This window comes from Neofelis nebulosa, chromosome 9 (assembly GCF_028018385.1).
Source record: "Neofelis nebulosa isolate mNeoNeb1 chromosome 9, mNeoNeb1.pri, whole genome shotgun sequence".
NCBI classification, from domain to species: domain Eukaryota; kingdom Metazoa; phylum Chordata; class Mammalia; order Carnivora; family Felidae; genus Neofelis; species Neofelis nebulosa.
Genome location: NC_080790.1, coordinates 131,927,671 through 131,999,759, shown reverse-complemented (window position 1 = coordinate 131,999,759; position 72,089 = coordinate 131,927,671). Strand labels below are relative to the sequence as shown.

General features: G+C 45.2%; 1 long non-coding RNA gene across 1 annotated transcript; it reads right to left on the bottom strand.

The window, feature by feature from the left end:
* Nucleotides 1-40,841: 40,841 nt before the first annotated feature.
* LOC131485951 (uncharacterized) lies at nucleotides 40,842-47,731 on the bottom strand. The gene is made up of 2 exons (XR_009249100.1): nucleotides 47,105-47,731; nucleotides 40,842-41,869 (listed from the first exon to the last, which is right to left on the bottom strand). It is a non-coding gene; the product is annotated as an uncharacterized LOC131485951 (long non-coding RNA).
* Nucleotides 47,732-72,089: the final 24,358 nt, after the last annotated feature.

The following is a 72,089-nucleotide window of genomic DNA, read 5'->3' as shown; positions in this document are numbered from 1 at the left end:
TGAAACACCTCCCAGGCTTCTGCAAGAGCTGCTCCCTTAATGGAACAGGAGGAAACCTATACATTAAATTCACTTAATTGTCACTAGAAAGGATTGCTATCTTTAAATGCAGCTGTAAACAAAACAACAACACAACAAAAGAACTTTGTTTAAAAATGAGCCGAGTTAAGCTTAAGTGTGGAGAAGATTTTCTGTTGGCTTTAACTGGGGAAATGCTGAATATGCAGAGATTTTTTTTTACATTAATAATAATAGGAAACGGTAGATAGTGGCACCTCAGCACAATTTTAATTTAATGAGAAACAATAAAATAGTTTTCCAAAGGGGCCTATTTAGGTCCAAGAAAGGGGGATATTAAAGTTCCAAGATTTATTCTACTTACGTTAAGGTATGCTGATACACATTTTCTCAGGCTATATTCTACTCACTGATTAGATCCCCCTCTTTATAATTTTCTTACTTGTAAGGGAATTAGATTGGTATTTTCCGGGCCAAATAACTTTTAGACAAAATATTTAAACTGAATCAATTCATTTCCAGCACGAGTGAGGTTGATCAAAATCCTATATCACTCAGAGAGCTCCATGAGGCATATTTTTAATGTATTTAGATATCATTAAGTGCAAAACCATGGGAATCAACTCTTACAAAATGGTTTTTATTTTTTTTTTCAACGTTTTTTTTTTTTTTTTAATTTATTTTTGGGACAGAGAGAGACAGAGCATGAACAGGGGAGGGGCAGAGAGAGAGGGAGACACAGAATCGGAAACGGGCTCCAGGCTCCGAGCCATCAGCCCAGAGCCTGACGCAGGGCTCGAACTCACGGACCGTGAGATCATGACCTGGCTGAAGTCGGACGCTTAACCGACTGCGCCACCCAGGCGCCCCACGAAATGGTTTTTAGAAAAGAATCGAATATGCATAAAACTTCAGGCAAAATGCGATCTTTGAATTAAGCGCCCCCCACCTTCCCGGTGTTTTTCGGATTGATTGCTCTCACTGACCAACAGGCATTAGTCATTGCGACGTTCACGCAGTGCGCCGTGTGAGGATGGTGATGATAATGCTGGTGACAAAGGCAGTGATAGCTGACATTAATTGAGCCCTTCCTACTTGCCAGACACTGAGCAAAGCACACTGTATCCCTTGCTCAGCTTGATCTTAACATTCATTATGCGCTCAGGTCTGCATTAAACGTGTAAAGGACCTTCCAATGCCTTGCAAGTTACACTGTAACCTCATTGGCCAGATGGGGAAACTGACACCATGAGAAGCTGAACAACTAAGAATCGCCGAACAGGATTAGACTATCCTTAGGGAGAGGTGCTCACCAACTCTCGGGGTTGGGGGGTGGGGGGACCTTGGAACAAACAGATCGGATTTGATTTTGAAGAATAAAGGCATGTGACGTTCTTGTATAGTCATGATGTAAATTCACGTTGCTTAAACGTTCTCTCTGCCTTCCAGAAACACGAACTCTTAACATCAATGCTGGGAGAAGGGAGCAGCACAGAGGAGACACATCATGAGATGAAGACACAGAAACAGCCAGCCCTCCACCAGGGAACAAAAAAGGCCAGTGTTCAGTCCTTTGTTGGGCTGAAGTACAAGCTCTTTGCCAGAGCTCACGACGCCAGGAGGTAAGGTCTGCTCTTCATTCAATAAGGAGCCACTGAGGTTTCTAAGTCAAGGCACGGTATGGCCCGAGCTACCCCATAAAGGGTTCGATTTAGAGCTGTTCGTAAGTTAGCACTGAAGAGGACAGACTGAAAGTGTAGATCCCACTGGAAGATGTCACAGAAACCCCACGGACCTGGAACATAAGGAGTGGCGGCAAGAAAAGAGACAACACAAAGAACAAGCTTCAGAAGACGCAGGGCCAGATTCTAGAAAGTTGTGTATTTTCCCTGATGGATTTTAGGGTCAGGGCCAGAGGCTGTAGAAAGTCTGCAGAAACCAGGGTGAATCCCAGCTGTGCCACTCTCTAGCCACGGGGCCTTGGTTGGGCAACTGCTCAACCTCTCTGAGCATCTGTTCCTTCATCTGCAAAATAAAGGTAACTGTGTCCTCACTTCTTCGGGCTGTTATTAAGTTTAGCTAGGTACGTAAAGCATTTGGCACACTGCACAAATGTGTAGCAAGCACTCGCTAAAGTCTTCCTACTAATGTCATCAATGGTTTTGTTTCTGTCAATACAAATAAAAATATTTCTACATTCTTTTGAACAATCCCTGCTTACTAGTTAGCAGAGAAAGGAGGGAAAGAAATCAACAAGAGCTCCAAGGAAAAACCCACAAGGAATCTTCCTTTTCATTCCCTTGCACCTAAAATGTCCTGCGTGAAGGCACTGGGTGGGGTCCACTCTGGTGGCCGGACAAGAGCCCCTGATCAGAGCAAATGAATAAATGAATAAGTGCACTACAGTTTAAGGCTTAAATGTGGTTTATAATCTGGCCAGCTCTCATCCCTGTGAGATAAGTATCAAGCTGATATCTATCTAACCTCAACTAAGTTTCAAAAGCTGGAGATAGGGGCACCTGGGTGGCTCAGTCGGTTGAGCATCTGACTTCGGCTCAGGTCACGATCTCGCGGTCCTTGAGTTCGAGCCCCGCGTCAGGCTCTGGGCTGATGGCTCAGAGCCTGGAGCCTGCTTCCGATTCTGTGTCTCCCTCTCTCTCTGCCCCTCCCCCGTTCATGCTCTGTCTCTCTCTGTCTGAAAAATAAATAAACGTTAAAAAAAAAATTAAAAAAAAAAAAAAGCTGGAGATAGCAACTGGTTTTAAACAATCTTCAGCAACATGGTTGAGCTCTACTATGACGCCCTCGTTCATGATGCCATGGTTGTGTGGCCCGTCCAATGCCATCACTACGTCAGTGACGTTTCCTGAGACCCGTGTCCAAAATCTCCAATAATTCGCATTTATCCGGTGCTTACAGTGCACCAGACATGATACCAATTGGTTCACACACAGCTCTTCCCTTGAGCAAATCCAAGTCAAAACATAAGCTGTCAAATCAAAGTCTTCTGTTTCTCTTTTTCCATCTCTTCCTGCTCTAGGACAACCATATACCGAGGTCCTTCCGGGAAACTTCAATACAGCCTCTTGCTAAACAGACGGGGCTGACCACCGGCTTAAACCTCAGATAACGGAAATGGATAATGGAATCTAAATTTGTTACAATGGTCCCGAGACCCTACATGATTTAGATCCCACCCGGCACTCCGATCTGCTAATGTTTTGCATTTGCAACATGCCCACTCTGCCTGGAGAGCTCTCCCGCTGGACCTTCCTCCCCGTGGCTAGCCGCTTCCTTACCCTTCACAGTTTCGCTCTCAAGTGTCACTTTCTCAAAGAGACCTTGCCTCCTTGCCCACTTTGAAAGTACTATACCACATTCCCAGAGGTGCCTGGGGGATGGCTCATACCGTGGGCCCCTGTTTCCAACTGCTCAGCATGTGCTAGCTTGAGATCAGCCATGGTGGAGGTATTTACAACACCAAGGAAATCGACCAACACTACAAATCAGGGCTTCTTCCTCCCGGAGAACCACTTGTCGAACGTTTACGGGCGCACCACTACCTACTTCTGTTCTCTGTTACTATTTAACACGTGGCTTCTCAGTTTCTTTCTAGCAGGCGCCACTCGGAAATCATCTTTGCCATGTGTCATTTACTTTCTGGTTAACTTTTCCAGCCATAATTTCAAGAGGGCGAAGACATTATCCAAATTGTTCATTGCCATATCCCTAACACTCAGATGCGTGTGTACAAAACGTTATTTTCTTATCGAAGGAATGAATTGATTCCACGCGTATTCTTTGTCTTATCTGGCCCACTATCTTTAAGATTTCGGAATTTCCTAACGGGTCTTTGATGGTTACGGTATTTTCAACCCACAATCTTCCCGTAGCTGCAAGGGAAGGATGATTTAAAACATCATTTGCTAGTTTTCCTACTCTGTAATATCTGTTTGGAAATTGTGAAGCGTTTACCCTTGTCTCCTTTCATTCCAGAGTTCTAGGTAGGAAAAATGTCTCCCTTCTGAAGGGCACTTACTGTATAGTCCCTTTGTTAGGATAACAAGACCATCTGGCCCCATCCATCTTGTTGCAACTTGATCCTGGGTTAATTGTACCCTGTCACTAGCCAAGATTGACACTGTATGTTTTCTCTCTTCACTAAGTCTAGTTCATTATGGAGACAGCTTTGTGAAGACTCCAATTCTTGAGGACTTTTTCACGGCAGCGTGAATGGGACCAAGGACTTCCGCTGGGGTTTTCCAGGTGGCCCAAAGATTCAGTGAGTCATCAAAAGTAAGATTTGAGAAGAGACGTTGGCCACAAGAGGAAAGAAGAGATCAGGCCTTTGGAAGGTTGACAAGCAGTATCTAATGGGCAAAGCGGGAGAGGAACAATTAAGCAATCACTCTAATCGATTATCAAAGCGTGCCAGATGATGTCAATGGGAAATACCATTTAACAAAATGATGGCATATTGAAGCGGTACACACGGGGCCCCAAATTCCAATGCCTGGAGGAGCTAAGCAGGTAAAGTAGATATTGAGGCACATAGGGTATAAAATAATACTGTGGCAAACTGAATACTCCCCATCCCTCTAAAGGAGGCAACACATACCCAGCTCCAACCAACTTCTACCGAGAGGCAGCATGGAACCTAGAACGTCAAGTTGTTATGGATGCTGTTAACTGCCTCCCAGTTCCCACCCTCTCCTTCTTTGCACATGTAAGCCCGTCCCCCTAAGTGACTCAGGGAAAGGTCATCCTATTCCCATTGTTCCTCCAGGTCTAGAACCATACTGGTCAAAGCCAGTTAGGAAAGTTCTGTTTCCTTTTTCGGCGATTTAGGAAAGTTCTGTTTCCTTTTTCGGTGATTAGCATAAGAACGGATGTGTGACACAATTCTAGGGGATGAGACTTAAGGGAATTAATGCCGGCAGCTCCAAAGAAACAAGAAGGGATAGTCTTTCTTCCACCGGACAGACTTGTCTTGCTATAATGCCAGAAACTTCTGTTGCCATCTCGCCCCGCAGAGCCCCGGGGTCATCTGGAGCAGATCCCTGAAACGCCACACCTGGAGCTTATTTCATCTGAGATAACAAATTCTTATGGTGTAAACCAGTCTAAGTTAGGTTTTATTTGTCACCTGTGGCCCAAAGTACCTCTTGGTGATATGCCAATCATCCAACTTTTCCAGAGAAATAACAAATCTCATTTTTTGTAATTCCATGTTTTAAACTGTGGCTGTGAATTTTTAATATTGTACAGGAGATTTCCCTCCTGGCCCCCTGATTAAAACAACACAAAACAGAACAAATTTCAGTAGGGGTGGGGGTGGGGCATTTGTTCTCAACTCATGGCCTAGCTTGACACCTGCACCCCCAGTTCTTGGTGGAATCTACCCCACATGGCACATCCCAGGGTGATTTTCGGTTCCTGGAGCCTTACGTGTTCCCTCACCACGGATCAAGAGAACCCTCAGCCCTGCATTTCCGAGCTTCCCTGTCTGCATGATTCAGATAGAATATCAATATCCAAATACACCATAGTGTGGTGCTCAGCAAAACTGATGTGGGGCTGTTGGAGAGAAGACCTCCAAGAAACGGAAAGGTTTGTTAATTAAGTTTCTTTGCCAGAAAAAGGTCATGAAAATGAGAAAATACTTACCTTATTAAAGTCCAGCAAAACCAATAAACTTGAATTACTATGTATATTAACATGGTTAGTTCTGCAAATATGATCCGTTCTTGTCTTCTGAGCTCTGCTTGTGCCTTGCTCCCTCTTGATAAATACTCTCTCCCATCCCCTTTGTCCGTCCAGGGCTCAGCTAGATTTTAAGACCCAGTGCTCAAACCCACAAACCGTGAGATGATGACCTGAGCCAAAACCGAGAGTCGGATGCTTAACCAACTGAGCCACCCAGGCTCCCATATTCTTACTCCCATATTCTATATGCATGTTCTTACCCATATTCTATACTCCCATATTCTTATTTATCCTCCCTGAGATACAGTTTCCTCATTGGGAAAATGCAGATTTATAGTGTGGGGGTCTTTTTGAGGATTAAGTGAGGTAATAAGAAATTTCAAATATACTGAATCCTAACTATGTAGGAAGACACAGTTCTAAGCCTTAGGTGCCTTATTTCATTTAACCTTCCAAACAACCCCGCCGGGGAGGTACGATCCTCCTCTGCCAGGCTAAGGAGGAGACCGAGCCCCTGAGAAGGTAGGAAATCCAGAATAGTTCACAGCGCCAGTAAGGGTGGAGCCAGATTTCAAAGCTACATTCCTCCGATCCAAAAGTCTGTGTTTTTGCTCCTATTCTGATTCTGTACAAATATCAATTTCTGGTGATATGCAAGTTCTGGGATATAGTGAAAGCCCAAAATGTGCTAGCACACGGCCAGAGGCAAGGCATGTTAAAACATCCAGCCTAGACCTTGGAACTACAGAAAAATTGCTTTCCTCTTCTTGTATCAATAATGATCAACCCTGGGGCGCATGGGTGGCTCAGTCCGCCGAGCATCCGACTTTGGCTCAGGTCATGATCTCACAGTTCGTGGGTTCGAGCCCCGCATCGGGCTCTGTGCTGATAGCTCAGAGCCTGGAGCCTGCTTCTGATTCTGTGTCTCCCTCTCTTTCTGTCCCTCCCCTGCTTTCTCTTTCTCTCTCTCTCTCTGAAAGAGAAAAGAAAGAAAGAAAGAAAGAAAGAAAGAAAGAAAGAAAGAAAGAAAGAAAGAAAGAAAGAAAGAAAGAAAGGAAGATCAACCCTGTATTAGCATCAGAACTTACGCTAAAGACACTGAAATGAGTCCCACCTCAGAGGCTCCTGGGCCCTCATAGCAGAAATTCAGGGAAAACAGCAGCTCCAGATGGAAAACCCACCAGATCGGAAGCAGCTCCTAGAGTCATAGCAACAGCCGGGGCAGGAGGGACACCTGGCACTTCCACTCGTCCATGGCAGTGTTCTCAAACCCGGCCACCTCTAAGACTCACCGGGGACACTGTTTTCCAACTAACACAGATACCAGGGCCCCAGTCACAGAGATTTTGATTTCATTATTCTGACAGGCCCCCAGGCTGAGAAATCCACCTGACCACAGACTTGGCCTCAGTGCACTCTGACCCCTTTGTGGCCTGCCCTGCGGACCTTCGGCACATCCTTTTTTTCTCATCCCAAATGCGGCCCCAGCGGCACCTGGCACTGAGCAGGCCCTGCAGAAATACTTGCTGAAAAAAATGATCAGTGAATGTTGAAGCTTGCTCACCTGAAGTGCCTCATTTACCCTCGTCTATCCCCTAAGAATCTTCCACTCGCCTCTGATGATCAATAGTTCCCTTGCCTCCCTCTGGAAGTCTAAACACTCAGAAAAACTGCAACACCATTATTTAACCTGGCCCGGAACGATGTCAACTCATAAAAGTGCTAATAGAGTTTAGGGTTCACTAACTCAGTCCTCTTCGGGGAGACAGTTCTCCATAGGTTCCTCATGTTTCATGTTTCTGCACGTCCAGTGAGCAGAGGCCCTAACAGCTTTTGTTCTGGACTATCCTTTCCGGGATGTTCATATAGCACACAGCCTTGAAAGACAGAAATAGTAGCACCCTCCGGGCAGAAGGCAGATTTGTTTCCTGGCCAGTCTAATAAAGATAATGCCCTTCTCTGGGGCACCTGGGTGGCTCGGTTGGTTAAGCGTCTGAGTTCAGCTCAGGTCATGAGCTCATAGCTGGCGAGTTCGAGCCCCGCGTCGGGCTCTGTACAGACGGCTTGGAGCCTGGAGCCTGCTTCGGATTCTGTGTCTCCCACTCTCTCTGCTCCTCCCCTGACTGTGCTTTGCCTATCTCTCAAAAATAAATAAACGTTAAAAAATTAAAAAAAAAAAAAAAAAGATAATGTCCTTCTCCAGGGCAAAAATGAAAGGTTGCTAGTAGCTCCCTTATAAAAGATCAACTTTCCTAAGCTATGGGCCCCTTAGCTGCATTGCAAACCCTATACATGTAGCATCTACCTGGGCCATCCACTGGGCCCCCGGGGACCTCGGAAACAAGGGGAACCAATGCAAACACACAGCTCATACAGTTGGCTGAGCTGAGTAATAAAGTCCATTGTCTCTGACTCCAGGACAGAAAAGACCAGACCCTTCACCGTCCTTGGCAAACTGCTCTACATCTTTCAAGATGCCCCTCTGTGAGGCTCCTTCGACTCATCAGACTACGCCCACCCTGTGCTCCCCAGAGTTGGCGCTGAGCTTTTTCCCTGAGCACACTGGTTAGAATTACCAGATTATAGGTTTGTCTTCCTCACTAGACTCAAAGTTACCCTAAAATAGACACCAAGTAGTACTTACGAACAGACCTGATGCCAGTAGAATAAGGTCCTTAGTACATGACCTGCTTGTCCCCATCCCCCATCACTCTCCGCCTCCCTCACTCTGTAGCACACTAGCCTCGTAGCCCCAGAGCTTTGTCCCTGCTGTTCCTCCAGCCCAGAATGTCCTTCCTCCTGATTTGCACATAGCTCACTCCTCCGCTTCATTCGGATCTCTGTTTCCCACCACTATTTAAGCTCCATGAGGGGCTTTGTCTGTTTCACTCACTGTCATAACTTCACGCAAAGCAAAAAACCTTTCTAAGAACAGCGTCTGATACAAAACAGATACTTGATAAATAGTCTTTGAACAGACAAATGAATTAAAGGAGAAAAACATCTAGTGCAACACTTTGCATATAATGCCCCTTCTGGAAAAGTAGCTTCCATTAATGTAACTCTTGCAGACATACAAATTTTAGTCACTAACGGCCAATACACAAGATGTGATATTTCCTATATTTCTCAAGATTAAGCTTAATCTGCTTCAAACGCCCTCTGTTAGGCAGGTGAGAAACCCAATCTTCATTATCAGGAGGGGCTCTCGAACCCTCTCTCGGATCAGGCAAGGACCCCAGGAAGTGAACACAGCTCCAAACATTCGGAACATTCAGAAAAGGGATTTGGGGGTTTTAGATGATAGCTATCACTACTGATACATGCTGCGCCCCCCAAAACACACACACACACACACACACACACACACACATACACATGCACACACACACACACTTCTTCCAAAAGTATCATATCTGTAGAGCACCCCAGATATCCCCTCTAGGATTTATCCACCTCCTGGGGGGCACTGAAAAAGCGGGACCTGACCCATCCGATGGCAAAAATGCAAAGGCAAATCCCCTCCACCAGCTCCGAGGCTGCTCCCCAACCTCTCTCTCTTCCATCTGCTCCCTAAAGTTCTGGTCTCTACCTCCTCCAGTACAATACCCTTCAAACAACTGTAGATTTTCCAAAATTTAAGCTTGGAAATTTTTTGCCTTTGGCCCTACAGCACACAAGCTGCTGTAAAATGCTAAATGAGGCATTTAAACAGACTTGTTGAAATTCAACCAGGCAAATTCACAGTCTCAGTTTCCCTTCTTCACATGGCAGGGGAAATATATCAGAGAGACTAAAATACACAGTGAGACCCAATAAATTGCCTCCCACATTAGAGTCAGTGTGTGTGTGTGTGTGTGTGTGTGTGTGTGTGTGTGTGTCCCAGCGTTTAGCACAGTGCCTGGCCTACAGGTATTAAATAAATGTGAAATTTCACCACTGAATGAATGAATTTAACTTATCTAATAAAGTGACCTAAACAAATGACCTTTGGGGAAGACATTTCCCTAGAGATGGTTTAATCTTCTAGATTCTCTCTCTATTCTTCTCCACTCTTCTCTGGGCTCCAGGAGACTGACCTTCTGCCTTCTGGTTGGATTTGCTTAAAGGGCGATGAAGGCAGGATATCGCAGCAAGAGAGAAGAGTAAGATCGAGGTACTAATTCTTCCCACCCCTGGTCAGTGTCAGTGACATCACCAAGAGCTGGTTTCCCTGGTTCAGTCAGTGTTTGTTAGGGCCTGATTATTTGCATACACCCTCACAATTCCTATGTGGAAACCCTAATCCTGACCTGATGGTGTTTGGAGATGATTAGGTCATGAGAGAAAGCCCTCACGAATGGGATTAGTGCCCTTATAAGAAGAGGCCAGTGGCGCCTGGGTGGCTCAGTCAGTGAAGCGTCCAATTCTTGATTTCAGCTCAGGTCATGATCTCACGGATCGTGGGTTCGAGCCCCACATTGGGCTCTGCGCTGGCAGTGCAGAGCCTGCTTGGGATTCTCTCTGTCTCCCTCTCTCTCAAAATAAATAAACTTACATGAGGTGCTGGAGTCTGAGGTCCATAGGGCAGGCGGTCAGGAGGAAGATGGATGGAAAGTGGGGAAGACAGAGAACAAACTGAAACCCACGAGGATGAGCTGGGGCTCCGACAGAGAGACCGAAGCCTGCACGGCCTCTTGTCTGTGACGAGGTTGACCACAGTGACAAGGATGCTTGGTGGCTATAGGCCCTGCGTCCCAGAGCTGGACACTCACCTGGCCTGGGAGCCCCGAAACTGGAAGAGACCCCCAGAGACGGGAGCGATGACAGGCCCAGCTGCTGTCTCCAGGCCAAGGGAGTGAGTCAGCAGACCAGCCACAGTGGCTCCAAATCCCACAGCAGATTCTCGGGGGCCCTCCCTGACCGCACAGCTCCACAGAAGGGGATTCTGGGAGACGTGGTTCAGCCGGGCCGTGCTAACACATCCGAAGCCAGCACCTTCCTCAAGGAAAGCTCACGGCGGGGTGGGAGCCCTACCCTCCCGGCCAGAGGTTCTCTTGCAGGATCTCCCTCCATCTGCCCACCCAAGGCATTGCCCCGTCCCCTGTGGTGTCCACACCAGCCACCCAGGCTGCCGGCAAGACCCTCTTCTGTACCTTCTCCTCCAATTTCCCAGCTGGAGCACACCATCTGTTTCCTGCTGGGATCCTGATGGAGAGTACACCCACCCTTGGTGCAGACGAACAAATAGAACATGAATTGGTTGATTTATTTGTCGCCTTTCCCTGCTGGAGATACATCTGTCTAAAGATATTAACTGGGCATCTACAAACAGAACATGAACATGCCAGACGAAAATGCTAGGGATGCAGAGGTGGACGGGAGACCCGGGGGCCTACCCTCCCGCGGACGGTGTGGAATGTACCTACCTCTGCTTCCCTTCCCACAGCCTCATGGGGTAGACGCAGAACCTGGGGATATTCGTGAAGTTTCCAGAACCTTTAGAAGAAAGGCTAATGGTGGTTTATGAAACAGGGTTATTGTATTACTGCATCTCCAAAGATATAGTTTATTTTGCCTCACTTTTAGGTATAAAAGAAAGGGGCGGGGGGGGGGGGGAGGGTGTTAGCATGAACCCGGGTGAAATGGCTGACTGTGTGCAAGGCTCTTTCCATAGAATATCTGGTTGAACCCCCCATGCAATGTCACAAAAAATAGTGAGAAATTGTTAACTCTACTAGGGTCGGTGAAGAAACTTAAGACGGGAGAGGTAAAGTGACCTGCCCAAGGTCACACAGCTAACAAGGGATGTAAATGGGATGTTTATTTTTGATCTGGGCTCTACACGTGGGAAGAATCATGCTAGATGCTTTATTTTTGCAAACCTCACAATGAGCCTCATAAGATAGGTTTTATTACTACCCCTCTTTTTTTTTAAGTTTATTTATTTTGAGAGAGAGAGAGAGAGAATGAATGAATGAATCCCAAGCAGGCTCTGCTCTGGCAGTGCAGACATGGGGCTCGAACTCATGAACCGTGAGACCATAACCTGAGCCAAAACCAAGAGTCGGGTGCTTAACCGATTGAGCCACCCAGGCGCCCCACTACCCCTCTTTTTGCGCAAGAGGCGGCTTCCGGGCAGAGAGGACACACAGATCCTGGGTGGAGGAGTCAGGAACTGAACCCAGTTCAGCCTGATCACAGAGCCCATCATCCCGTTACCCAGCAGAACCCATAAAACACAGCTGACATGGCATTTGTTAAGGCTGTGTTTCATCCCGGAATATCTTTCTCCATAAATACACAGAGAGATCTACATATCTGCAGAGATATAGCCCCACATATCCATTACGTTCCATTCAACACATAATACCGATACTCCATCTCACGGTACAAGCTGTTCTATTTCTAGCATTGAATTATTTGCTTCTCCCAACCTCCATTAACCAAGTTTGGGGAGAAAAAGCTAGCTGCCACATAAGTCTTGATGAGAATAAAGTCTCTTTATTACTATTATTATTCCCCTAATGGTCTGTGCCGTATCGTACATAACTTTTTAGGCCTTCATAAAATCCCGTTGATAAACATTTGACAACTTGTTACGATTTTAAAACTTTCATTGCCAGATCTGTGCCGGCACCACCGGAATCTAACAACGTGATAGGAAGGCAGCTTTCGGCGGTGCAATAAAGAATTTTGCAGCCACTCTCGGTTCCTAATTTATGACATGTGCGCTGATGAATGATCAAGATTCACTATTTGCCATTATAAGAAACAGGCCAACCAATTCATAATTTTCAGGAAAGCTGGTTTTAACAGCCCTATTAGTTTTACAATTCCGACTTTTGTAAGCTTCAATTTGTTATGTTTAAGTTATTTGCTCTGAGGAGTTTGAGTGCTCTTACCGGGGTCTTAAGGTCTATTTTTTCCAAACAGAGTTTGCAGAGAAAGACAATGGCAGCGCTGAAAAGTTCAATTAAGATAAACTCTACAAGTCAAAGGAAAAAGCTGTGGATGTTCATTCAGGTTGAAAACACACAGAGCCTTTCTGCCCCTCTTCTGTTTATTTAAATAAATAAATAAATAAATAAATAAATAAATAAATAAATAAATAAATTATATACATATGTATATGATATATATATTTATATGACTGGAGTGTATATATATATATATATATATATATGACTGGAGATTATTTGTGTTGTAGTCTATGAGCCACATTAGAGTTTTTAGACATTTGCTAAGTCAGATTCTGTTTCTGAACTTCATGGTATTAATCCCTCTGTCTAGTGAGGGATGCTTAAAATATTGAAAAGAGCAAGGCAGACGTATTCGAAACTCACATTTGATCTGGGTCCATATCTGTTCCAACACATAAGCTAAATAATAGGTTTTTAAAAAAAATTTTTTTAACATTTATTTATTTTTGAGACAGAGAGAGACAGAGCATGAACGGGGCAGGGGCAGAGAGAGAGGGAGACACAGAATCGGAAACAGGCTCCAGGCTCTGAGCCGTCAGCCCTGAGCCCGACGCGGGGCTCGAACTCACGGACCGCGAGATCGTGACCTGAGCTGAAGTCGGACGCTTTAACCGACTGAGCCACCCAGGTGCCCCTAAAAAATAGGTTTTAATATGTGCCTTAAACATGCATTAATATGTACAGAGCCCATCCATAGTCGTGCGTTCGTTCACGAAACAAGTGATTTTTAAACACCCAGTACAGTTGGTGACAGACTAGAGGCTGCAGGCCTAATTCAGCCCTCTGCCTGTTTTTGTAAGGCCTAGAAGCTCAGAAGGATTTTCACATTTTTTAATCAAAAAAAGCAGCATGTTCTGACCTGGCAAGAGGATATTAAATTCAAATTTCAGTGCCTCTAAATAAAGTTTTATTGAAACACAGACACACACACTTATTTATATGCTGTTGTGGCTGTTTTCACACTACAGTGTCCAAGGTCGGTCGACTCAACAGAGTCACATGGCCCAGAACGCCTAAACTATTTACTACTCGGCCCTGATTCGTTTTATTCCAGGAACTGGAGACGAAAAAAACAAAAACAAAAAGAATGGTAAAATAGAGCCAGCTCTTCCTTCATTCCGGGCAGCAGTAAATACATCAAATGATTATAAGTGCTATGGAGAAAAGCAAATCAATAAAAAGTAAATCAAATACAGACTGATAAGGTGGGTCGAAGAGGTGACCAAGGTGTCATTGCCATCAGGGACATGATTTTTGAAACAGTGAAGAACTGCTGGTGAATTTCCAAACAAAACAGAGTACAATTCTCCTTCCATTTATGCAGTGTGTATTAAAAGTATACAAAGAACACTTTGTGCTATATATAAAGCAGAATTTGGTTCTAGGTCAAGATCATTATAATCGTGTTTTTTAACTACCCAACTTTCTGACATGAGGCTAGAAAGTCATGGGGGATGTGAAACAATCCTTCGCTGTGCTGGACCCTCTCTCACATGGCAGGATGTTGAGTAACCCTGGCCCTCACCCACTAATTCAACATAGACATCTCTGAGAGGATTGTCAGGCTTGGAAGGGAAAAAGAAGGTTGCAATCCGTGAGCCAAGTTTTCAACAAATGAGGAAGGTGGCCAGGAAATCACAGAGACATGATCAGCGATATGCTGGTAACTATTTAATAACTAGCTCTGGTTGGTAGCCTTTGCCAATTTCCATGGTGTAAATACTCCCACTGTGGCCAGTTTCAAGCTACCAGCATGACATCATTGAATACAGAAGATGGGAAAAGTTGCTCCCCATTAGCCCTGCGGAGCCAGTACAAACCAGCTCCAACAAACCCTGGGATGGGTAGAGGTTGACACAGGTAAAAGGAATGAACCTCAAATGAACAGAAAGTTTGACATGAGGGAGTAGGAAAAACCATCTGAAAGATACATCAGTGAGTGAGATATCACCCACCTACCTTCCCAACCAAGAACAATATGGAGGAGACCGAGATAACGCCTCCCCCTGACCAAGTGGTGACCTCGGGTATTCAACTGAGGTGAGAAAGGAAGAAAACAACTCTCAAAGCTGGTAAAAATTTAGCAGAATCTGTTTGCCGGGAAACAGAATTCTGGAAGAAAAAACTGTGGGGAGATTCTGGGGACAAGGTAGCAGACAGAGGGAGGCTGGGTAAGGAAATTTCCAGGCCAGAATACATTCTGGCTGTGACCACGGGTGACAGAGAGCCTGTTCGCATCCCAAACCAAAGATGACAGCCACCGAGGAGGCCGTATTTCAGCAAATTCATCTTGCACACAGTCATCAAATTATTATAATTTAGTTTCAGCAACACAGTAGCTGCTCAAAAAACACATTACTACAGTAGAGCTCGGGAAAATATTTCGCACACACAGCAAACGTGGCGCATTTTGCCACTTCATTGACTTTGTAAAACGGAAAGATCTCCCCCTTTGTCTTGTATAGTTTCACTAATTACATCATTAGCAGAAGGCCATTTGACCAACATGGAGGAGATGAAAACTACTTTTTCTACACTTAAATGGAAATGTAAGTTAAAATATAGAAATAGTCATGCCTATGTGATACAAAATCCACAGGAGACAAGAGAGTCAACTGATGATAGAGACGTCATCTTAAAAAAAAAAAAAAACGCAAGAGAATTGACATCTTTTATGTACAATTGCTGTGACTATACAAACAATCCCCGTTTCTCAATCTTCGTAACGCAGACATTCTCTGATGAAGACAGAAAGGCGGGGGGGAATGCAAAAGTTTCAGCATAAGAAGAAGGGCCTGAATAGAAAGGGATGGGTGTAAGAGAGCAAATAAATGAAGGCAGAGTCCTTGACACTGGCCATGGGAGACATGAGGACACAGCTAGAACACGGTCCCCAAAGGTCGGTCTACTGGTAGTCAATGACAACGCATGAGGTGCCGGGCCCGAGGGTAGTAATGAATTCAAATTCCCTTGAGAACGACACCCCCCGCCCCCCCCCCCCCCCCCACACACACACACACGATTAACCAACGCTCCACCTGACTGCCCAAAATTTCACTCTACACATATACGGGAACAAAGAGCCACATATGAGGCATTAAAAAAATCCTGTCTGGAAAACCTATGCATGGAGTTATATTAAGAGGACCTATGAGTTGGACCTACCCGTCTGCTCCAATTAGGGCCATCAGCATCAGCATTTAGTATCTGGAAATGTGACTCAACCAGCACCAGTCAACTCTTTGACCAAGTTACACGTGCGGACTCAGCTATGGAGAGCCACGTGGGTCACCTAGCAAGAAGGCACCGGAAGAAGTTTAACAGGGGAACCCCAGGGGGCAGCATACAGACTTTGAAGTCAGACCCGAGCTTGAATTCTGACATCTCCTACCACCTCGTAGCGTAAAACTGGGCAAGTCCATGAAGCTTTCCAAGCCCCGGTCTCCTCGTCGGTAAAATGGAGATTAAATAGTACCTACCTCCCAGAGTTAATACAGGGAGTAAACTAGACAACGCATTGACGTGGCTAACATGGTGACTGGCATCTATGTGGTGTGCAACAAATGTTGGTTAATAACCGCAATTATAATAGATATAAGACTGTTGTAAGACTTGTTTATGCTACGGAGAGACAAAGCTAAAATACGAGTCATGAAGACCAGAGGACGGGTTAACAAGCCAGAGGCTGATAGTCAATTCTAAACATTTCTTCGGTTAAGTAAACTTCATCTGTGCCTGAGGTACGTGTTTTCAAAACGTGTAACTCGGGGCGCCTGGGTGGCTCAGTCGGTTGAGCGTCCGGCTTCGGCTCAGGTCATGATCTCACGGTTCGTGGGTTCGAGCCCCGCGTCAGGCTCTGTGCTGACAGCTCGGAGCCTGGAGCCTGTTTCGGATTCTGTGTCTCTCTCTCTCCTCCTTCCCTGCTCATGCTTTGTCTCTGTCTCTCAAAATAAATAAATAAACATTAAAAAAACAAAAACAAAAAATGTGTAACTCAAGTGCTGACTACACATGTCCCAGGCACTGACCTAGGTGTTGGGAATACAGCAAATTCAAGAGATTAAAATCCTTGCCACCACACAGCTTGCATTCCGGCGGGGAGAGGCAGACAATGAATAAAAAGAAATAATACCATAGAACCACTGGATCCCAAAGCGTGGCCCATGGGTCAACCACGTTAGCGTCCCCTGGGCACGTTTTCAGAAATGCCACATCTGGGCCTTCCCTCCCGTCCTAACAAGTCACGCACTCAGAAGGGGAAGCCCAGAAATGTGCGGTCTGAGAAACCTTCCGGGTGATTCTGACACAAGTCAAAGTTAGAGAATCACCGAGAAGCTGCCCTTCTCACAAACCGCCAGGGGGTGCTGACGTGCGATCTGAAGACCACACAAAACAACTGAGACAAAGTCAGTGATGGGTGCTACGGACAAAACAGAGCAGGATAAAGGGTGTCATTAGCCGAGTTCCCGCAGAAGCAGACCCTGAGATGAGGATTTTAAGAGTAAGCGGGTTGTTTGGGAGGAGGGAAGCACGAGAGGGGAGTGAGAAGGTGAGACTGTCAAGGGAAGGCGGCCAATATGGTTGTGAGCAAGTGGGACTCGTGGCCCGCTGGGCCCTCTGGGCCACTATACACAGCATACCTCAGTCGTCCTGCCCCAGAAGTGAAGGAGCCTATGGTACTTATCCACACCACTTCATCAGCCACTGGCTATGGTTGCTCTCAGAGCTGTTAACTCCCCCAGAACGTCTGCCCTATCCCTCACAGAGGGGAAGAAAAATCCCTTAGGTCAAGAAGAGGCGGCTCTCGCATTAGGAAGCAGTTCCCAGAGGTCTGGGCATGTGGGGCAACAGGGAAGGCAGAGAGGAGCTCATGGAGAAAAAGCATCAGGGGAACAAAGCTCAGAAGGACAAGAGGGAGCAAGCCCAGCCTGTAACTGGGGATGGGGGGGGAGGGGAAATTCCCGGGCAAAAGGAACAGTAGGAGCAAATGCCCTGAGGCAGGAACATGCAGAGCCTGTGAGAGAACAGTAAGGAGACCACTGTGTCTGGAGCAGAAGAGGGAGGGAAGGTGTTAGGAAGTGAGGTCATAGTCACAAAGGGAAGGCAGGTGGAGGGCGTCAGGGACCACTACAAGGACTGGAGCCAGAGGGGAGAGGAAAGGCCACTGGAGGTTTTGAGTACAACACCTGACTTGGGTTCCAAAGGATTCGGGAGGCTGTTTGGATCTATATTATGAATGTTCGACAGATAGGCATACAGGTGGACGTAGAGTTACAGAGACATGGAGGCAGGAAGACAGGGACACCAGGGAGGAGGCCACTATAAACTTGAGGCAGAAATGTCCATGGCTTGGACCAAGACATAGTGACGCCCTAACGATGTCATGAGCAGTCCATTTGCTCTCCTTTCTCTGTATTGGCCTCACAGTCCCAAGAGGAGGCAAAACTATCAGAAGCCATCCTAGGATTCCACACTCAACCAACAAAACAACCCCAGAAGAACGAGCAGTCTCTTCACCACTAGTTGGAGGGAGGACCCGGGACCGAACCTCTTTGGCCCCACTTGGGTTGCCCGGACAACTGTAAACTAACCTCTGCAGTCACGGTGATGGGGTGCCTGGACGGACCAAGTGGGCCACTTGCCCACTGCTGGAAACCAGAGGTAGGAATGGCCCCCACACCAACCACGTACCCTGGGAGAGTCGGGGAAGCAGTTTTCCCCAAGGAAGTCTGAGAGCAATGACACAGGACACTCTCCAACCTGCCTTCCATAGTCATAGGCTTTCTAGCCGAACACGTGGCCGGCCACACGAAGTCCCTATTCCCCAGTCTTGCCTGCAGGTGGTTGGGGCCACGTGATTAACTAATGTGTCAACAGAAGTGATCATGTACAAGTAGCATATCGTGCCCTTAAAAGGAAGGGAGGGCCACCCCCTTTCTCCCTCCCTCCTGGCTGGAATACAGCCGCAACGATGGCGATCTCGGGTCCTGCGGACAATAGAGCATCATCATAATAGAAAGCAATGGGGCAGAAGGACCCAAGGTTCCTAACAGAGCAGGATCACCCTATCGGTTTGGGCTTTTATTTCTGTGAAGCCGAAATAAAATTCCATTTTTTTAAGTTACCATTTTGAGGGGCCTGGGCAAAGCAGACCATAATCCTAACTTACGCAGAGAGTGGGTTTTATTACCACAAGGGGGAATGGAGACGGAAAGGAAAAAAACAAACACCAAAACAGCGACGGTCTTCGTAGTCAACCCACAGTAGGGCTGTTAATTCCAGGACTGTATCAGTCACTGATGGGGGGTTTTTTTCACAGAAATTTTGCAGTGCTGCGAGAATTCTAGCTCACCTAAGATCTATTGCTTCAATTTGTTCAAACAAAGCTCTGAGCCTTTCTCGTTTACAAATGTAACCAACCTTACTTAATCTCGGTGTTCTGTCTTCACTGTTGAACTTGTCAGCGCGGTCCTCGAGAACCCCTCTGAGATCCAAAAGACACCAAATCATCGGGTTAAACAGACCCCGTGCAACACATCCCCAGAATAGATCGTCTTCTACAAATCTGTTCGTTGGGTCTCTTCCTGAAAGATGTTACCCGAGGGCAAGAGAGAAGATCCTTGCTGCTCTGACGGGGCCGAAAAATGCACACAGGACACAAACAAATGTATTTTTGCCCAGCGATCGAGGAGGCAAGGATGGTCCTCAAACCCAGAGGAATAAAATTTTTATCTGTATTATCTACGGCGTAGATAAAACTGCCCTTTTCCTCACGAACGTCATCCCAGCGTGTTTGTTCCTACACAGAAGCAAATGAAGACTCCATTTCTTTTTGTGATATTACTTAATATTACACCTTTTCATTACATATTATATGGAATATTGTTACTGTGTGATGGTGACAACTAACCTTTATTAAGTGCCCCCTAAGTGCCTCCAGTCCATTTTTTTGCACCATGTTTTCAAATTACCTTGTTAGGTGGGTATCATTAACACCATAATATGGATAAGAACACTGACCCGCGAAGAAGACAAATAACCAGGCAGGGTCACTCATTCGAGGAGTGACTGGCCTAGAAATCAAAGCTAGAAAGTCAGCCTCTAGAGACTACGTCACGGAACAGTGTTATTCTCCTTGCCTCTTCGTCACCTATGGCAGACACAGAGACGTCCCACCCAGATTTCCCTTCACCGAAGGATTCGCCGCCCAGCTTCAGGAATGCAGTCACCAGAGAGCCAGAGAGCTGCTCCTTCAGGGTCTATGTGTGCAGAAAGCTGTCTCCTCGAGGTCATGCCCTGCCCGGGCAGCCCGCTAGCCGTGACCAAGCAAGGCGTTGCCATAAATCCCCGCCATTTTGGCCCAACACATGATTCTCCGAGGGACAACGCATGCTCCAGAGCTCCCCACACAGTTGGCCAGGTGTTTGTAAACTGACCTCACAACTCCACTACTCCTTCCGTCCAAACGTGCCTCCCACTCTCCCCTTAGCAGATGTTGCTTCCAAATAAACATCTCGAACCCTAAACTCTGTCTCAGCGCCTGTATCTGTCCCCTGTGCCACCAACTTTACTAACAGAGATGTCTACTGAATGAATGAATGAACGAACATGTGGATAGAAGATGAATACAGGGGCACCTGGGTGGCTCAGTCAGGTAAGCTTCTGACGCTTCTTGGTTTCGGCGCAGGTCATGATCTCACGGTTTGCGGGAGCAAACTCCTCATCAGGCTCTGCACTGACAGAGCCTCTGCGCGCGCTCTCTCTCTCTCTCTCTCTCTCTCTCTCTCTGTCTCTTTCTAAGAAAAAAATAAAGAAATGCAAGATGCAGGGAAACATAAGGTAAACATCAGTAGGGGAATAGAGAGCCCCTCCCCCCCAACACATGACTTGCGACTCTTTGATGATTTTATGCTACAGATTCAGAGTCTGCACGTGAAGATCTTACCAGTTTTAAGGAAACTACTGGACACCCTTCTATCAATCTCGTTTCTTTAAAGATAAGAACCAGGCTCAGGCGACTGTAAATGTAATGTTGCAGAAGAATCCAGAATGCCAAGCCATTTCTCCTTATACCATTTAAATATTCAAATAAAACTTTGTACAGTTTACATTTTGCATTTTGATGCTAAGAATACAGACTCGTGTGTGTGTGTGTGTGTGTGTGTGTGTGTGTGTGTGAAGAGAGAGCACTCTGAACGTATCAAGACTTTTCTTTCTAAACACAGTCATCTTCACAAACAACTTTGACAATACACTTTCGTTTTGTCAGAGTTGCTGGGGATGAAATTCGCTCAGCCATTAAAAGGTGGGAAAGTGTCCTGCTGCTGTGTATATGAGAGAAGGGCCACTGTTTTGTCATATGTCAGCCACCCATCAGTCGAGGCAGAGAAAGCGATTGGTACGTGATGGGGTCGGCAAGAAGCCCTCCAAACCTTAATTATCGGAGTGCCCCCCAGTTTCACTGGGCTTGTCAGTGACTCCTGACAAGCTCAGAGGCAGATGAAAAGAGAGTACATCGCCAACTGGTTAATTAGCAGCAAGCAGCAAGCAACCCAAATTACAAGCCCAAGAAAATATGCCACCGACTTATGTTTTGTACGTTGGATTTAAGCAACACACACAAGGGGGAAATGGTGGCGTTTTCACATTCCGAAAAGTATCTCCGTTGTTCTTGGGGATCGAGCCGGGAAAGCAGGTCACTCCTTTCTATGCCTCAAAGAGTTACGGAGAACCTACTTGCGTCTCTGGTCCTGAGGCCAAGAAGAGGAATTGAGGGTGGCTGATCGATTTGCTCCTTCTTTCGTGCATTCCCTCGACAAACACGTATTGTTGTCTGCTGTCACCCGCTAGAATCCGAGCACTCCGCTAGATCCCAGGTATGTGGTTATAAAAAAACGAAGGCACATTCTGATGCAGGCGACAACACGGATGAACCTGGAAGGCGTTAACGCTCAACGAGATAAGCCAGTCGCAAAAGGGCAAATACTGTGTGATTCCACTCATAGGTGGCACCTAGAGCACTCAAGTTCACAGAACGGGCGACAGAAGGGTGGTTGCCAGGGGCGGGGGGGACACAGGAATGGGAGTTACTGTTTCAGGGGGCAGAGCCTCAGTGTGACAAGATGAAAACACTCTGGGGGTAGACAGTGGGGACACTTGTACAACAGGTAATGGGCTTAATGCCACTGAACTCTATGCTTAAAAATGGTTCGCGCGGCAGGGGCGCCTGGGTGGCTCCTTCGGTGGAGCATCTGACTCTTGATTTCAGCTCAGGCCATGATCCCAGGGTCGGGGGTTCGAGTCCCGCGTCGCGCTCCGGGCTCTGCACTGAGCGTGGAGCCTGCTTGGGATTCTCTCCCTCCCTCTAACCCTCCCCCTCCCCCGCCGCCACCGTCTCTCTCTCTCTAAAAAATACATAAATAATTTTTTTTTAATGGCTAACATGGTAAATTTGATGTTACAGATATTTTACCACACGTTTAAATTTTTTTTTTTTTTAAGAATAACAATTAAAACAAGAGAGAGAAAAAAGAAAAAGAAAAAAAAAAGAAAACACCCAAAGGCAGGATTCCTGCTCTGAGAGAAATGACAGCCCGGTGGGAAGACAGACATGAAATAAAGTGAAAAATTAATATACAACTATGCATAGACTTGTTATGAAGGAGAACGGGTCCCTCCCACCAGGGTCAATGTGCCGAATTCCCCTAAATGCAGAAACCACCTCGATTATTTGCTTTATTAAAGCATTCCTCGCTTCACAAGCAGATCTCTCTGAACATGGAACCCCTGAGTACGTCGAAGGTTTACAGATAAATCATTCACCACATAACTAAGGCCCACAGGCAGAGAATTGTCAAGATAAAGTGTTATGAGGCTGTGCCAATTGAAGATCAATCAGAAATTACAATAAGCATCTTGGTAATTACAACAGAAACTAGTGGGGAAAAAATGATCCGACTCGTAAAAGTTGACTATATACCCAGCCTTACACACTTACCCCTATAAAATGCTGCAATGAAAAAATCCATACGATGCTGCCTGGTTTGCATATTTAATAGATTCAGTGATTGCCTGCGAGCGAAATATTCCATATTTACTTGTCCAATATCCCTGCTCCTGCTGATTATGTGAGCACTGGTGTTTTTCAAAATATAAAAACAGCATGTCACTTCATACACACTGCTATTGTGCAAAGGGTTTAAACTTTTGTGCCTTTGTTTAAAAAAAAAAAAAAATCCTGAGCAAAGGCTTCTCATTAAAATGTAGAGAAGATAAGCATCCAAAAATTTAACTTGGAACTTGCATTGAGAGAAAAAAAAAAAAGGAAAAAACTACACAAAGCCTTTGGATTGAACATCGTGCTTTTATCCTCTGACAACGTGGCAAACTTTCAGCATTTCCTGGAATATTTTCCAGCTCCTTTAAACACCTGAAGGGTTTCTTGCGTGTTGGGCTGGTTGGCAGGGAGGGTGTGAGCAAAGAGAAAATAGAACAGAAGAGAGGAAAAAAAAAAAAGGGAAAGGGTACCTTTCGGATTCACCCACCAAATAATCACATCCCTTAACAGTGACTTTATCGGGTCTAAAGCAAAGAAAATGCTGCCAGGGTAATTAACAATTCTGGTTTTAAAAAGCTGAAGGTGATTATCTGAAAGGCAGGCCGCTCTTTGAATTAAAGATGATATCTAAGGCATTTACAGCAATATATGTTACAGCCACCGATATTACACACACATATATAGAGGTCAGGGGTCCTCTCCCAACTGTCCAGAAGAGTCAGGCAGGTAAAACAATGCCTGGGTGGGGACAGAGGTGAACTGGAGAGACCATAAAATGAGTGGATGTTTCTCTACCGACTGTGGCCAGAGAAATATGGCCCTGTATGGCCAGAGCCTCCAAATTTCAGAAGCCAGGAATCTGAATCTTTACATAAAACTTTCCATTTTGGGGGCTCCTGGGTGGCTCAGTCGGTTAAGCGTCTGACTTCGGCTCAGGTCACGATCTCCTGGTTCGTGAGTTTGAGCCCCGTGTCGGGCTCTGTGCTGACAGCTCAGAGCCTGGAGCCTGCTGCGGATTCTGTCTGTCTGTCTGTCTCTCTCTCTCTCTCTCTCTCTCTCTCTCAAAAATAAATAAATATAAAAAAAATTTTAATAACATTTTTTCCACTTTTATTTGTGGACACATATGCAATTTGTAAATATACATAACTTTATAATTGCTACACAGGCCAATTAAAATGGATCTGCAAGCTGAATTTACTGGGGGTCACCTATTTTGACCTATGTCCTGGTTCTTCCCAGTTCCCAAACATTGTGGCGGGAGAATATTCTGGCCGCTCGGCCCCACCAAGGCATGTGCAGGCAGGTCCCACGTGGAGAACAGAAGCAGCCCTGAGTCCTCGTGAGAGACCGTCTCACCACGCAAGGCCTTGGGGAATGCTCTGCTAGGCAAGAGATTTCATAACCTTGACCTTGGATGCCTTTGGTGACGTCAAGGAACAGCCCTTCAGTGAGAAGCATGGCCTTTCTTCGAGTCTTGGCTTGCAGACCGGCCAGCAAGAGCTCCCTCCACACCTCAGACACGGGCAGAACACAGTCTGGGTTTTGCATAAATACCTCTCCATTTCTTCCTTGCTCTCCCCAGCCCCGTACTAAAACCCAGGAAACTTGTGCCTAGGCTCCTTTCCAGAAGTCACGAATGGCTTTCTGCGTGAAGACTTGGGTCCGTGAAGACAAGAAGAGAATTACGAACGAAATCTCAACATCTATCTCTGGCAAAGAAGGGAGCTCCTCTAGCTAGTTCTTGCCCCAGTCTCAAATGGACACATTCTTTTTGTCATTCCCCCAAATAACTACCTAGTCAAGGAGGGTAGGAGAGAGAGCTGATGTACTACAGATACTTTTTTTTTTAATTTTTTTTAATGTTTTTATTTATTTTTGAAGGAGAGACAGAGACAGAGCATGAGCAGGGGAGGGGCAGAGAGAAGGAGACACAGAATCGGAAACAGGCTCCAGGCTCGGAGGCATCAGCACAGAGCCCGACGTGGGGCTCGAACCCACGAACTGTGAGACCATGACCTGCGCTGAAGCCGGACGCTCAACCGACTGAGCCACCCAGGCGCCCCTCTACAGATATGTTTTTAGAAGCCAAACAAAACAAAACAAAACTTCCCTTTGATACGCCCAACTCTTCCGACCTCTAGTACCAGATTCCCAAACCAGCCGGTCTCGGGGAGAATCTGCCCTTGAAATGGGTTCATTGGACTTGTATGGGGTTTAGGTGTCATTTTGTTTCTAATGTTTCTAATTTAGCGATATGCCCCACCCCTCCCACTTGACTTAAACCCGACTTTTTTTTTTTTTTTTTTTTTTTTTTAGAAAGAGGAGAAATGTGGACACTCTTCTACTCAAATAATGTCTGCCCGTCAGCTGACCCACTTCTCAAAAACAAGAGGTATCCGTGACAGTATAAATAGAGACGTGTAACACGATGGGAGGGCGAATACCAAATTCTTTCACCTGTCCCCCCCAAAACAGGCCCATGCCATGATTTTTGTCCCTTTCAGTAAATGGCAACTTCATCCTTCTCATTGTTTGAAACGTGGTGCCGTCCAGGACTTCTTTCTCTCAGGGTTCACCGCGCAATCAACGGCAAATTCTGTGCGCTCTACTTTGAAACATATCATAAGTCTACCCCCTTCTCACCATTTCACTGCCACAGTGCTACTCCCAGCCACCACGATATCTGACCTGATTTTCTACTTCTGCCTCACCCCCCTCAATGGTCTACATTTTATCCAGTTTTCAGATGAATCCTGTGAAAACCAAATTGCTGGGGCACCTGGGTGGCTCAGTAGGTTAAGCGTCTGACTCTTGATCTCAGCTCAGGTCATGATATCACGGTTCATGAGTTTGGGTCCCTCATCCAGCTCTGCACAGACATCATGGAACCTACTTGCAATTCTGTCTCTCCCTCTCTCTGTCCCTTCCCCCCTTGCTCTCTATCTCTCTCTCTCAAAATCAGTAAATACATGTTTCATATTGTGTCTCCCTCTCTCTCTCTGACCCACCCCTGTTCATGCTCTGTCTCTCTCTGTCTCAAAAATCAATACACGTTAAAAAAAATTTTTTTTTTAAATTAGTAAATACACTTAAAAAAGAAAAGAAAAAAAAAACAATTGCTACCACGGCCTCCTTTTTTTCAACACTTTCCAATGACTCCCACCTCACTCAGAGTAAAAGCCTACATCCTTGCAATGGCCCACCAGGTTTCCTGTTCTCCCCTTCGTTCACTTGAGTCTAGCACCCGATATCCTTGCTTTTCTTCCAACATGCCGCACACATGCCCATTCCAGAGTTTTCTCCCCTCGCTGCTCTTCTGCCTGGACCGCTCTTCCTGGAGAGCCCACTGGCTTGCTGTCACTTCACATCTGGGCTCAGGGACGCCCTTACCACTGAGGCCTTTTCTGAAATTCGTACATAAGAGAGAAACCCAAGCTCCACGGATTCCCCTCCAGTCTTTACCCTGGTTCGTCCAACTCCACAGCACTTTCCACAATCTGACAAACTACAGTTAGTTCTTTTCAGATTCCCTCTAGTGGAGGTGAGGGTCAGAATTTTATTTTGTCCGCTTTTTTACCGTCAACTCTTACAAAGTGCCAAGCACATACTGAGTTAAGTACTCAACATGTTGTCTGTGTGTGTGTGTGTGTGTGTGTACAAATATTGGAATCAGACGAATCTGCATTTGAATTCCAACTCTGGTACTTATCAGCTGTGTGACCCTGGAGGGGTCACGTTACCTCTCTGAACCTGTTAAACGTGACAATAATCTTCTCCCTGAAGGTATAGAGGTAATGCACTCCAAGTGCCCACCTTGATCAATGGAAGCTGTTATCATCACAGACACTGCGTATCTCCCACCTCTCTGACATCTCTGTTCACCCGGAACCAGCCACACTAGCCTGAGCGCTCTGGCTAAAACACACCAGGGGAGTTCCCACGTGGCCTGTGCACCTGGTGCTCCATTTGCCGGCAACACGGGTCCCCGGGGTGTGCGCGTCACAACCTTCTTCTCATCACTCAGGTTGCAGCCATGATGGGACCACCTTGCAGAAGATGTCCCTCGCCACCCTGCCTCGAGTGCCCCGTCGGCGACACCCAATTACAGCATCAGGGTGTTTCCTCGACAGATTTCACACCCTGTTATTCGTTCCATTGCTCGCCCTTTGCGATGGCTGCCCCCACGAGGAGACAAGCTCATCAGTCACGTTCACCGGCACTTCCGTAACACCTGGCATGTAATACACACTTAATAAATATCCGTTGGATCCACACGCGAGAGACTTCATGGCGGAAACACACACAGAGAACGATGCATGTGCGTAACAATGCGTTTTTATGATTGGCAGGTTAGAATCTCAGTGCCGTATGGATTGAGAATCAGGCCGTGAAGGAAGAGGGAAAAGCAAAATATGGCAAGGCACTTTTGAAGGATTCTACAGCCCAAAGAAAGAAACCTGGAAAAAACTAAAAAAAATTTTTTGAAAGAGTAAAGCTAGCGTGTCGTTCGAAGAAGGTAACTAAAATTGAAACATCGTCAGTCTTGCCCAGATGACACCAAAGACCTGGGAAACGAAGGAATCATAGCTGGAATCATGGAATTCCTTAGGAAACTAAGGAATTGGCTGGAATCGTAGCTGTAGTATTTACAGAGGACTGGCAGAGGAGGCAAGCTAGGGACCCTCCCCTCCCATCTGTGTCTGAGCGGACGCAGCAAAGCATGGGTAGTTGGGGAGTAATTAAGGTTGGATAATTCCGGGCCAGCTCATCTTCATTCCGCTCCTGCGTGGAGACAGTTGTGCCCTTTGGGCATAGATGTCGAAATGCCTCCTCCCCTCTGGGATTCAAAACAGAAATGAAAAACATCCCTCTAAAAAAGGTCACGACTCAGGTTTGGGAGATTTACCAGCGCCACCCGGAAGCAGACGTCAAAAAAATAAAAATACCGCTTCGGTGTCTGTGACCGCTTGACATATCCCTGAGTGTCTAAATGGAATCTGCAGCACGGTAAGACAGTGACATGGCCAACGTGGCGGGAGGGGACACGGCCAAACTCAGTCACGCAGAGTTCAAGGAGCTGCTTTCACTTCGAAAGTTGTTTCAGAGATGCTATTTACCATCACTTGGAAGAATGGGGAGTGAAACATCAGCGTGTTGCCTATGATCAGGTGCCTAAGCATATAGAAAGTACGAGGCAAACTGGCAAGTTTTGTCTTTACACTTGTGCAAATTCAAGGCAGATACTGAAGGTGAATATCCCGTTCAGGACAATCAGCGAAAATTCATTTCTTTCTTTCCGTTAGTGTTCCCTATAACTCACTCTGATCGTGGTGTATAGGCAGCAAGAAATGCCTGTAAAAAAGGGCTTTTAAACTCTTAGTTGTTTGCAGAATATTAGTAACACTATAAAAAGTTTATGTTAATTAATGCTGCATTTTAATAGATTTCCTGGAAGTTTGTAACTGCATACTATAAAGGCTTTCAAGATAATGTATTATACTGTGGTTATCATAAACTCCAAAGCAGTTCAAATATTCCTTTTATGTCTCAATAACTTTCCCCCAAAAGTTACAGTATTTAAAAGATTCAAATGCAGAAATAAAAAGAAAAATTTTCCCCACCAGGGGATATTTTAAATTTTTATTTCTCTCATCACGATCAATCTCATTTCTCGGCAACGCTGTACTTCAGCTCCCTTGTTAAGTGACGAGCCATCTGCAAGTTCCGTCAGCTCTATGAGGATGGAATGTCCCCCACCTGCTGCGGGACAGATTTTCCAGAGGTCAGGCAGGTCAGACACCTCACAACATCCCTGTTCTTCCATTCTGGGACTTTCTATCGATGGGCACCCCTTGTCACTGTTTCTCTCTCTGAGTTTGGGCACAAAGACTCCTGGTCCAGAGAAGCACCACTTTTCATGTCCAGCCGTCAGACCAAAGGGAGCATTTTAAGAGTTTCAAGAGAGATCAAATCCAAATTACACTTCCACACGTGGGTTGGGGATCCTGAATTGAACCCCCAGATGCAAGACCTTTGAGGATTTTTGCAGGCAAAGGAAATGTCTGTCTCTCTTCCACTCTGAAGGCTTGGAACACCTCATTCCAATCAATACAAATCGCCATTTCTCATGAAGGTAAACAATAGAGATTTTCTTGTGACTTTCAAAAAAGAAAAATAGTAAGCGTTGCCAAAGATAGAGGTTTGTGTTTTTTTTTTTTTAAGAATGCAAACAACTTGAATAGTGGCAGCAGTGGGCACGCTTTGGAACAGAAAGCTGAAATTAGTTACACAAACGAGGTTCCATTTCACTCTCTTGTAAGGTGAATGAATTATCAACAAGACCACCATAAATCCGATTGGACCCTCTGAAAAATATACAATGCCAATACACACACAAATATCTCACCTTCCTCCTGCCAAATTATACATCCAGTATTATGAGTGCTTTGCGGCTCTCAACGAAGGCCTTGGAAGCGATGTATCTCTTACTTTACTCCGTTCCCTAAGTCCCTGTTATAAAACATTTGTCATCTGGGCTCTGCATCCAACAGCATCTGCATTATATTATGTTTAATCTCAACTCCAGGAAAGGAATACATTTCCTGAACTTCTGAGCACTAGTATGATTTTTCCATCAAAATTCTAAGCCCTCACGGTGACCTTAATCGAAGATTCTTGCTAGAATCTCAAACTGACCAAAATACATACGTATGTGCATTTAAGTGTGTGTGCGGCACAGCACGCGCAGCAACTCTGCTAGTCAATAAAGCCAAAAAGTGAACAATCCAAGGTTGCAAGTATTGAAGAGAATTAACAACGGCCAAAAACTCACGCAACTCGGGCGGGAACCACCGGCATCAAGTACGGGGTGACCGACTGACCCTCGTAGTTCGCCTGGGAGGCAAGGGTTCCCACGACCCGTGATTTTCAGTTCAGAAACCAGGACAGTTCTGGGCAAGCTACACAGCCGGTCACTCTAAACACTGTATAATGAAATTGGCAATGGAGATTTTTTTTAAAGGTCAGAAAAGCTCCACGTTCCTCTTAGAACCTATGCTCCTACCAGGAGGGGGGAAAAAAATGTATGCTTTGTGATAATCAATCCTTTATTGTTATTCTGGAATGCTTATCTCCAGTATAAACCCCCTTAGACCACTCAGTTTTCCCTCCCTCCCTTCTTCTGTCTCTCTCTCTCTCCCTGTATTTCTCACAAAAAAAGTCAAATTTCACAAATACCACTTTGAATGATACTTTAGAGACTTCATCTAAATATTTGTCAATAACGCTCTTCTCGCCCCCCCCCATCCCGCCTCCCACCCCCCAATCGTGTAAATACCATTTGCTAATTGAAAGCACATGTCTCATTTTGTGCCTCAGCTGAGCTCTCAGTTATGGGGGCCGTCCTGTGTGAGTCGCTCATGCATGGTCCTCAAGGAAGAGCCAAAAGATGGAAGGGAAATACAGCCCGAGGAAAAAGTCTATAAAGATTTCTCGCTTTCCTAATCCCTTTTCTCTAATGTTTCTTTGTAAATTTGTCAGATGGGAATGAAATTGGCTCATAACTCTCCAGACGTGAAGAGCATCTCTGAAGAAAATTACGTACTTGTCAAAGCAAGGGGGGATTTATGTTGGTGTTCCTGAGATGTGATTTTATTCCATCTATTTCCTTTGTGCACATCAGAGCAACTAAAGAGACAAAAAAACAACGCGTTTATGGATATTTTTTTCACTCTGGTGCATTTTTTGCTTCTATTTTTCCCTTTTGTTTTCTTATTCCCCCCCCCCGCCCCCCCGCTTCATCTATGTTTATTGCCAGTGACAGTAAACTCCCATACAACAATCCTGTGATGATAGTAGCAATGATTTCCACCAGTATAAGGCAGTTCAAACAGGCACAAAGATGATTTCCCCACGGACAGTTCCGGAAGGTGCCGGTTACATTTTTGAGTCCTACATGACGCTGGCCAGGGACGATCTGGGTACAAAAGTCTTGTTAATGTTCCTTCCAGGCAGTGGCATGCTTCCTGAAATTAAATTCTTTTCCCTGGACTGCAGGTTATGGCTTGCACTCCCTGACTTTTGTTTTTTGAAGTTACAAGCTGCAGAGCCTTGCTGGCTTGGTGGGTCCTCTGTAAATGACACACAGTCAACCGGCAGGGAATGTCAAGGCAGGTGTGCCTGGGTTCAGATCCCAGCTCTGCGAGTAGCTGGCCGGGCAAAACGCTCACTTTTCGTGAGCCTGTGAGATTTTCTCAAGTCACTCAGTAGGAACGCCTACTTCGTGGGACCTTCGTAAGGATAAAAGGAGAAAGTTTCCAGGCAGGGAGAAGCTGGGTAGCTCTGCAGTAGGGTCTCTGAAGCTTTTTTTTTTTTTTCTAAGATTTATTTATTTCTAAGAGAGAGCGCGCAAGCAGGAAGGGGCAGGGGGCAGAGGGTGGGAGGAAGAAGCCCCAAAGCAGGCTCTGCCCTGACAGCACAGAGCCGGATGGCAAGCTTGAACTCACGAGCCGTGAGATCATGACCCCTGCGGAAGTCGGATGCCCAGCCAACTGAGCCACCCGGGAACCCTGGGAGTCTGAACCTTTGAGTCAGACAGCCTGTGTTATATTCCAGCTCCTCCACTTCCTGGCCATGTGACCTTGGCCAAATTACTCAACCACTCTGACGCCTCAGTTTCTCCACCTGTGAAGCGGGCGTGGTAATAACACTGCCTCCCAGAGCTGTGATGAGGAGCAGACAAGTCAACAGAACACTTACGAGTCCGTCTGGCATTTTGTAGCTGTTTGCTGTTTCATTATAACAAACGCCAGGGGCCTGGCACAAAGTAGTTGTTCAATAAATATCTTCCCTTGTCCTCCTCTCCGTAAACTCCCTAACTTGAAAGCCTGTTTTCATTCACTGCGTTTCTTCAACACCCTGCACGAGGCCTAACTCACCGCAGGTGTTCAAGAAATGGAGCATTCATTACTGTCAAGAGGCCTGCTCATTGATGACGTCCTATATATATATTTTTTCCCTTTTTGCCTTGCAATACTTTTTAAATATTGAGAATAAGGAAAAGATTCTTCTTTCAATGTTCAAGCGTACCAAAAATGGTTCACTGAAAACTGAGTAAAATATTTTAGGGAAAGGGATGTATAAGGCACAATGCAGCATATTTTCAAACAAGCCATGATTCTACAGGGGAACCATAAGAGGTATTTCAAATCTTTCTGGAAGTTGATTCCCACTAACTAAAAAATAAGACAAATACAAGATGGATGTTTTAGGGGCTAGTAAGATTTTTCCAGAGGAGTTCCTCGAGGAAACATTAACTGGGAATCAGGGCAATTACCTACCTTATGTAAGTAATGGCTAAGGAACTCCAGAGCTCCGGCGACCGGCTGATAGGACTTCTCCTCCGGGAATAACCACACTCCGTGGGAGAGAAGCTACGTCCGCGCTCCTCCGCCTCCAAAGTTTCGCCCCCCGGCACATCTGGCACATCAGCCAGAGCACAGAGGTTGGAAACACACAAGGGGAAGTTCTCACCGGACCCCGGGCCTTACACCTGGAGAATCTTAACAATAAATCACTGGTCTTGCGCATGCTCTAATTAACCTAGGATACACGAAATTCAGTAATTTCAGAACGCAGTGAGCCTGGTTAAGTGTTTTAGGGAATAGTTCCATGCCTTCGAAATGCCAACTAAGGGGAAAGCGGGTCTCCCAAAGATTAGGACGCAAATGTAATTCTGTTTTCCTTCTGTTAGATAATGTTCAACCATTAAAGTAATTATAAGGCTTCAGGGAAGCCTGGCCTTCCCCCCTCCCCCGCCAACCCCCAAGTCTATTTCCTCTGCTCTTCTGATCAGAACATGCATTGTTTATTACCCCCTCGTTTACCAGCCCCCAAATATCATTACAACGTCTGTGCCATGATATATGTATGGTTGTTACCCTTTTAATGGATAAAAAAAGATTTAAGTACTTCATTCTGTTGCATTTTGACAGCTGTTAGCCATCATTTTTCCATTCACCTGCATTTAGCAATCCCATAAAGGAAGGCAATCTCAGAAGGAACACGTGCCGGGCACTGCAAGGTGATAATTCTGTATCGCTCCGGCCTATAAATACCTGCCAAGCTTTTGCTGAGTCAGCAGTCTGTGACAGAGTGGTGGCCATGCCCTTTTATCTGTGTGAGTGTCTCACAGCAATTGGACCACCAGCCCCTGCAGTGAAAATCCATAGTATCGATCAGGCCATTTCTCCACTGTAATTCTTTTGTAGGAAATCCCTGATGACAAATTTTATCTCCACCACTTTTTGATCGCTGGTTTGATGTAAAGGATCTCCAAGGGCAGAGTTAAGCGCCGGGCCGTTCCACGTTATCAAGCAGCCGTTTTATTTACTGAAACTACAATTGTGGTCACACACACGCACAAAGAGAGAGAGAGAGAGAGAGAGAAACACAGAGTCCCAGCAGGAAAAAAAAAAAAAAAGATGGAACCAAATAATATTTCAAAGGGAACAGAAGGCACGAGGTGCTGGGGGAGGGGGGTATCAGGAACGCGATCAAACACGGGTGGTCAAAGCTGTTCCCTTTTGCAACCACGTAAATAGTGGAAATGGTGTTTTGGTAATGATGTTGAGGTGATAAAAGGCTGTGTATGGAAACTGAGTTGGTCTGTTTTTCTCCCTGAGCCGCCGGTAGTCTTCTCTCCTCACCAGACCTGTTAAACTTCTGCACTGTCTGTCCTCAACGTGTTAGGAGAATCTCTTTATCTGATGGTGTTCATCAGAGATTAGGATCAGGTACGAATCTGAGACCCAGGTGAGCTTCTGTAAAGTACCCAAACCCCCAAAGAAAGAAGGGAACGGTTCCCTAAGAACCTATATCCTCACAGTATTGCTGGTCTTGCTATTTCTGGGCACAAGTGCAACATGGGAAGGAAAGAAAATGTCCCTCCATAGAGTCTGAATACTGACCCATGCCCAGATGTGAATTTAAGACGAGTCCCATGAACCCCCAGGTGCCTGGGCTGCGTAGGGAAGGCTCTCCTGGACTGTTTAGGCGAGCGTATATATTCACTCCTACTATGGCCAGGTTTCTCCGCCTCCGGAGTGTGAACATTGGGGACCAGAAAATTCTTTGTCGTGGGGGGCTGTGCTGCACATTGCAGGATGTTCAGTGGCATCTCTGGCTTCTACCCATCATGCGTGCTTCAGTTGTGGCAACCACACATGTCCCCAGACGTTGCCAGGGGTGGGGGGTCACCTTGGCTGAGAAGCAGTGGTCTACAGGGCACTTGTGGGGGTGAGAGATTAGGGCTGAAGAGAGAACGAGAGAGGTATCCAAGGAGCGGTAAATGCACAGAGGTGAAATACATAATCACTAGTACCATAAGCCAAACGGTAACTAAGCTAATTTGTCCATTTGGATTGTTACAGACTAGATCCTCTTAGCCCAAATTCTGCCCGCAGAAGAGGTTAACTTGGCCAACAACCTTCATCACTGAACTTCAGCTCTAGGTGCCCACCCACCCCCATGACCTTAAACTTGGCTCTCACGGTGAGGTTACTCCCTGGTCTTGGAGGCATCTGTGCCCTAATTTAGCCTCTTGGTGATATTTCCAGTACAGCAGTTCTCTACTAGGTGAGAATCTGTCTCCCAGGTGACATTTAGAAATATGGGCACATGTTTTTGGTTGTCACACTGGGGTGGGTGGGGAGTGGGAGGGACTGGGATCTAGGAGGTGAGGGTCAGAGATGCTGCTGAACATCCTTCATTGTTCAGGGCAGCCCCCGATGCCAAAAAAATATCCAACCCCAAGGCCAATGGTGCCAAGGTTGAGACACCTGTTCTAGCTAATCTCTGCTCTCCTGCTCAGGCTTGCATGTTTCCCCTTGCTGGAAGCCAGAGAGAGAATAGAATCTTCAGTCCGTGTGCAGAGCAGTCCTGTTAGGGGTACCTACCTCTCTCTTCCATCAAACAGAGACATAAGTAGAGATCCTTGGCAAGGTCTCGCAACCTGATGTAAGGAAAACATCACCATCCTTCATGTCCTGGTCCTAAAAAAATGGCTGTTGTTTCCACAGGGATGTTGTCAGACCTGGTTCTCTATCTGAAAACACTCCAGCGACGGCGAGAGAAAGACAAAGGCTCACCGAGTGCTGGGGGTTCATCTCACTTCACTCACACACATAAGCACCTGCCCAGGGGACTCGCCCAGCGGTGCTGAGCCAGCGTTAGATGATTTTATTTACTCCTTGCACCTGTTCCAACCACACCTAGGCAGCGAAGGCCCCCAAGCTTGAAGAAAGTTCATTCAACAGCTAAAAACTGCACTTCAGTGACCACCCTTCCACGCAGCTTGTCAGAGATTACCTCTGCCTGGAATTTTAGCTCTATAGCCTAGAGTCATGCCTGGTCTGAACCGCTGACCACAGAAGTCAAGTGGGATGACAGACCAGTAAAGCTGGTGTGGGGGGCAGGGAGGGCTGGCCAGATAAAACACAGGATACCCAGCTACATTTGAATTTCAGACAAACGAAGCATTGTTAATATTTCAGGAGAAATCTTTAAGTAGTAAGTCTTTTAGTGTAAATATGTCTCAAATATCGCGTGGGATATACTTACACTAAAAAATTATTCAGTTATCTGATACTCAAATGTAACCGGTGTTCTGTATTTTTATTTTCAAAATCTGACAGCCATGGTCTGGGGTGAACTGGGGAGAATTCATTTCATCTAAAGAAATCTGCTGGTTGGCAGATCTGGCCAAATGTGACCACCAAGCAGGTTGCCAGATCTTCTGATTTTTGTAGGATTTTTTTTTTTTTTTAATGTGCAACCTGGTGATTTTACAATTCTGGCAACTAATTTCTTGTTTTAATCTAACAACGCCCCATGGAAGGAAGCAAGCAGACCTGTGGGCTACCTTCAGCCTGGGGGCACAGGCTTACACCTTGGCTGTAGAAGGACTTGCATTTCTTGACTCTTTATCACAAGCTAAGCACTGGCTGTGAGAAGGGGCCCACTCGCAACTCACTAAGTCCTCCCAGCAATGGAAGGCATGAAGGGTCATCATCATCACCATGGAGAACATCAGGAGAGCAAGGTCCAGAGAGCGGAAGTATTCTGGCCAAGCTGGTGACGTAAGTGGCACAGTTGGGGGTTGAAATCAGGCAGCCTTCGCCAGCACCCTTGCGAATACCCACCACCCTGCACCCCTTCTCAGGAGAAAACACCTAACAGATAGCTTCCCGGAGAGCACAATAATAGGAATAAAGTTGGTTCCAGGTACCTCCTTCCAAACGCCAATTATGCCACCTCAGCCAGGACTGGAGCAGTAACAGACCATGTGCCGAGCCATATTGGAGCCAAAGACTAAAGGAAAAATCTGTCGTACTGACCCTGCCTTTATTTAAAATGTTGCCATTTTGTTCATCATGGATTTGGACTTCGGGCATTCATTTAGATTTCGTTTCTAAATATTGCACCGAAATACTATTTTTTTCTCAATAACTAAGACTTTGGGGTGCCCCCAAAGCAAGTGTCCGTCCCACTGACCTCAGCTGCCCCTTTTACAGAACAGTATTTGTAGGTTTCTTGAAAACTTTTCAGAGTTTTGAAGTTTCACATGTTTCACACTCAAAGGCGTCCATTACCTCTTTGTTTAAAACAGCGAAAGTCTAGCAATGACTGAAATGTTCGACAGAGGGGAGTTGGTGAAAGAAATTGCAATATACAAAATGACAAAAAAAAATAGTACACACCATGAAAGGGATACTCACAAAGAGGTTTTGGAGTGGGTCGGGGAAGGTCATCAAAAAGTCGTGACCAGGGCGCCTGGGTGGCTCAGTCGGTTGAGCGTCCGACTTCGGCTCAGGTCACGATCTCGCGGTCCGCGGGTTCGAGCCCCGCGTCGGGCTCTGGGCTGATGGCTCGGAGCCTGGAGCCTGCTTCCGATTCTGTGTTTCCCTCTCTCTCTGCCCCTCCCCCGTTCATGCTGTGTCTCTCTCTGTCTGAAAAATAAATAAACGTTAAAAAAAAAAAAAAAAAAAAAGTCGTGACCACCGGGTGACCCGTGCGCTGGTCCCAGGGAACTCGGGGGCTCCTCGGCCCCTCCCCTGTCCTTGGAATACGGGTTCTGCTTGCCGTCCCTGCTCCCAGGGTCTGCTCCAAGGACGTAACCGTGAGATCGTGATGTGATATTGAGAACACAGGCACGGTATACGTGACCGAGCCCAGTCAGGGCCTCTTTATAAACTTTTTAGATTTGGCTGGCAGGTGCAACGATCCATTTGTCTTGCTACCATTTGTCTCGCCTAACACACGCCTCATGTGTAAAAGTTCCCTCTGCTGGTTAAAACTGCCACCTATCAGCCTGGAGTTGCCTGCCTCTTTTTTCGGTCTCTCCAGGGCCTCGGAATACAAAGGCCAGTCTCAGACGATACCTGGCAAGCTCCCGGGAGGGTCACCAACCAACAAATGACAAATAATCGTGTAGAGTGAAAAACAACAAGGAAATAAAATTATACTTTGCAGCATGATTTCAACCAGGCTTTAAAAAATAGAAGGAAACACAGAAAACCTTGGCGGGGAGGGAAAAACAGCAAAAAAGTAACCCCGGTTTTCCCTGAGGGAGACTGCAGGTGATTATTGTTTCTGTCTTCTTAAAGGTAGTGTAGTACCCTGGGAAACTCAAATGGGAGTTTTGCAATCAGACAACTATGTTTGAATTCCACCTCCAATATACTTTGGGCAATGGCCTCAAATTTTTTCTGCCTGAAACCAGCTACCTCGACAATTTGTCATGAGTCTTTAGGATTGCGTGTGTGTGTGTGTGTGTGTGTGTGTGAGAGAGAGAGAGAGAGAGAGAGAGAGAGAGAGAGAGAGAGAGAGATGTAAATAAATGCACATGCATGCGCACACACACACACACACACACACACATAAAATGACTTGCACGGCGCTGAATGCAAGAGACTCAATAAATGGTAGTTTGTCAAACATACTTTTCCAGTAGTTGCCAAATTTTGATAAGAAACAAATATACATATTATAATCAGAAGAAAATAAATATGAAAATATTTGGAAAGCCTCTGGTAAAAGAAAATGCCCTTGGTCGTGTTAGGTTGGCTCGTGTTAGGTATCGTTTAGCCTTTTCACAGGATACACATTCTGGAGAGAATGGGCCACATTTGAGGAGCTTCCAGGGACCATGAACAGAAGAAAATGAGGCTGAAAGCAAGCAAGAACCCAGCAAGCCTGCAGCCCAGCTCTTCTTTACAAGAAACGTTACCTCATTCTGTTTCACAGCAAGTAGGTGCTTTGCTCCCACCCCCACCCTCACCCCCACCCCACACATACACACATCAATCTAGGTGATGCTTTCTGCTGAACTACCAGCATAATCCAAAATAGAATTCACCTTCTCACCTCACGCCAGCTGCTCTTTCAACATATAGGTCCCTGAACCACAGGAGGAAAGAAGAAAGACGGAGCATTTAGAAATTTAAAATGAGGAATGTAGGGGTGCCTGGGTGGCTCAGTGGGTTGAGCGTCCCACTTCGGCTCAGGTCATGATCTCACAGTTCGTGAGTTCGAGGCCCGCGTCAGGCTCTGTGCCGACAGCTCGGAGCCTGGAGCCTGCTTTGCATTCTGTGTGTGTCTCTCTCTCTGCTCCTTCCCTGCTCACACACTGCCTCTCTCTCTCTCAAAAATAAATAAAGACTTTTAAAAATTAAAAAAAAATTTTTTTAATGAGGATGGAAATGAGAACTCACCAGAAAATGACATTTTCCCATTATTAGGAGAGTTCCACTACCCCCACACCCAATGGTGACCAAGAGGTCAGTAGACCAGGAATCACAAATGACAGGCTGAGACCCAAATCCAGCTCACTGCCTATTCTTCTTGTAAACAAAGCTTTATTGGAACACAACCACGACCACTCACTTACTTACTGCCTAGAGCTGCTTTCTCTCTATGCTGGCAGAGCTGAGTCATGGCAACAGAGACAGAGCAACCTTCAAAGCCAAAAAATATTTACTATCTGGCCCTTTATAGAAAATGTTTGCTGAGCCCTACACTAAACCAATGAATAAATTAACAAAGCATACTGTAAATGTTTTCTTATTTGGTGGCTTAGCAATAAACTGAACGCATCAAGAAATCCATCCCTCCTGAAAAGATTGGAGCGGTCAAGAAAACGCGAAGGACCAGAGGGGTGGACTCAATGACAATGGAGAGTGAGGTTTCACGAGGGAAAATGAGAATCCGGGTGTTAAGCATCCTAATCTCAACATATAGGACCCAGCTGACCCTAAGGAGAAAACTCTCCTAGAGAGTTAAACTTTTTATTTTTAAAGGATTCCTAGGCTCTCATTCACTTGGACACATCTTTCATGCAGTGATTCACAGCGAATGAAATTGGGGAAAACCGGTATTCAGATACATTTTTACAATGTTTCAGACCAACGCTATAGGTCATTGTCTATTCATCCTTCTTCTTTATATCGATCACAAATTCATTTCTGCACTCAGAATGTTCTTACTTTGCTTGGAAGCATTCATAATATTTGTGCACTATCAGTGTTGCTCTTATATTGAGATATTTGACTTTCTGCACTACATTTCAAACACTGCATCCGAATGAACTACTTTAGTTTTCTCAATGGTCAGCTAAAATCAAGTCACTTTCCCCTTTTTTCTGGACCCTGAACTTGCCTTCGAAGTCAAAGGTGTCGCCTTCTCACTGTGAAAGCTGAATTCCTTCGAAGTGGAATTTAGACTTATTTCTTGGTGTTAAGAAGAAGAAATCTTATTAGGGCAAACTCATTTATTCTGAGGCAGGGGTAAGTATTTTGACATGCTGAGTGAGGTGTGTTTAATTCCTGGCAATTTATTCCCATCTCATGGCTTTTCTCCATTCAAAGTTTAGTCTTTTTATAAATAAAAAGATTTAACTTGGCATATCTTGAGATACGCATGGAGATGGGCAGATCTTGCCCCCAGCTAGGTTTATAGTAGAGGATCTGAAGGGCAAAGGTGTCGAGGTCCAGAAAAGAAAGAAAGTTTTTTTAAAAATTACTAAAGAACATATGGTTAGGTAATGCAAGTTTTCCCCACCCAAGAAGAGGTGGAGGAGACAGAGCCAGGGCAAACAGATTTAGATGCTTGTGAAACCGTAGGTCTCTAGAAAGGAGCCTCAAATCCTAGGCCCACATACAGATCCCAGAATAGCCCCCAAATGGAGGGAAATGATAGAAACCCTAGAGAACTTTGAGGGATCCAAAAGGAGAGGGGGCCGGGCTTTGATCCCTGGGTGAAATCCGAAGGGGTTAAGGTTTGTGGAGAGAGTTCAGTTGGTGTGAAAGCAGTGGAAAAATGACTAGGCAAATCCCCAATCAGATGGGCCTGGGAAGGCTCTCATTCTGCTTCTTCATGCCGGTGTGCCCAGGATGGTTTGCTTTTCCTCCGTAGGGCCAGGAATGATTCAGATATAGCCAACAGAGCAGGATGAACCAGCTGTCTGGGTCAGGACAAGCAAAGTGGGAGTAATATGTATGGACCACACAACACCAAACACTCCATCAGTGGACCAGAAAGTCAACGCGCTGACCCCACCCCAACCATCCACTGACTCTCTAGTCCTACTTAAGTGCCTTTAGAATGCACATTTCCGGGGAGCCTGGGTGGCTCAGTCGGTTAAGCGTCCGACTTCAGCTCAGGTCACGATCTCGCGGTCCATGAGTTCGAGCCCCGCGTCAGGCTCTGGGCTGATGGCTGGGAGCCTGGAGCCTGTTTCCGATTCTGTGTCTCCCTCTCTCTCTGACCCTCCCCCGTTCATGCTCTGTCTCTCTCTGTCTCAAAAATAAATAAAGGTTAAAAAAAAAATTAAAAAAAAAAAAAAAAAGAATGTACATTTCCAGGATTTATGGGGTCACATTCATATGTCAAAGTCCTAATGCCCAGCCCCTCAGAATGTGACTATATTGGAAATCGGGTTCTTTAAAGTAGTGATTAAGTTAAAATGGGGCTTAAGTGATTAAGTTGGGTGGGCCCTAATCCAAAACCATCGCTTTCTTTATTAAAAAAAAGAAAAAAAATTTTGGACACACAGAGAGACACTGGGGACACATGAATAGAGAAAAGACCATGTCGGACCACAGGGAGAAGGCGGCCGTCTGCACACCAAGCGGGGAGAGGCCTCAGAAGAAACCGAACCTGGAGGCCTCTTGATCTTGGACTTCCAGCCTCCATAACTGTGAGAAAATTAAGAAACAAAAGTTTCTTTCCTGCTCATGAAAAACCAAGTACACGTCCAGGCAACCCCCTGAGGCAGAAGACCCCCATGTGGTAACCTGGCATTCAAGGTACTTCAGTTTTGTGGCATTTATGTAACAACCTATCCCTCCACGGTTGAAGGAAGAGAAAGAAAGAACACGGACAACTGCACAGAAACTCCTAAATGCTTCTTCCCAGAAGTGACCGGTTCCTGCTCCCATTTCATTGGCCAAAAACAGTCCTCTGGTCACACCTACCTTCAAGGAGGTGGGGAGGTGCTGTCCTCCTGTTCACTCAGAAGGAGAGAAGCGGAGTAGTGGTAAGAAGTAACATCTGCCATAAATGCGTTGGCCTAGATTGCCTGGAATCAACCAAAAATTAAGTAACTAATTGCCCGCCTCATGATGGAACAGGGGCTCGGAAGAGGAAATCAATTCAGTCCAGAAAAAATAAAGCAACGGTTACGTTCACACCTGAATTTGCTACCTGTGAATTCAGGATTGCTAATAAGAGATGAAAGCGAAGACCTTTAGAATTGCGGAATTACAAAATTTTGATTTTGAACCACTATTGCCTTGGTAGTTCTATATAACAAAAAGCCACAAAGCCCAGTGGCTTAAAGCAATACCCATTTGTGTCCACTCACAAGTCTGTAGGTGGGCTTAGTGTATCCTCTGGATGGGCCAGGCCCACCTAATGACACCTGAGCTCACTTATTCCTCTTGGGAAGCTAGCAGATTGCTTGGGGGCTGGCGGGTCTAGGACAGCCTCTGGAGAAATGGCTCCGCTCTCCTCTGTGTGGATTTTCATCCTCTGGCAGGTCAGTCCAGGCTTGTCTCACGGTTGGGTTCTGAGAAGTTGGAAAAAGAGACTAGAGAGAGAGAGGGAGAGGGGACCAGCTGACTTGGAAACCGCATCCCATCAGTTGTGCCACATTCTCAAACCCACATCTGTAATTGGTTCCCAGGTCAAATTCATGTTGATGCTGCTGGTCTGAGGGGACTTTGAGAAGTCCTACGATAGCCTCCCTTGTGACCTAGGACAACTGAAGCCAGGAAAGAATTACCTAGCTTACAAATCACGTCTGGGCTGGGGCACGAATCGAGTCTCCCTCTCCAGCCTGGGCTTTCTTGCCCTGACACCTTGCTCAACTCTGTGAGTAACCACCCTGCCTTTGTCCGCCTCTGCCTCGAATACTGTCATCATTTTTATTATCATCATTAGTAATGATTAAGTGGACTGAGGCATGACAAGGTGTTTAATGTTCTGTCCGAGGCATGTTAAAAGCTCTGGGCCCGTCTGAGAGGCAAAGTCTCGGTCATAGCCAGACAGGCAGGACTTGGGCTGAGAAACCCCCATAATGCAACTCTGAAATTAAGCAGTCCCTGTCAACTAAACCATTAATCTACGCAAGAGGTCAAATGTGTCCCCATGAATCACACGTAAGCTCAGTGTTCCCAGGTGAGAACTCAGCCAGTCCATCCACATAGTCCCCAATCTAGACAGATGGTTTTTATTATGCCTCTTGTTGGCCACCACAAGGGACAATCTCTCTAAAAGTGACATGACATTCATTTCTCCACGTACCCATGCTACATAGCAGATTCTCCTAATTATTCCCTCTGTGTGTACGCCTTATCCTCAGACCATGCTACCTTTATGGAAACCCCTCACTGAGCACATTCGTGTTGTGGCCTTAGCTTTTCTTGAATGATGCTACCAGGTATAATCCCACGAAAATCACCACCCTGTTTGTTACTTTAATTCGTCGATCGCCCCCATTCCCTTACGTGAGATGCCTTCCCAAATTAAGGTTTATGAAATGCTGTGCATCTCCTGTGGACTGACAATACTCTGGGTTTTCTTAGAATGAGCCTTTTTTTCTTTGGCTGCCAGGAAGCTCAGGGCCAAATATAAAACACCATTGTAGCTGAGCTTGGCAACATGCTTCCTACATATGCTTCTTTAATATGTTCTTGATTTAATATTTGCTATTTTCCCTGATCCTGAATTTCTGTGTTTACAGCCTTTTATGATTTCATTTTATTCACTACTTTGTGTGTGCAATATGTGGTAATATACAACATATTCCTTTTAGGACAAGGCAGGTTATAAGTAGCAAATTTCCCCTATTCCCAATAAATCAAGCATTGGTTAGATACCACCTAGCAAACTTAAAATCACAATTAAATTTCTTGGTATGTGTAGAAGCACAGAGGAAGGAGTGCGGGAGGAAATAAGACAGCTCTGTTTGGGGGAAGGAAAAAAAATCTCAAGAAATAAAGTTTTATTGCAGCGGACGCAGAAAATTTAGAAAAGCAAGAAATCGGAATGGGAAGTAACTTGGTGTGGCTTTGAAGCCCCACTCTGCGACAGAGAACTCACTGGTAACGCTCCAGAAATTCCAGCCCGTCCTGGCAGGCTTTGCCCCAGCCAGGGCTCAGCGCTTTCTACGTTCCCCAACGCTGCCCCTTTCTGCAATTCAGTGCCAGATCCACCCAAAAAAACAAAATGTTCTGGTTAAAAAGCACTGTGCAGTGTTATATTACCCAGGTGCAAGATTTATGAAGTGCTTATGAGGTTAATCGGGAACAGACTCAGAGGAAAAAGGAAAGAAGTCAAAAAACAAACACCTTTATTCTCCCTTTAACAAAATCTAAAGAAGAATGAGAGGTTTTTTGTTTTGTTTTGTTTTGTTTTGTTTTTGTCAAAATAATACCTTAGATGATTTTGCACGGACAAAGGGAGTATTTTAAGCACTGGATGCTCTTATGCTGGTTCCCTTTTACGTGCAAACAGTGACCACACATCCAGAAGGTCAAATAGCCCATGATTGGGGAATCATCTAAAAATACTTATGAGCTTCTTGGACCATTCAGTATGCAGACCTTTCGGACATTTTTCTTCCTGACCCTCACTCTGCTGCTATTTCCCGGAAGATGGGTGGATGCTGATAGTCATAAAGTGATGTCGCCAGCATGGGGCGTCTCTCAAGGCTCTGGAAAGAACACAAGTGCAAGCTGGAGGCTAGAGGAGGAGCAGGGAGGCCAGGCCATCCTTTCAGTGGGAAGAGTGAGTACAAACACACCCAGGGCTGGTCAGCCAGCTTCTTCCTTGTCATGTTCCAATCCCTTTCGGCTCTTCCCGGCTCAGGGGACGCAGAATCACCGAACGAGAAGCGATCGGCTTTCCCTTTCTGATTGAAAAGTCATTTTTGAAGCATTTCATTAAGAAATGGTAGAGGAAACCTCAACTCTCATGAAACAGGACAGCAAGGGCTTGAGACCTTCTCATCATGAGAAACGCTGCGGCCAGAGTCACTCAGATGTAAACTTAAAGGTCAGTTCTTCACCAAGGAGGCTTTGTAACAGTTTGGAAAACGTGACCGTGACGCTGCCCGAAGCCAGCTCGGGATCCTCGCTGCTTGGTCAGCAACTTCTGCAGCTCTCGGCTTCAGGTAAGAGAGTGGCATTTCTTGGGACAAACGCCTCTCTTCGTCCTCACGGTTTAGACTCTTTCCACACTTCATACCAGAAAAGGGTTAACTCTATCTTCCCCTCCACCGGAGCCCCAGGTTCATCGAAGCCCAACAGGCCCAGGTTGGCTAATTCCTAGAGGCGCCTTCCAAGCACAACCCCTCCCAGGAGCTTTCTCAAAAGCCCTCTTCATGTCTCCCCACGGGCTGCCAGGAGCCATTTCTCCCCTGTCTGGGTTGTTAAGCCCCAACCTGCCTGTAACACTCGCTTGATGTGCCGGTATGTTATCTGCGTGTGCGGGTACAGAGGAGAGGAAGCGGGTGCAGGCAAGCAAGGGCGAAGGTGGATGCCAGTCTTGCCTCCGAATATTTACAACACGTAATGATAGTTATTGACTCAATATTGAACATTTATGCTGACACCTAAGGGCTGAGGACACCGGTACAGAAGCCAAGAAGTCTGCTCTTGGAGGCTTATAAAACTATCAGAGGGGGGTAGGCATTAAATCAAGTACTCGATATGTTATTTGCAAGTGTAAGAAGTGTTTTTCAGGAAGAACAAAACCCTGGAGAATGTGTCACAGAAGCTGATCTAGTCTTCCGATGGAGGTCAAAGAAGACCGCCTTCAGGAAGTACTAGATGAACAGGTGTTGGGTGGTCAAGGGAGAGAAAGGAATGTTTTCGAGAGCAAAGTAGCATGCACAAAGGCCCTGAGGCAGGCAGCATGGAGACGGATTTTTTTTTTAAGACTTCAAAGACCAGCAGCACTGAAGCAAATAGAAATCAGTAGAGGCTACATCGAGGTTCCAGATTCATGCAACACATTTCTCAAAAGCAATTGGGAGTCACAGAAAGTTTTGATAACTGATGTGGTATGATTACTGATAAGAAAATCAACTGCAGGATTTTATTTGTTTTTTTTAATGTTTATTTATTTTTGAGAGAGAGAGAGACAAAGTGGAAGCAGGGAAGGGGCTAAGAGAGAGGGAGACACAGAATCCAAAGCAGGTTCCAGGCTGTGAGCTGTCAGCACAGAGCCCAACATGGGACTCGAACTCACGAACTGTGAGATCATGACCTGAGCCGAAGTCTGATGCTTAACAGACTGAGCCATTCAGGTGCCCCTCAACTGCAGGATTTTAAATGGCATTGAACCCAATCTATAGAGATACTCACTTCCTATTCTTCACCTTGCTTTATGTGCCTGGGAGTTCTCTCCCCTTCTTGCTATTAGAGTATATATTCATTAGTTTATCACTTGTATTTGTCTTACTAGAATCTGAGCCCCAAAAAGTGGGCCCCGTGTCTTGTTCCCTGCTTTAACACCAGTGCCCAAAGTCCTGGCCCCCAGTGGGCATTCAGTGACAATGGGTTGCAAACAAATTAGTAGAGAATAGGTCAAATGGAGAATAGGTTGAATTCAGGACATCCATTCAGGAGGTGATATGTACTGAGTCAAACAGGATTTGATTTTTTAAAAAAGATGATTCATATGACAAACTTCAGTCTTACTTTACCCTGTGCCAAGTACAGGGCTGGGACCTAGAGATGAAGCGAATTTTTTAAAAAATAAGATTCCTGGGATGCCTGGGTACCTCAGTCAGTTGAGCATCTGACTCTTGATTTCGGCTCAGGTCATGATGTCACAGTTCGTGGGACTGAGCCCCGCATCAGGCTCTGTACCGAGCATGGAGCCTGCTTAAGATTCTTTCTCTCACTCTGCCCCTTTCCCCCACTCACACACACTGTGTGTGTGTGTGTGTGTGTGTGTGTGTGTGTGTGTGTGTGTATAATTTTTAAAAATAAAAATAGGGGCACCTGGGGAGCTCAGTCAGTTAAGCATCAGACTTCTGGTTTTGGCTCAGGTCATGATCTCACAGTTCGCAGGTTCAAGCCCTGCATTGGGCTCTGCACAGACAGCGTAGAGCCTGCTGGGAGTTCTCTCTCTCCCTCTCTCAATGCCCCACCCCACTTGTGCATGTGCTCACTCTCTCTCTGTCTCTCTCAAAATAAATAAATTTTAAAAAATAATAAAGATAAAAATAACAAGTAAGATTCCCATTACAACAGAGTTTGCAACCTAGGAATTTATTACCTGATGTAATAGGACAAATGACAGCTTCCATTAACTGAATACCAGACACAGGGCATGCTGTCACACACATTCACCCCTTTAACACGATGCATGTATCAGTTTTATCTCGATTTTACAGGAGGAGAAACGAAAGCACGGAGGGGAGGGCCCCTGCATGATGGCGAAGGGACTTGCCGTTAGGATCATATGGTTCCAGAAGCCATGCCGTCACCCCTGACCTCTTCCTGCCTCCCCGATGCCATCACTAGAGTATCTAGCATTAACCAGGCACCTGTTGGCCCAGCACTTCATATGGATTGTCTCATTTAATTTTCCCCAAAACTTCAATCCCAAAGTATAACTATTACTATATCAGTAAGGATTCTTTTTTTTTTTTTTTTTTTTTTTTGGTCAGATTTAAGGGACTGAACTTCAATTTAAACTGGATTACTGAAAAGAAAACTTAAGGAAATGCTTTAAGAATGACTTTCAAAGAGAAATTACTGGTTTAAAATACTGGAAAGTCCCCACATACCACAGGCTTCAGGCAGGGATGGACGGAGAATCTCAAACAGGGTGAAGACTCCGTCCGCCTCTCGGTCACCCTTCGGCAATACTGGCTGCCCTCTTGGCCACGCTCCGTCCACTTGGTGCTCCCAGCAGGTCTTGGGTTACAGAAGGCCCATCCACTTCAGGTTCAGTGGGAAGATGGGTCTCCTTTCTTTTCAACATCGGGATGAAAGTACCAGGATTGTATCCCGCTGTCCCAGCTCGGTTCGCGTACACACGCCTCTAAACCGGTCACTGAGACGAAGGAAGACAGAACCCTAGATTGGTCAGGCCTGGATGCAGGTGATAACAACACATCACAGTGACCAGGGGGGGAAGCTGATGACCTCATCCCCCCCCAGGCCCCGAGAGCCCTGGAACAGGGATGGCATCTGTCCCAGCCAAACCACAGAGAGAACAGGGAAGAGTCGTTCCAGGAAAAAACGGACTTTGTCACCAGCTGAAGGGGACAGGATATATGGGGCAGGTGAAAGCAACAGAGGCCTCTCGCACATACTGTCCCATTTCACGAATGAGGAATACAGAACTCCTAAAGGAGTCAGTTTGCTTGAGGCCACATAGGTGACAAGCAGCTATGGAAATCCAAGTGGCCGAAGCCCAGATATAGGTCACTTCACCCTCTACATACCTGCCTACCCAGGTATCTCTGTGTCTAGCAGATTTGTTAAGAGAGAAAGTAACCTCTATGATTGCTTAAAAGATCAGAAAATCACCAAATATTAGAGCAAGCAGTAATCTTTTAAGTCACCTGGTTTAGAGTTTCAAAGACGAATGAGGCCCAGAGATGTTAAGTAACTCACTTAAGGACGTACTGCAACCTAGACTTGAATATAGGTTATTTTTTCAACCCTTTATTCAGCAAATCCTTACTGTATGCCTATGTTTTCCCATCACTAGGCTATGTGCTAAGGACACAGACTTAAGTAAAGCATCTTTGCTGTTAGAAAGTTTACAGTCTTGCGGGTCAACGGAACCTTTTCTCAAAGCTCTTTATCTGTGACATCGAAGTCTCCCTTGAACTACAGTGGTTCTATTCCTACTAGCAATGGTAAATAATAATAATCATTGCTTCATTTGTCACGAATTTACTATGTTTCAAACACTGTCCTGAGTATATGGCATAAGTTAAGCAATTTGATGCCGTCAGGATGCCTTTAAAGACCAAAAAGTGAAACACAGCATTGCCAGGCACGGAGTTTAGGCACTTTGTAAATTGGGAAACTGGTCTGGCTGACATAACAAAGACAAAAATAATAATAACATAAAGAAAAAAAAAAAGGTGTTTTTTGTTGTTTTTTTTTTCCATGAAACAGCCCAAGCACCAGCATGAGGCCGGATACGGTCGCTCCATGGTAGGAACACAGTCTCCTGTATTTTGTCGATTGTCTTTCTCGACACACAACTTCTCACCGGCTAAGGTGGCTGATCCAATCCCCACCACTTCCTTCCACATCTCAACCAGCAGGAAGGGGAAGAAAACCAGAGGAAATGCCCCCACTCTTTAAAGGTTTGATTACCACTTCTGCTCACTTTCTCTGGGCCAGTGCCCAGTGCAAAGGAGGCTGGGAAATGTAGTCTTTAGCTAGACTGCCATGTTCCCAGATGAAATCAAGGATCCCATTACTAGCGGGGCAAGGGAACAACTGACATTGGGGACAACTAGGTCCCTCTGGCTCAGACAGAATGACAGACAGCAGACATCATGGTCATAAGACTAGATACTCATGGAGGGTAAGAACAAAGCTTTATTTATCCCCACAGCCTCAGGGTCTTATACTATGGGTGCCTCTCACATAATAGGTGCCCCGCATAAAGTGAGAAAACAAAACAAATGAAGAATTTACACATTTGTTTAAGAAATAAGCCCACACAATGTCTTTCCCCTTACAAGACAGCAGAGCAGTCATTACCCAATAGTCATTAGTATAATGCAGTCATTCCTTGACAAAACTACTCCTAGGACCTGATTGCCTATGTCAAGGACTCCTAGGTGGGGAGGTGGATACCCTACAAGAGTGTTAGAAAATGTCCAGATTAGATACATGTAGACACACAATGATAGAGAAATCCCTAAATCACCCTTAGCTGTTTACAAAGAGTATGATCTTGGGAAATAGTCTGAGTTTGTTTTTTCTGAAAACTCGTTTGGTCAATTATAGAAATGGTGAAATTCATAAATTAGCACCTACGATAAAGTAAGCGGCCATTTTGGAGAGGCCCACGTGGCAAGAAACTAAGGCAGCCTCCAGCCAACAAAGAAGAGAGACCTCAGTGTCACAACCCTAAAGGAACTGAATTCGGCCAAGGATCATACGAGCGAGCTTGGAAATGAGTCCTGCCCAGCCAAGCCTTCAGGTAAGACTTCAGCCCTGACACCCGTATTACAACCTCATGACAAACCAACGAAGCTGCACCCAGGTTCCTGACTCACAGAAACTCCGCGATAACCACGTGTTGTTTTAAGCTGCTCAATGCAGCGGTAATCTGTTATACAGTAGTAGATAACACAAGAGGCTCTAAAGCTTGCCTAAAATAAAAGGAAAAAACACTAGCCCGCAAGGCAAGAGGCCCGCTAGACAGCAAATCCTTACACGAGCAGGGGTGAACCCTCAGCATTTAGCACAATGCAGGGAAGGATGGGGAAAACATCTGGGGGCAAAGAGACAGCATGGAAAAAGGCTCCAAGATAAAAGAAGGACATTGAGTCTGCTTTCAAAAGTCCTTCTCAAATTTTTATTGTGTACATGATCACCGGAGATAATCTTTAAGATGCTGATTCTGATTCAATAGGTCTGGGGTGGGGCCTGAGAGTGTGCATTTTTCCAGCTTAAGTACTACCCAGGCCCAACCCTGCTTAGTTTCCGAGATCAGACAAGACCAGGCACATTCAGGGTGGTACGGCCGTAGACCAGATTTTGCGTTTCTGACAAGCTCCCAGGGTATGCCCGTGCAGCTGGTCCAAGGACCACACTTTGAGTAGCAGGGGCTCAAACCATAGGGATATTTATTGCTTCTTTAACAAAAGAACTGCCAAGTGGGTGGTCCAGAGATAATCAAAGCTGCTAGGACTTTTGGCCCAGGGTCTGACATTTGGGAGGACTTGACATAGGTCAACATATGTATATTCCACAATATAATACAGTGTCACGCGATATAAAATGATCTACGTAACTTATATTTTCTTCACATTTGTTTTTGCATTTCCTTATATTTTCTCACATATGGATATACGTTAACATAACAACTTGTAATTATTCTATATGTATGGTGTACAGGTTTTAACAACTGGCACTGCATGGTCACTGATCAGTCCAAAGGGATGAAAGGTGGGAACGGCAGGTACTAACATTTACGTATACATGTGCGTACACGGGCCCAGTTGCACGAATTCACACATCAGTGTATAACGCAGGAGTGCCTGTGTGTGAGAGAGAGAGAGAGAACAAGAGTCCAAGAAGACAAGCGTGTTTCAACTCTAATTTCTTAGGAGCAAAGGAGTTGGGACACTCACACACACATTGCATGTACAAGTTTTCCATCTCTGGCCAAGGCACCAGAGCCCCAGCCCACCGTGACTCCTCCTTATTCACCAGAGAAAGAGTGAAAACCAATGTTGCAAGCCAGATCAGTCCCCAAAATGAGATTGGTTTGGCCTCAGCTCTGTTTTCAATTTGCGCCAAATTTAAGAGTCACTGCCTTTTTTATTTTGGTTTCGTTTATTCATTTTTGAGAAAGAGTGAGACAGGGCAGAGAGAGAGACACACACAGCATCCGAAGCGGGCTCCGGGCTCTGAGCCATCGACAGAGAGATGACGCGGGGCTCGAACCCACGAGCCGTGAGATCATGATCCGAGCCCGAGTTGGGCGCTCAACTGCCAAGCCACCCAGGCGCCCCTCATTGTCATTATTTTCATAAAGAAATTTAACATGAAAATCCAGGCTTCGAGTGTCTCAAAACAAAACAAAACAAAAACCAAAAAAAACAAAAACAAGAAAAGAAACCAGGATCTCGGAGAAGGTTGAACCCACATCCCACACGGCAGCCGCTGGCTTGAGCTGCAGGCCTGTCCCATTCAGAGGCTACGGGACACCAGTTGGCCTGCCTTGACCCCTGGAAGCTTTGGAGCCTGAAACTCCTGCTTTAAAGCTCCTGTCCGTTTGGGGCTATGGCTCTTTCACAGTCTCTGTAGGGGACAGAAAAGTTCGAGCTCCCTTAGCGGGGCTTTGAGTGGTGACTGCCCAGTGCCTCTCCCGTAAGAAGGACCACCTTCTTTCCACCCTTCCACGCCTGTCTTGGGGGACAGCGGCAGACACCGTGCGCGTACCCCAGATCCCAATACCCTGTGCTTTGTACCGGATGAGGCCCTGCTGTTCTTGGTCACCCCTGACACCGTCTGGTACTCCGCTGACCTTCCCGGCCCCCGCGCCACACAACTGTCTTTAAGAAGCCTCCGTGCGTGCACACAGAACCATTGAATGGAGGCACTGCCCTTTCTCCTCCCTTCTCTCCTCTTAATGTTGACAGAGGTTGACCGAGGAACTAACCCCCAGGGGCCGGGCTGTCCCGCTCTGTCTCAATATCTTTACAATACCAGGCCTGGGTGTCAAAACACACACATTCGCCTTTTCATCGTAATCCACCGTAACCCACGTTGAAATGGCTCTTAACTGCTACCTGCAAACACACAGACGCTTGAGATAAAGCAGCGCTAGTTAAAATGCTTATAAATTACATGCGAGGTTAAGCCAGAGCCCACGGGTAAAGTGACAGATACAGATACAAGTTAGGCATCTGGGGGATGCTTCCAGGTCCTAGTGCATCAGTTCTAAAGAGTTTCCCAAACTTACCGGGTAGTAAGGGTCAGCCAGAGTGCTCGTTAAAAATATATATTCCCAGGGGCGCCTGGGTGGCGCAGTCGGTTAAGCGTCCGACTTCAGCCAGGTCACGATCTCGCGGTCCGTGAGTTCGAGCCCCGCGTCAGGCTCTGGGCTGATGGCTCGGAGCCTGGAGCCTGTTTCCGATTCTGTGTCTCCCTCTCTCTCTGCCCCTGCCCCGTTCATGCTTTGTCTCTCTCTGTCCCAAAAATAAATAAAAAACGTTGAAAAAAATATATATATATATATTCCCAAAGGCCCTCCTTTGGAGACTGTCATAAATAGAGAATGGAGCCTGGGCGCTTCTGCTTTTAAAAACTTGCCCCAGGTGATTCTGATCATCAGGTAAGCCTGGGAAATATGCACACGAGGCAATGACCCCATTGCTGGCTGAGCCTCAGAATCACCTGGGATACTTTTTCAGACGTTCAGATAATCGGCACGTTTGGAGGCCATCCAATGATGGCTGAGCCTCTCAGACTTGAATGGACAGGAATCATCCGGGGGTCTTGTAAAAATGCAGATTCTGAGTCAGCAGGTCTGGGGTGGGGTCTGAGATTCTCCCAGGTGATGCTACTGTTGACAGCCAGGACCAGCTACACAACTGGTAAAGCCAAGTACAAAATGAAAATGCAGGGCCCCTTGTACACAAAGGAGGGGGGGGGGAAATGTTTCCTTTCTTCCTTTCTTCCCTAGTCCGTCTTTCCATTTGTCAGGGAGGTTTCTGATTTGCTTCTTGGCACTCCCTTGAGCATGGGGATCAGAGCCAAGGGCAGCAGCTGTCCCTGGGCAGCATGGGGAGTAGGCTGGGAGAACCCAGGGAGCCAGGCAGGCAGCGGAAGGGAGGATGTAGTGTGAGCTAAGGCCCCAAGTCCCTGGCACATATGATGTCCCGTCGGACTTACAAAACAAAAATTTTAAGATAAAATTAATGATCTCAAGGTGGCAACCAAGAACATTCAACCCCAAACATAGGTTCCGCACCCCCCCCCCACCCCCCGCTCCTGAGTGCAGGATCCTGTGGCTCTGAGCTGGTCATGTGCCCATGAAGTGACCCCCAAACCGTTAGCATCCATAAAGACAGAGTGTCCCCTTCTTTGGTTACTGACACAGCAAGGGACACTTTGAGAAGTCAAAAATACCGTTTTTGGTAAAGAAGTCTTTAATAGGTACATAAAGACATCAAAAGGCTGGACTGGTTTTCTTACCAAGAAAAGCACGAATTCCACCAAGACTAAAGGAGTCGGTAGAGATAATGGCTTAATGTACTGAACCCAGAGCCAGATGGGCTGGGTTCACACCCTCTTCCTACCGCTTATTAGCAGTGTGACCTTGGCAAAATTACTTAATTTCCCTGTCCCTCAACTTCCTCGTTAGTGAAGATGCGTGATAAAGCTATCAACATACCTACCGTGTAAAGTCCTTGTTAGAATGAATAAGCCAAATCCCATAAGAGGCTGAAAACAAGGACTGACTCTGAGCCTTACTACAATATAGATGGCAAAGCAAAGTTGGCAAACTATGGGCCCATGGCCCACCACCTATTCTGTAAGTAAAGTTGTATTGGAACATCACTATGCCCATGTGTGTCCATTTTCATGCTACAGTGAGAGGGTCGAATAGAAGCAGGGCTGGGACGTATATTCTCTGGCCCTTTACATGCAAAGTCTGCTGGCCCCAGTGGAAGAGTGCAGCAACACGGCTTTCAAGATCCGGTCTCCAGGAGTCAAGGTTTCACAGAGTGGATTCAGCCTTCATTGTGTTTAAACTGCACCTAAGTCCTTTTAAAACTATGAAGAGCAAACACACACCCTCTCAAATGTGTTGTAGATCATCCCGTGATACCACTGAGGCCACCGTCATTCTGATTCCAACAGCCAGATCAACTCACTTTTGTGCAGATCTCAGAATAAATCTCCTGACTCTGGGAACATATTTGAAGTACTTGTAAAGCATCACTGCTTGAGAAGCCTGTAACTCTGCCCTGGTCTTTTTCCGAAGTTCTAGGCCACGCATATCTACTCCTGTAAATTCATACATGCGAACGTACGGGGACAGCACACGCAAGACATCAGCAGTGAAAGGCCAGCCTCAGCGTGGACATAAAGGGACAGACAAGAAGTCATTCCGGAGGAATATTGTTACCCAGCTGTTGTAGCTAATGTGAACATCAGACCACCATCAATTTGATTAAATAAATATTATTACAATTCTCATTTTACACGTGAGGGAACTAAAGGTCAAAGAGGTTATGTAACTTGCCCAAGGTCACAGAACTGGTGAGTGGTGAAGCCAGGGTCTGAATAGGCAGTCTGGCTCCAGGCAAAACCCTCTAACCCCAGGGCTGGCAGATGTTTCCGGTAAGGGACCATCAGATAGTTAATATTTTCCGCTTTGCAGCCCAAATGGTCTCTATCACAACTGCTCAACTCTGCTGTGGTAGCAGAAAGCAGTCATAGACAACTTGTAAATAAATAGACGTGGCTGTATTCCAATAAAACTTTATTGACAAAAACAGGTGGCAGGCTGGATTTGGCCCCTGGGTGCGGTTTGCCTACTCCTAAACATGACGTTTACTGCTTCTAATACATGTATCTGGTGCCTCTAAAATATGCCTGACCACCCAATAGAAATGGAACAAATAATCATTAATATTATTTGGACTGCCATTATGAAAATAAGCACAACTTTCTGGCTGTGCGTTACACAGCCAACTCAAGCTGTCTTTTTTTTCCCCTCCCAGAGCTACATTCATTTCTGAGCTGAAAGGCTTCTTTATGTAATTTCATCTTGCCGCCATCCAAGAGAGGGACGCTGCGTCAGAATCCTCTCCGGTGGGATTCAGTCAATCACATCTACAATACGGCTTGACCTCGGCTTTCAACGAGGGCAGCCCGGACACATGCTACTGCTCCTGGGTCACGGCACAGCGAGCTGCTGCTATGCCAAGGCAGTAATCAGCTCACGGGTTTCTGCCCGACTCCTGGGGGCCGGGGATGCCAAAATGTGCCCCAAACTACCTGTCAGTAATTAGGAGCCCAGGAAACAGGGATCGGGCTTGCCGGATAGGGAGACGTTTTAAGCATCAGAAAGGCGAGCAAACGTCACACGATGGTGGTCCTGGCGTGGGGGTGGCAGAGAGCGACTCCCAGCCATCAAACGGCAGAGCTTGATTCCCTCCATTATGAAGATGCGACGCACCCTTTGATAAAGAGGACCGTATGTAACAGAAGCCGACAGAACTGGAGAAAAACTCATTTTTAGATTCAAAAGCAGTGATCGGTCTCGACAGGCTTCGTTCTACTCGTCTCTACCCCCTGCACTCTCCGGAAGCCAACGCCAGCCAGGAGTGTGTATTCTCCTTCCCCCAAAGTTCAAAGGGTGAGTTGTGAACACAGGCAATAAAAAGCCCTGAATGTCCGTGGCTTGTAGGGGTCGTAATTCTTCCCCACAAAGTTACCTTTCCTGTTTCCATGAATTACTCTTACATTCTTGTAAGAGATATGGTTTGAGGTATTTATGGTGCATTCAATTCTGCTATCATTGATTTATTGAACGAAACCAGCTCGGGGATATGATGGAAAGGCCCTGATTCCAAAAACTCTTACGTCTCGGCACGAAGAGCATTTTCTGCCCTGTTGGCCTCCCGCAGATGACCAGCCGAGATAAACAGAGGGCACTCCACTCTCTGTTGCAACGTGCGTGGTGATGTGAAGGAATCAATCAGACAAAAGCAGATTATTACAGTGTCTGAGAGAGATCAAACAGTACTGGCATCCGCACCCACACATGCCTGATTTACAGGCGAGCTGATAAAGTGCTACAGCTCACTGTCAGGAGAACATGACAACTCCTTGAGCTCTGTGGATAAATTATTGCTGAAGCCCATGATAACATTTCTCCACCTAGCAACCAAACATAACAGGATGTGGCTTTGAGTACTAGAAGCCAAATGATACAAAGACAAGACGCCAAGAGCTCCCTGAGCTCTGAAGGCAGAGTCTAAGAGGGAATAGTGAAATAGCAGCCTGGTGAAACAGACATGAAATCTATGAGTGATTAGAATGCGGGCCCAGGAGCCCCAGACCTTTCCTATCCATGAAGGTGCACAGCAGAACGTGTGCTATTTGATGGCGAGTATTACTGCAGCCAAAAGTACCTCCGGTGAGCATTTTCCCCGTGCCAGGAAACGTGCTAACCGCATTGCTGGGTCAGATCTGAGTGGCATCTCCAGTGGAGGAACCTGTTGATGAATGAAGTCAACTTGGACAACAGAATTAAACGACACCGAATCGCACATGGAGAAAAGCTCTCTCTTTTCTGGGTCTTTATTGATTTTCCCAGTGATGCCAAGGAGAAAGCCTCAGTGTGCTACCAGTCAGTCCAAAGCACCCCTAACAGTTGAAAATCTCCCCTTTAAACAGAGAAAGGGCAAAGCTATCTAGCCGGAATCTGTGAGGCCAACGTTGTTTGGCTTTTACGACTTTCATTTTTTTAATGACCTTTTTTTTTTCAGGTTATATTGGTTTTCAATTGACAGTGAGTGTCTTTGCTATCTTTTTTTTTTTCATTTGAGTGCTTTTAGTCAAAATGCATATAATAGTTTCATTATATTTTTCAATATAATTTCTTGTCAAGTTGGCTAACATACAGTGTGTGAAGTGCGCTCTTGGTTTTGGGGGGAGATTCCCGCGATTCATCACTTACACACAACACGCAGTGCTCATCCCAACAAGTGCCCTCCTCCATGCCCATCACCCACTCTCCCCTCTTCCCCACTCCCCCATCAATCCTCAGTTTGTTTTCTTTTTTAATTTTTTTTTTAACGTTTATTTATTTTTGAGACAGAGAGAGACAGAGCATGAACGGGGGAGGGTCAGAGAGAGCGAGACACAGAATCCGAAACAGGCTCCAGGCTCCGAGCTGTCAGCACAGAGCCCGACGCGGGGCTCAAACTCACAGACCGCGAGATCGTGACCTGAGCCGAAGTCGGCCGCTCAACCGACTGAGCCACCCAGGCGCCCCATTGTTTTCTGTATTTAAGAGTCCCTGATGGTTTGCCTCCTTCCCTCTCTGTAACTATTTTTTCCCCTTCCTTTCCCCAATGGCCTTCTGTTAAGGTTCTCAAGATCCACATAGGAGTGAGAACATATGACATCTGTCCTTCTCTGGAACGGGAGCGAGCGTCTTTTGAAGAGAAATGTGACACAGGAGCTCTGCGGAGGCACAGGCTTTTGTCTTACTCGTTCACTGCCGTGTCCCCGAACTTCAACAGTGCCTAGACAAGTAGATGGTCGGCAAATACTTGGTTAAGGAAATTAATTAAATGAAAGTATTTAGTAGATGATATAAGCAGTATCACGTAGGTAAAAGCAGTACGTAAATATGACAAAATTTGTGATAAGTGTGCATGAGGAAGTGGAGATACAATGAAATACGTGAATGCTTCGGGGCGCCTGGGTGGCTCAGTCGGTTGAGCGCCGACTTCGGCTCAGGTCACGATCTCACGGTCCGTGAGTTGGAGCCCCGCGTCGGGCCCCTGTGCTGACAGCTCAGAGCCCGGAGCCTGTTTCGGATTCTGTGTCTCCCTCTCTCTGACCCTCCCCCGTTCATGCTCTGTCTCTCTCTGTCTCAAAAATAAATAAACGTTAAAAAAAAAATAAAAAAATTCGAAATACGTGAATGCTGGACCAAAGGACTCGGTTTAAGGAAGCTGGCAACTCACTGCAATTCACAAGACAGGAACTGCCTTGAATGAAGAAATGGTGTTCAAAGACATTAGGTAACACGCAAAAATCACAGGCCTAAATGTCGGTCTCAGAGGTGAGCTCCAAGTTACCCCATTCAACTTCCTCCCTCTTGCTTAAAAAACTACATTCTGAAGTGGCTGCTTGTTATCCCCCTTTTCATATGAAAGACAAAATAATTTCAATGAACCTGCCCAAGGCCATGGAATGCTCAGCACAGCAAGACTGGGATTCCAACCCCCAGGCAACCTGCCTCCAAAGAAACCTGCTCCAAACGATTGTGCAAACTGGCATCATCTGATTCTGGCAATCAGATTTTAAATGGTAGCTAATTAAAACTTGGGTCGCACTTGCCTAAATGCTGTACGCGTATTCCAGAGAATAGAGCCGTCGTGTTGTCCGTAAAAACAGGAAATTAGCTCAGCACCAGAATGCATTCGAAACATCACTTACGGTCACCAAGGACAGTGGCCAAAGGTGAGAACAATAGCCTCCGCAGCGTCTAATTTAGAAACATACAAACAGCCAGTTGCACAAATGGAAAAATTGAGTCCTTTCCTCACCTTTTTCCCACAGGTATCAAGATAAGCAACTGTTAATGGTAATAAGGAATCATGTCACACCTCCTCCAGAGGGGAAAAATGAACAAAAGGGCTAAGAATCCTATTAAATTCTAATCTTCAAAAAGTTGAAAGCATGGCTCATGTACAAATATAGAATGAATTTGTGTCAAAATGTTTATTCAACTCATTAATAAATGAGGGAACCAATATGATGGCAAGGGAGACTCAAAGCAGAAGTCAGAACGCAAATTTAGAAGTTGGACAAAAGGAAGCTGAAATGAATTTGTTAAGAGATTCAAAAGCAGGCAATGTCCTGCAGAATCACTCAATAGTAACCATTGGGGGTTATTTCTCCCCCCCACACACAGAAATCTATAAGTTAACATATAACTTACATTATCTGACTTTAACCAGATAGCAAATAGCAAATTGAACGCAGATGCATTCTCCTAGATATTAAATAACCCTTGCGTGAGTCTGTTCAATATTCACAGTAAAACAGAACAAAGGAAACACACAGCCTTAGCTTTATTGGCAAGTTTTGGATAATTTTTCTTTTTTTTAAATTTTGTTGACTGCTTTTATTTATTTTTGAGACAGAGAGAGACAGAGCATGAGCAGGGGAAGGGGCAGAGAGAGAGGGAGATACAGAATCTGAAGCAGGCTCCAGGCTCGGAGCTGTCAGCACAGAGCCCGACACGGGGCTCGAACTTTCAGACTGTGACCCGGAAGCCACCCAGGCGCCCCTGGATAATTTTTCTTTACAAAATCTCATCAAGCTGATGGTATTATTTCCAATGCCTTTGTGTGTGCGTGAGAACGCAGATGCCCCACTCAAATTTGAATTCAATATGTTTGCCGGAGGGGGGGGGGGAGGGGGCCAGACTGTGTGCTTTAAGAAACCGCCCCCAAAGATTCTAGTACTGATAGGCCACAACCATTTATTAAGAAATGACCAGTGTAACTAATTCCAACCATAGCTTTGGGGAGGTGTTTCCGTTAAAGACGCTTTCGCTTGCAATGCAAAGTTGCGCTGAAGCGTTTCAAGAATGAAGACGTTTTATCAACAAAAAGGTTAAGAGGTAATGTGGGTCCCAGGGTGGGTTGAGTCAGTAGCTCAGTGATGTCTGTATTAGAGAAGGAGGATCTGCGTCCATCTCTCATTTCTTTGCATCCCAGGGGTGCTATGGACAAAGGTGACTCAATGGCACGTGTCACTTCCTCGCCCAACGTAGAGAGAAATAGGACTTCTTTGCCTGCGAAGCGTCTCTTCCCTGGGACTGAAGAACCCTTTAACAGAAGCCTCCTCCCCTCCCGCCCCAGCAGGCCTCCCTTCACAACTTATTGGCCAGAACGACATCGAGTGATCATGCATGAGCCAATCACTGCCAAGCGGAATTTGAATGGCAATGCCTTAGACCAATCAGGTGTAAAGCTGGCCTACCTCAGCCCCGGATTGAATGGGAAGGAGGGGCTGTCTGAACACCAGGATTCTATCAGGAGGGAAGTAGGGGGAGGGGGCGCCTGGGTGGCTCCCTGGGCTCAGCCCCAGACCCTTGATTTTGGCCGGTTGATCCAGTGCAGCCCCAGGTCAGGCTCTGTGCATTGCAGAGCTTGCTTGGGATTCTCTCTATCCCTCTCTCTCTCTCTCCCTCTGCCCCTCCCTCTCAAGCTCGCTCTCTCTCTCTCTCTCTCTCTCTCAATAAATAAACTTAAAAAAAAAAAAAAAAAGAAGTATGCCGACGTGGGAGCGGGGAGGAAATTAGATCAGCAACCAGCATTAGGGGACTTAAAAACGAGTTACAAGCAGCGTCTTTAAACTAGGCTGCAAAGATGCGTGGGAAATTACTTTCAAGCAATGGTTGCCCCCCAAACGCATTACCAGATCCCAGAAGTCACACCACAGAAGGGTTCACAGACCAAATGAAGATGCTTGAATCAAGTCTAACAAAACAGTTTAAACACCTATCAAGAATGGGGAAGGGGAGTGGGGGCAGATGGATGAATAAGCGGAGGACTGGGGGGACAGTGAAAATACTTCGTAGGACGCTAATAATGACGGGTAGGGGTTGTCATACATTCATCTAAGCCCACAGAATGTACACCACCAAAAGTGAACCCTAATGTAGACTATGAATTCTGGATGAAAGTGGTGTGCCCATAACAAATACCCCAGGCTGGTGGGACATGTTGATGGTGGGGGAGGCTATGCATGCACAGGGGCAAGGGGGGTGGGAAATCTCCATACCTTCCTTTCAATATCGCTAGGAGCCTAAAACTTCTCAGAGAAACTGAAGTCTTCTTTTTTTTTTTTAAGTGTATTTACTTATTTTGAGAGAGAGAAAGCATGAGTGGGGAAGGGGCAGAGAGAGAGAGAGAATCCCAAGCTATCAGCACAGAGCCCAACACAGGGCTCAGTCTCACAAACCGGCCAAACTAAAGGCTTTAAAATAGTGTTTAAAATTATAAAGGAAGAAGGGCGCCTGGGTGGCTCAGTTGGTTGAGCATCAGAGTTTTAATTTCAGTTCAGGTCGTGATCTCCGGATTGTGGGTTCGAGCCCCACACCGAGCTCTGTGTTGAGCATGGAGTCTGCTTGAGATTCTCTGTCTCTCTCTCTTTCTCTGCCTCTGGTCCTCTCCCCCACTCACGTGTGCTCTCTCTCTCTAAAATAAAAAAAAGTTTTAAAGATAAAGAAAAAATTTTTTGATTATAAAAGAAGAGGGACACCTGGGTGGCTCAGTCAGCTGAGCGTCTGACTTCAGCTCAGGTCATGATCTCACAGTTCGTGAGTTCGAGCCCCGCATCAGGCTTTGTGTTGACAGCTGGGAGCCTGCTTCAAATTCTGTGTCTCCCTGGCTCTCTGCCCCTCCCCCACTCACGCTCTGTCTCTCTCTGTCTCGAAAATAAATAAATATTTTTTTAAAAAAAACTTTTTTAAAGAAGAAGCAAGGAGAAAGAGACGGGCGGTTAACACACTTTGGATACGGCACAAGCAAGTGGAAGGATCCCAGGACTTGAGTTGTGGAATTAGAAACATTCATAGGTCCACTCTCATTAGCACCTACTCCCCAACCCTAGAGAGGAGTTGCAAGGAACAGAGCTGTGGTTTGAGCAAGGGGGCCACAGATGGAAGATGCTTAGGACCAGTGACACACGACTCATTCTCTCCGAGCAATGCCGCCTGTCCACAGCTGTCATTAGCCAACTACCCTGCCGAGCAGCGATGGGTTTTCTCTGTGTGTCTTGAGTGGGGCACAGGCAAGGACAGAAGAGGACTACACTGGGTGTCTGCTGTGGGGGCTGATTTAGGGATGACAGAGCTGTCAGCCCAGAAGTGTCATGATCATTCATTGTGACTTGGGCTTTGCATCTCTATTTACTTGTAAGATTCTTATGGGTCCCACTGAATATCCCACTTATTCTGCCTTTATCATTCTTGTAAGTTACCAGCTTACACTGCATATTTCACATGTCTCATGAATTCCACCTACATCCCATAAGGTTCTTCCTTAGTCATTGTTTATTCTTAACATAGACTGTCACTTGCACCTCATAAGCCACTAGCTCGATGCTTAAAACTTAGGGATTTCATCCACCCCATTTGCTTTCTTGTCTTGTCTAGATTTTCATATACTCAAATAACATAGCAAAGCCACATTATAAAAGACCTAAAACGTCATGATGAAGGGGAAAGAAAGAGGCAGGAATAACTAATAGATTAAAAGAGATTGAAAAGAAATGTTAATCCAATACAGTATTTAAAAACTATTTGAAACAATTGAGGAACGTGAACTGTGGCTGGATAGATACCTGATGATCTCAAGACATTGTCATATATCTTAGATGCAAATGTTATATTTTTAAGTGTGAAAAAATGAAGAGTTTTTATGGTTTTGAAATTCATACCGAAGTATTTATAGACCAAATTGCATGATGTCTGAAGTTCGCTTCAAAATAACCAATGCTAGGGGCGCCTGGGTGGCGCAGTCGGTTAAGCGTCCGACTTCAGCCAGGTCACGATCTCGCGGTCCGTGAGTTCGAGCCCCGCGTCAGGCTCTGGGCCGATGGCTCGGAGCCTGGAGCCTGTTTCCGATTCTGTGTCTCCCTCTCTCTCTGCCCCTCCCCCGTTCATGCTCTGTCTCTCTCTGTCCCAAAAATAAATAAAAAACGTTGAAAAAAAAAATTTAAAAAACAAAATAACCAATGCTTTTCAACTCACATCAACAAAGAGTTCTTCAGCTTACGCTAAGTAGAGCTTTATAAACTGAGAATCATGACTCATTAGGAGATAAATTGATCTGCGGACTTTGGCCAGCACACGTTTCATGACAAACAGAATAGAATGGAATAGAAAACATCAGAGTGAATGGCATTCTATCATCGTAAATTTGGTTCCATGAAACTCTTGTTTCGTGTGTGCGTGTGTGTGTGTGCGTTATGAGCATATGTAGTAAATCACGGTGTAAAATGTAATTCATATCATGAGTAGCCATTAATGAAGTTTGAAGATCACAGTTGAAAGCAGAATCCTGATCACCGAGGAGCACAGCAGATACAAGAAGACATGTCTCCACTTTCCGGAAGAGACGGACACAAAGAGGCAAATAGTGTGGAATGCTACGAGCTCTGTCAGATTCAAGGACCGTGAGAAGACAAAAAGAGGTGCTGAGTAACTCTGGCATGAGCTTCACAGAGCAGGTAATACGTGAGATGTGGGTCGAAGGATGGAAGGAGTGGACAAGGGCGAAAAGCCCATCTCTCAGGGAGGGAATGATTGGCAGGAAGGTGTCAACACGCACGTGGTACATTGAGGCATGTAGTTGGACGAGGCTGTGATCCAGCTGAGAAATAATGACGGCTTGGAGTAGAGCAGTGGTGAAGGAGGGGATTTTAGGGTGTTTCATGCTTCCTAAAACTCGGGTGCTTGTGAGTCATCATCCCCCCCCCCGCCCAGCTCCCCTCCCAAATTCCTTTTCTCTACTAATGAGACGTCCATTTGTCAGATCACAGAGGAGAGCACTCAGATCTCCTCGAGGCCTTATTTTTCGTGGTGGACACTGTCCGCACTCCACACAGATGCCCTCGGGCCCCTTTGACCATCTCCGGGAACATGCCTTCTGGATTATGGGTGCTTTAGCTTTTAGACCGTCCCCTGCTACCCTCTTTGGAAGACTGCTCTCTGACTAAGGAAAGCAGGATGTTCTGGAAGGTACATCCCACACGACAGCCCTGAGCCAATGACTGGCTGGTTCAGGAGTCGGAAAGCCCAGCTCGCTTGGCTCAAATGCGGATCGACTTGGAGGTGTAACTTCTATCCCAGGGATCCTCTGTGGGGTCAGACTTCAGCTACCCTCCGGGAACTTTGCCTGAAATCGCGCGTTTACTGGTTCCTCCTGGGAGCCCATGCCTCATAAGTCACTTTCACATGAACTCTCAGGGTTCTGCTCTGATGGAAGTGGGACAAATACACGTACGTCCCGTGTAGAAAAAGAGTCACACAGTTCTTCTGACCCGCCAGTTTCTAACCACAGCAACCCATATTAGATATATATGTAAATAGTTGTTACATTTTAATTTGTACTTTTAAATTAGTATTATAATTATCTATATTAAATTTATTGATATAAGTTATTATCATAATAATATAAATATTATTTTATAATTATTGATAGTTATAGTTTTATATGTATCATACTACTGTGTCTGTGCTATCATCCAGGCACTGCTGTGTTCGACTTAAAGTCGTCCTCCATTAATTTGTCTTGAAACACCATTTTTATGAGGTCACCTTGTTGATCAAAACCTTCCAGTGGCTCCCAATCACTTAAAGGAGTTTTTCCTTAGGCTTGAGTAGTTTCCTTTGTAAGGGAAATATATATATACACACATACACATACATATATATATATGCATATGTAACATACATATATATGTATACACACACACACACACACATATATATGTATTCTCATGGACTCTCATTATAATTTAATTTCATACATATAAACATAAACCTAGTGAGAAACTCCTTAAACTGACAGCTTTGATAGGACTACAAATCCAGAATAAATTTTCAAATGATATTCAAGTACAACCGCAAAACCAATAAAATTTAAATTCCCAGCATTAATTTAATGTGACAGATGATGTTATTTGGCTGGAACAAAATCTCTGATATTTGGTTGAATAGGAGAAGGATGTAACCTCAGGGTTGTTTACTTAATCTGTTTCTGTATTTCAACTTCAATAATACCAACGCAAGGAAGAGCCGTGGTCAGAAGCGTGTGTCTAAAATTGTATTAATCACGGATATTTTTTATTTCTAGTTCAGGATAACCGGAACCAAAAGCCTGCCGAAGAGTAATCCTCATATGCCAGTTATATTGAGGCGTAGATTAAGAACTCCGCAGAACTGTTTTGTTCAGTTACAGATAATGTGAGCACTGTGTTGGAATGGAAATAGTCATGAAATGCTTTGGGATCAGGATCAGGCTAGGTTCTCTCAAAAGCAAACCTGAGACAAAGATTTGGAACAGGGGTTTGTTTGGGAAGTGATCTTAGTAAGCCCTGGTAAGCAATGTAGGGAGATGATACAGAAGGAAGGGAGGCCAATAGACCATACACTGATAAGCAGGTTACCGTGATAGGCGAATAGAGCTCAGGGCCCCTGGAACCACAGAATTAACCCCTCAGGAGGTAGAGGAGACGGGCTATTTATCCCCCCAATGCCCTTTTGTCATTGTGGATGACTGCTCCTCACATTAACTCCCGAACACATCCGGTCTGCCCCAAGCACACAGGTGCCAAGAGAAATCTCCTAGGGAAAGACTCAGAGGTACCTGTAGCTGAATACCTAGGCACACGCAAGAACACTAAGTGTCATTCGGATGTGAATGGGACACCAACAGCATCTGCCTCCAGAGCTGATTATTTCTTCATTGGGTTTTAATAAATAGCTCTACTGTCCAATACTGAAGGGTTTCACGTCGGCAAGTTTCATAACGGGATCGGCTCAGCTGGGTAGGACGCGCACTCTGTAAGGGAAGTCTGGTATGTCCAGCCTACTGGATGCGGTGTGCAGATTCAATTTCCAAAACCTTCCTCAATGCAACAACTGCGAGATTTTGATGCGTTTCAGCAGCTGTGCTATTATCTAGCCTCCATGTGGCAAGACCATCACGAGATAGTATGTATACACTTATTGGGCTGGTTTTCCATCATGTGCTCATGATTTTTTTTCTCATTATCACCAAGATTTAGAAAATAAAAAATGAACTATCCTGGAGAACTTCAAAACCCCTGAAAATAAGAGCAAGGAACCCCAAGGTGGTGTGGGAGGAGGGATGGAAAGACAGTCCACTGACCCTGGTAAGAGCAAAACTGACCTACTGAATGAAAGTCTAGAGAGCCTGAAATTTATGACCTGTTGAAGGCTATCTTTAAGCTTCCTTCATAAAACCTTCCGTAGTCAAACGAGCTACTAACAATGCAACGAGCACACCTTATGCTTATCACCTACAAGACTCATAGCTTCCAGCCTTCCCAGAATTCATCTGGACCTATGTCCTACGTAAAGGCGAGGCCTTCCCAGGTCGCCCTGCCTCACAACAAACTCACGACTCCTAGCTCTCACTTGCCGGTCAACCACGGGCTGCATTCTCATATCTGCACGCTAAAATTTGTTATTTGTTAACACTTCATGTTAACATTTCCTACCGCATATCCCCAACTAGGCTCTGCTGTCTACCATGAGCCTGAGCCAACATGGCTCCATGGAAGGGTGTAGATTCCGTAATTTACTCTCCTGCTCATGGATGTGGGCTCCGCTATGTAAGTCGTGACCTTGAGCCTCTCTTTCTCCATCAGTAAAGGAGAGACCCAGCACCTTCCTCACGGTGTGGTTGCGTGGTAAATATACGAAAGCATGGTGCAGAGCGCTTAAATACAGCAGGTGCCCAATAAACAGGAGTTCCCTTTCTTACTTCGCAAACTTTTGTTTTCATGGCACAGTTCTTTCCAACAGCCTTGAAAAACCCCCAGCATCGTCCTGAAGTTCTGGCCCTCGCAATGAGTTGAGAGACCGTCAGTTCCGCTGTGATTTGCTAATAATCCAAACAGCCTGAAAACACATTTTTATAAGACACTATTCTGGGGAGAGAACATCTGGATCTCTCTCATCTGTCTCTTAAAAATTATCCTGCCTGTGCCCATAGAAAGCTAAGGAATTGATAAGGAGATTCTCATGGCCATAGTTACATTTTGTTTATAAGAAACATCTTTATTTGGCTGAAACAGATGTTCCACTAAGAAATTTTTGCCAGTGCACACCCTATCCCAGATGCATGTTATTGATTTACATGGAGACAGTGGCCACGTAGCCAAGGACTGTGCAAACCTTGGTCTTTCCTCTTCATGGGAAAGTAGAATTAAGAAATTTGATTTCCACGACCCTGACAACCAATGGCAAGTAAGAATTCTATGAAGCAGACACAGTAATCATTCATGCTTTCTTTGATTTGTTTTCCTTTGTTACCTAATATAGATTGTTGAGTTTTGCCTCATTTTAGCCTTATTTCTTTTTTTTTTTTTTCTCCCAATGTTTACTTATTTTTGAGAGAGAGAATGAGGGATGGATAGAGACAGGGGAAGACAGAGGATCTGAAGAGGGTTCCATGCTGACAGCAGAGAACCACTGTGGGGCTCAAACTCACAAACCATTAGATCAGGACCTGAGCCAAAGTCAGACGCTCAACAGACTGAACCACCCAGCTGCCGCATAGCCTTATTTCTACAAGACCCGGCCCCAGGGTGGTATCCCAAACAACGCACTCCTCCTCATACTGAGGTACACTGAAGGCAAACATTTAAAGCTCATTTGTGTTGGGGCACCTGGGCGGCTCAGTTGGTTTAGCATCCGACTCTTGATTTCGGCTCAAGTCATTGGCTCAAGTCCCGCATCAGTTTCCGCACTGAGCATGGAGCCTGCTTAAGATTCTCTCTCCCACTGCCGCTCTCCCCTGCTCGCACTCTCTCATGCTCTCTCTCTAAAAAAATAAAAACTAAAATGTCATTTGTGTTCTTTGAAGGCACGATAATAAAATCACAATTAATATCGGTCAACTTTTAAGAGAAAGTTTCTCCTTGCACAAGTGAGATTTTAAATCTGTAATACACGATGGTCTCCTATTTTTGTGTGTGTGACGAAAACCAGCAGCAGCAAGAGAAGTCTCCAGGTCACTGAGCATTTATATCATTTGAGTTGCAAAAAGTAAAATAAAATAATAAAATAAATAAAAGAATAGAATAGAATAGAATAGAATAGAATAGAATATCCTTTTCAGTGGGATAAGCCTTTGAAGCTGGGGTTACTATTCCAGACACTTTCCCAATATCCTGTCCCAATGTTCTCCCAAGCCCAGACAAACCATTTTCCAAGGATATGTACTTTGAAAATACGTGGGCTTACACAGTCACCTTTGTTACCAAAGTTTCTGACAGAGCTGGTTCCACCCCGTGGCAGCAATTGTCTCATTTTTATTTTTAAATAATGCCTGCGCATTTCTTAGAAAAGTGACGGCAGGTAACAAAATACTCAACACGTAGGTCTATTTGTTTATAGTAACAGAAATTCAGAGGGAGCAGCTCCACCTGTATGCGTCTATCAGCCAGGATCAAGGCTTTGTCTACACCTTGCTTCTTCGTTTTTGGAGTATGTGCTTTATCCTCTTGATCATAACATGGCTGCTGAAGCTGCAGGCATCACGTCTGTGTCCCAGGTAGAGAACAGAGGCAAGAGGCCATAAAGAAAGTGCCAGTCCAGTCTAAATCTTTTTGCAAAATCTCTCCCAGAAACCCTAGTATTTATATCTCATTAGGTAAAACTGGGTCAGTTGCCATCCTAGCTGCAAGAGTCTTGGATATGAATGTTTTCAATGGACATATTTCCTCCCCAAAGAAAATCAGAGTTTTATTGGTACCATAAGAAGAGACCAACAAACAACTAGCAGTGTCTATTATATCAGGGTTTATGCATAAGAGTCATCTCTTAGTAGAAAATCACTTCCATTAAAAACACTAAAACTACCTTTTTTTTCTTTCTTTTTTTTTTCTTTTTTTGAGACATGTCTACTCCCAACAGCATCATAAGCAGAGTTAGCCAAAACATCAAAACAGGGATACTAACTTGATTGAATCGGCAAGCCTCAAACATCAGTGAAATGAACTTTGAATTGCATTGCCTTTCCTGGAGTTATAAATATATCTCTGAAAATATTTAATTTAAATTTTAATAGGTCTTTTCCATCATAGGGCAAGTTCATTCTAGAACCACGTGCATTAAAACCAAATCCTCCATTACATCTTATGATCACACTGTCTTTCATTTTAAAATGAGAGCTCTATTCGTCTAAAATGAATGTGGGCTGCCTAAAATCACATCCAAGAAAACAGCCAACTTCAAGCCACGCTGTTTTTCCTGTTTTCCCCAACTAGATTATTCAATCCATTAGGGAAAGAACCACATCTACTTTGTTCACTGGGGTATCCCAGACACTCAACACAGGATCTGAAGTGTACAAGACAGTCAGTACGTATTTTATTTTAAAAATTGATGTATTTAAAAGAAAAGTATTGTTTTCCTAAAAGCATCATTATTGGAGCTCAAAATAAATTTAAGATTCCAGTATAAACGAGAAAACCACCATAATCTTAATCCTCTTAATCTGAAGACAGTAGATAAAATTCAAGGCTAATTTCTGAATGAACAATGACAAATTCTTCATAAACTTGAGGTCCAGGTAAACTTCGGAAACACAAGAAGAATATCTATCTCAAATCAATAGATTGGATCATGCTTTAAAGACTGTAACAACAGTCCCATTAAAACCAGAAGCAGGACAGATAAATAAATGAAGCCTTTGCCTTTGCCATTATTATTAGACTTTTTTTTTCAACCTGGCTAAGAAAATCAGACTTGAAAATAATCATAAGTACAATTATTGGAAATGATAAGGTGAAAGTATTGGACAATTATATGAGAGACTTTTCTAGAAAACTCAAGAGAATCCATTGAAAAGCCATTAGAAATAAAGTTTAATTAAGTAGGTCCGTTATAGAATTAATGTTGAAAATATGCCAGCACTAATCAGAAGATATTGGTGACATAATGTTGATGAATAATGCAGACTTTAACACATATGTACACACACAGATGTCTACCTCAACCTTGAAGTAAGAGTGGAAATGGGTTTATAGAGGTAGACGTTAAGGAAATTATTTCAGCTCACTAATGTTAGCCAAACAGCATTAAATTGAGAAATCCCTGCTGCTTTTCACCAGGAGCAGTCTGGAGAGCAGCCCATGTGAGAAGACGTCATCAGAATTATCAAGTTGGCGTGTGCACGATTGGCATCTGCGGCCCAGGGGCCCCTATTTGAAGCCACCAGCCCTTTGCCCACGGTACCTTAATACATGCGCATTTCAGTCTGCGCTCACGCCCATCACACATTCTACCTTAGTTTCACTTCTCCGAAACAATGACCATAGGCTTTGTCAAGTTGTCCTTCCAAAGTGGATTTTGTAAATGGCACGTACCCTTATTTTACGGGAGGGCATCCTAAATCCACCCTCTAAATCAGGTTTAAATCAATCCAGACCAAGAGTCAAAAAGTTAATTTTATTTTCATCGATATATCAAAGCTTGAGAGGAAATACACTAAAACATTTATAATGGGATTAGAGCTTTTTGTTTGTCTTTATGCTTTTATATTATCAAATTTTTTACAACGAACAGGCATGACTTCTAGAGTTGTTTTTTTTTTAATCTTGATCCATCCTCTTCCCTTGTCCTTCATTTCTTATCTCTCAGTCGATCTTGCCAGGGTGCGTGTCAAATCCCAAATCTTCCAAATAACGTCTCACGTCTGTCTGGCACTTTGCGGCTACCAACCTGGTCCAAGGCCCTGTCGTTTCCTTCCAGGGTAACGCTAATAAATTCTTGATTCACCTCCCAAGCAATCTAGTTCTTCAGCCAATATAGGTCAAAGGAGACCTTACAAGGGATCTCGGTGTGAACGACAGGAAGTAGGCACAGAGTAAGTGGACAGAGCGATGAGCAGAGGAAGGGCCGTCCGCTCCGCCATGAGACGGACTGTGAGACCAGGAGAGCGGCCAAGACCTATTCAGTCCCAAGGCCGAGCCACATTCATTGTCCTAATTAATTCCCTCTTTCCTAGCTTAATTTCAATACATCTCTGAGCCCAGTGAAAAGAATCTGGAAGAATTAGGCAATGAGCAAGGACCAGACATTCTTGAAATAAAACAGTAATAAGTGAGCACCAAGACTAAAATGTGGTGACAGTTTACTACTGGATCTGAACAGATATGCCATCAACAACTGTAGCATATATAAGAATTTAGTGTACAATTAGGCAAGGTCCAAGGCCCTTGGACCAAGGCGTCAATCAGTGTGACGTTATAAACTAGCCAATAAATGTGGCTAGGTAAATTGGAGAGAGGAAGAAATTTCAAGTTAAGTCCACTCAATAAAACCAGTCTGAGATTTTTTTTTTAACTTCCCATTTAATTGATTGCATTTATTATTAAATGCATAATTGTCTGACTTAATTAATTAAAAGGATACATGTGAAAAACTGCCATAATTAAAATTAAAGGCAAAGGGCCAGGCATTCAGTGGCATTGCAAGAGATATAATAATGGTTCTGATCTTAACAGAAAGCATACTCTTATCATCAGCAAGAAAAAGAATGCATCCCTTTGGAAAAGGAGCAAAGAACATGAACAGGCAACTCACAAAAGAAAAAAAACATGTGGCAAATAAACATGAGAAAAGCTCAACTTTAACTGTAGTCGGTCATCACTAAGATCAAAGAAGGTGAATAAAATTGGCAAATACGAACAAAAAAGTTGATATTTATGGCTATGGAGCATGCCACCCTGAGACAAATATTCACGCTCTGTTAGTAGAAGCATGAACTGAAACTATAATTCAGTATCCCTGTTCTTAAAACATACTAAAATATTTACATCCTAGAAACTTATGTGTGTGCAACACACAGAAGGACTTATTTACAAGGACATTTATTACTTATAATAGTAAGAACCTGGCAACAATCAACAAATTAGTTAATGACAACATTTGAAATATCCTGTCTAGATACCATATGGTTTCACTCTTATGTGGATCCTGAGAAACTTAACAGGAACCCATGGGGGAGGGGAAGGAAAAAAAAAAAAAAAAGAGGTTAGAGTGGAAGAGAGCCAAAGCATAAGAGACTCTTGAAAACTGAGAACAAACTGAGGGTTGATGGGGGGTGGGAGGGCGGGGAGGGTGGGTGATGGGTATCGAGGAGGGCACCTTTGGGGATGAGCACTGGGTGTTGTATGGAAACCAATTTGACAATAAACTTCATCTATTGAAAAAAAAATGAAATATCCTGTCTATTTAATGACACTGGAAAATTATTATGAATAAGTTGCTAAATTTTAAAAACAGTTCATAAAATAACAAAGTTAACATGATGCCAATCCCATTAAATTTTATGCATTTCCATGAAGACAGACAAGCGCCTGGCTAGAAATACAATATTAATAATGGCTACTTGGTGGTATTATGAGTGAAAATTATTGCATTCTTCCCGCTTTTTTCTGTTTTCCTAATTTTTCATAAAACTGCTGCATGCTCATAGTAAGCTAAAAAAAAGCACAGTAACTACACACACGTATGTATATATGTATGTACGTGGG